The 71,422-nt window shown below is 50.5% G+C and overlaps 2 protein-coding genes across 2 annotated transcripts in view; both read left to right on the top strand.

Annotated features, from left to right (window-relative positions):
• Dnah8 (dynein axonemal heavy chain 8) overlaps nt 1-6,033 on the top strand; it is a 245,323-nt gene extending 239,290 nt beyond the window's left edge. Inside the window, exons 91-92 of the mRNA XM_032888883.1 lie at nt 1,807-1,928; nt 5,641-6,033. Of these exons, the coding sequence (XP_032744774.1) occupies nt 1,807-1,928; nt 5,641-5,928 (410 nt within the window). The 3' untranslated portion in view covers nt 5,929-6,033. The remainder of the gene's footprint in view (nt 1-1,806; nt 1,929-5,640) is intronic.
• A 25,646-nt stretch (nt 6,034-31,679) lies between these two features.
• On the top strand, nt 31,680-68,103 carry Glp1r (glucagon like peptide 1 receptor). The gene is made up of 13 exons (XM_032888683.1): nt 31,680-31,757; nt 37,922-38,018; nt 38,974-39,081; nt 49,225-49,343; nt 49,741-49,847; nt 55,687-55,840; nt 56,709-56,868; nt 62,072-62,132; nt 62,647-62,716; nt 62,822-62,910; nt 63,271-63,409; nt 64,768-64,809; nt 67,468-68,103. The coding sequence occupies exons 1-13, from the start codon at nt 31,680-31,682 to the stop codon at nt 67,630-67,632; spliced, it is 1,389 nt and encodes a 462-aa protein (XP_032744574.1). The 3' UTR covers nt 67,633-68,103.
• Nucleotides 68,104-71,422: the final 3,319 nt, after the last annotated feature.

Here is a 71,422-nt window from a genome sequence, read left to right as displayed (position 1 = left end):
CATTGCTCGAGCTGGTCTTGTCCCCTTTTCCGCAAATCCTCACACATCTTTCAAAGTTTGCAACCAGGGGCTGGAGAGATGGCCCAACTGTTGAGAATGCATACTGCTCTTGCAGAAGATCTGAGTTTGGTCTCCAACACCCGTGTTGGCCAGCTGACAGTTGCTTGTACTCTGGTATGGTCTGACGTCCCCCGTCTTCCCTCCATACCCCTCATCCCGTGTTGTGCATACCCATAATTAAAAACAGTCCATATACATATATGAGCTGCCGTTAACTTCCTCTTTCCAGTTAGGCCTCCTTGAACTTTTCTCACACCTTCGATTGTGACCTGTTAAGGCTCCACCCCGCGACAGAGCAGTGTTTCTCAACCTGTGGGTCTTGACCCCTTTGGAGGGGAGTAGAGTGACCTTTTCACAGAGATCACCCAAGACCAGAAGAAAACATTACAACTCATAGCAGCAGCAAAGTTAAAGTCAGGAAATAGCAATGAAAAGAGTGTTACGGTGGTGAGGGGTGGGGAGTGGGGGGGAAGCCACAGGAGGAGGAACTGTATTGAAGGGTCACAACATCCGGGAAGTTGAGAACCACTGGTCTAGGGACAGACTCCCCATGAGTGGCCTCCTCCACTTTGGCCTCCAACCTGAACTGCGCCACTCTCAAGAGAGTTGATGAATGAATGAATGAAAGAATGAGGTCCTTTCCATGAACTGGAGTCCCTCGGTACAGCCAGGCCGGGGGACCACTGTTTTGCTTCGACTCCCAGGGAGATTAACCCTGTATGTTAAGGACGCCTTGCGACCTCCCCTCTATGGTCCTCAGAGGTCCCCCACAGGGACCTGGAGATGGAAGTGATGTGAATACATGGCATTCACATATAAAATTACCAAAATGCAAGCAGTCCTGAAAGAGCACTGAGGTTGTACATGTTCCCTGTTTCAAACAGAGAGTCTCACGAGTACTCCGCCATTTACGTGAAAACCGAAACACAACGGGGCCGATCAGGGGCGGCTTTCACAGTTTGCCAGTCGGCTTTTAGAATTAGGATATTTTTATCCCCCTAACGTTGAATGCCACCCTCCAGAAAACACTTCTCATATTGGATTGAATGGCATGGTTCCCAAATATTAAGTTTAGAGAAAGGCCACAGATACGGAGCCGAGCATTATCCTAAAATAACCGTGTTATGCACATTAAAAGATTAGCCCCCACCCCCCCGGTTTCCGGTGCGATTGCCTTGTTTGATCAAATTGAAAGTCAGGTCCCTATTATGCTGTTTATGCCTTATTTCCTTAGACTAAATGAAATTGTCCCATCATGGCAAATAGAAGTTTCATAATGGTTTCATTCAAGTTTAATTGGAAGGCTGTTTCTCAGAATATTTTACTATTCCGGTCACACGTTGGATATTGTGTTTTCCAATAGAGACCATGAGCCTAAGGGCTGAGCTGGAACCCTTAAAAAGACTTAGGAGTTTTTTTGGGGTTGGGGATTTAGCTCAGTGGTAGAGCGCTTGCCTAGCAAACGCAAGGCCCTGGGTTCCATCCCCAGCTCCAAAAAAAAAAAAAAGAAAAAGAAAAAAAAGACTTAGGAGTTCCAGGGGACGTCCAAACCAAGGTTCCTCTCCTTTCACTGTCCCCATGGAAACAAATCCCAAGTAAGAAATGCCCCTTGCTCTGGGGTTCTGTCTCAGCTCCTCCCAGGATGGGCAGGCAATTTAGACACTGTCAAGATGCCCTCAGTGTTACTTCCTCTGGAGTGGGCTTCATTGAGTGTCTGTCTGTCTGTCTGTCTCTCTCTCTCTCTAGGTTTCCTCACAGCAATGAGGCAAGAAGTAACCCGAGCTCACAAAGGCTGGGCGCTGGACTCCGTGACCATCCACAATGAAGTCCTACGACAGACCAAGGAAGAGATCATAACACCCCCGGTGGTAGGTGCTGTGGGCAGGACTAAGGGTGAAAATCAGAGTTCAGCTCAAAATTGTCCTTGAGGGCCAGGGATGTAAGTGCAGTAAACAGGCAAACACTTGCCTGGTAGGCAAGGACCTGGGGTCAGTCCCCAGTGACACAAAAACAAAACAAAACAAAAATTAAGAACTGGCCTTGGCTCGGTCTGTGAAGCCTACTTGCTTTTCAGCAAGCTTTTTCTCTCTGTTGTAACTAGACAACCTCAAGGCTAAAGCCTCCCCCATCTGGGCAGTTAATGACAAGGGGTAATGGACCCAGGGACTCTACAGGTGACATGCTTTTTATTAAGTACAAGTTATGTACGTGTTTGCTTAGAAGGATCTCTGTGGGTCTCCAGCTCCTGCCCTGAGCTCACGGGTTCCCCTGTAGCAGCTGAGGGCCGTGGAAATCCACTGAACTGTTAGGAGCTCAGTTCCTACCCCGTACCATCCCTCCGTATATGTCGAGAGTCTGACTCGCTGTGGAGATAGCAGGCCCAAAGCCGTCTGCTTCAACCCAGATGCGGGCAAGTTCTTCAGTGATTTGAGAACTATGTGCCGGTTCAACCTCTCCACGGGAAGTCACAAGGCCGTAAACGCCATCACGGAAGCTTGGTGCCAGATGTGACAGAGCAGCTCAACAAACTTAGTCCTTCTTTCTCCCTTTCTGTGGTCCATTCCCTCAACACCAAGGAGACTTGAACACATGATTTTCTGAGCTCTGGACAGTTTTCTGCCATGTTGTAACTGGGGATCTTCTGTCCAAGGCTATGTCTCTCTTTGCCCACATCCCACACCCCAACACTGTGTGTTTCTTCCAGCCCCTCTTTAAGGTAATTTAAGGTGTCTCTGTTACATCTGAACCTCTGTTAAGGTTCCAGCATCTTCTAGGTGGTTCTTGCAGCTACCACCTAGCTTCCTGGTGGAAGCTTCCTACCCCTCATCCATACTTATTGCCTGGAATACCACAGCCTGGGTTAGTAAACGCTTGGAGTGCGCGTTCCCTCACAGTTAAGGAGTCCTGAAGTCCAAAAGCACTGCATAGAGAGCTGGCTTAGCAAGCGTAGAGTCCCGGGTTCGATCCCCAGAGCCACATAAGCTGGATGTTGTACCACACACCTGTAATCCCAACACCTGGGAGACAGAAGCAGGAGGATCAGTAGTTTAAGGTCAGCCTGGGATACGTGAGACCCTGTCTCAAAACAGAATAAAATAAATCAGCGACTGGCAGTGTTGGTTTCCTCCAGAAGGGAGCTATGAGAGACAACCTTACACTGTGACTCTCTCCTGGCTTCAGATGCCTACTGGCAGCCAGTGGCAAGATTGGTTGGTTTATCCCAGTGCCTACGACAATTGTCAGAACTTTTATACTACTTTGTGTCTCTCAGCATGACCTGCCCCTACACACACACACACACACACACACACACACACACACACACACACAGTAACACATGTAAACACACAGACACACACACACATACACACACACACACACACACACATACCAGTGTGCACACACATACACACACACAGAAACACACACACAAACACACAGACACACACATACACACACACACGTGCAAGCACACACAACGCTTACACACAGTGTGCACGCACATACACACACAGACACACACAAACACACATAGACACACAAACACACACACAAACACACACACACATGCAAACACACACACACATGCAAACACACACACATACGCACACGCTTATACCAGTGTGCATGCACATACACAGAAACACATATGCAAACACACACACACACATGCTTATACCAGTGTGCACGCACATACACACACAGAAACACACATGCAAACACGCAAACACACACACACATACAAACACTCAAACACACACACACACACACACACACACACACACACACAACCAGCCATATTGGATCTAGGGCCGTTCCAGACCCGGTGTGTTCATATCTAAACAAATCATGAACGGTTGCATCTGGGATGCCGGGTTTGTCTCAGAGTCACTACAACAAAACACCATGGCCAAGAAGCAAGTTGGGGAGGAAAGGGTTAATTCAGCTTACACTTCCACATTGCTGTTCATTACTGAAGGAAGTCAGGACAGCAACTCACACAGGGCAGGAACCTGGAGGCAGGAGCTGATGCAGAGGCATTGGTGGGGTGCTGCTTACCGACTTGCTCCTCGTGGCTTGCTCAGCCTTTTTCTATTGTAGAACCCAGGACCACCAGCTCAAGGATGGCATTACCCACTACTGGGTGGGGCCTTCCCCCTTGATCACTAATTGAGAAAATTCTTAGAGCTGGATCTCATGGAGGCGTTTCCTCAACTGAGGCTCCTTCCTCTCTAATGACTCTTGCTTGTGTCGACTTGACACAAGACCAGCCAGTCCAGATGACATTGTCCTACCTGCTGTGTCTTCTCACTGTAACTCTTGAGGCCCTTAAATTGCAAGGACCATAGAAGAGGTCACAGTTGGCTGTAGGATGTTTCCTGGTGTCACCTTGTTCTGTACATAATTGTCAACCACTAAGTTAATGATGGGAGCTCCTGTGTCCTGACGCTCCGGGACTGCCCAGGATCTCAGTGTCACGTTCCCCAGTTTATGGTTCAAAATATATGGTCCTCATGCAGCAGTTAGCACACATGAGAGAGCCCTAGAAACTTTTTCCAGCTAATCTCCTTGCCCTTTATCACGATCTACATTTACCTCCCTAGGCCCCATCTTTATTAGAAATAGACAAACGGTCACCATCTTCTACATAAATATACTTTATGAGCTTGCATGATTCTCTCCAACCCTTTCTCATCTTAATGAATACATGTTCTGTGGCTCCCCTGTGCCAGCAAGATAGAGTTCAGACACTTCAGCTCAGCACACTCATCTTCCATGGTCAAGTGATACCTCATTTTATTACCTTGGAACCCTCTGTCAAAGAAGTAAAGTATTGTCTCTGCCCAGCCTGTCCATCTCTGTGGAGTTGCTTAGGCTTCCTCCTCCTCCTTTCCATATACTGCCCCAGCTCTTCAGGGACCTCTTCAACCCTGTCCCTTCTTCCACAGTCTGCTCCTGTGACTGAAAGTCCTCATGACCTCCCAAGTCACTGCATTTACCCTCAGAACCAGGCAACTCCAGTAACAAATTTCAGACTGTCACCTTTTCTCAGGGGTCTTGCTTCCTCGACTTAAAGGTGAGGCCCATGAGGAAGGCAAGTTTGTTTGGAGAAAAAAATCACCATACTTGATGCAGGGCCAACTCTCTGCTCCTTTCTCATGTCTACCTTGCTGTACCACTCCAGGCCTCTGGGGGCGCGCTACTCCAGTTTCATCCCGTGAAAGAGGTGGAACAGAGCCTAGGATTAGCGTGATTGACTCCACCCAAGGTCCCATTGACAACAGGTCCAAGTAATTTACAACTACCTGCAGAGGTGACTTGGCCTTCCTGTTTCCCAGGTGGACTACTCCACATTCCAAAAACTCATGGCAGGGCACTTCCACGGTGCAGCTAGACTCACTCTGTGTCCCAGGGGAGTCATGGCCTAGTGTTTTGGTGAACTCGATTGGCCCAGTGGTGACTTCTTATCAGCTAGCGCTTTAAGACTGGCATGTGTTTTCTTTCTGAACTGACAGCCCTCATTACATAATGGGTGCCTAGTTTTCAGCACCTTTCCTTCTCTGTCGCTTGGTCCTCCAGGAAGGCGTGTATATTTATGGACTGTATATGGATGGAGCATCCTGGGACAGGCGGAACGGGAAGCTCACAGAATCCACCCCGAAGGTTCTCTTCATGCAGCTTCCGGTTCTGCATATCTATGCCATTAACTCCACGGCGCCCAAGGATCCAAAGCTGTACGTGTGTCCTATCTACAAGAAACCCAGGCGAACCGACCTCACCTTCATCACCGTGGTATACCTGCGAACAGTGCTGTCCCCAGATCATTGGATCCTGAGAGGGGTGGCCCTCTTGTGCGACATCAAGTAAATTCATCTCTCCTTGAGGTGGGCACCACAGAAGGAGCCTTGCCACCGAGAGACTCAGACACGCTTGTGTCTCCTGCCTGATAGGTGCTTCATTATTCTCCCTCAATTAAACAGTTGACACTTCTCCTATCGCTTGCCCGTCTCTTCCTCCCATATCACTATTCACAGGACCGTTCCGAAATTCACGCTTCTGATTCCAAGAACTCACATTGTGCTGTAATTACTTTCTGAAAGATAAGCCCCTGTCTTCGTGTTACAATGCTTGCATTTTAAATATGGGAAACGGGGTTTTGATCGGCTCCATCCTAAAAGGACCCCAGCAGATAACATTTTTCCCCCTCCAATGAAAACCATTCATGGGCTGGCAAGATGTCTCAGTGGGCAAAGCCCTTGTCATCAAGCTTAAGGACATAGTTGGATACCCTGGGATCCACACAGAGAAGGAGAAAACCACAAGTTGTACTCTGATCTGCACATATGCACTGTGGGGCGTGCTCATGCACATCCACACACAGATCCACACACAAATGTAATTAAAATATACAAACAAGTATATTATCAAAAAATTCTTATAAAAGAAAATCTTTCCCAATAAATAATCTTCCCATATCTAGGTCTGTTCAGATATTACCCTTTTGAGTTTGTGAGTGTGGTGTATGTGTATATGTGTATGTATGTATGTGTGTGTATGTGTGAGTGTAGATAAGTGTATGTATGTACCTGTACAATATGTGTATGTATGCATGTATCTGTGTGTGTGATATGTGTATATGTGTGGGTGTGTGATATGTGTAAGGATGTGTATATATGTGTGTGTATGTGATGTGTGTATGTATGCATGTATCTGTGTGTGATGTGTGTATATGTGTTTGTGTGTGTATAAGGATGTATATATGTGTGTGTATGTGAAATGTGTGTGATGTGTGTATGTGTGTGTATAGATAAGTGTGTGTGTACATGTGTGATATGTGTATGTGTGTGATGTGTGATGTATGTAAGGATGTATATAGATATATGTGTATGATGTGTATATATTTGTATATAGATAAGTATGTCTGTACATGTGTGATATGTGTATATATGTGTGTGCTTGTGTGTGTATGTGTGTGTCTCTCATGAGTTCATACCAAGGAGGTGTCAGAGAACCCACTGGGACAGTCAATCCTGTAATCTACTGTAATTTTATTTAATATTATTTCATTTTTTTTTTGTAGTAATGTTGAGGCTCACAGAGCTCTGGCTCCCTGGTTCTCCCACACAAGCCTGATTCTATGGGAAATAATGAAGCGCACATCTAGGTAGAAAATGGAAAGAGCAAAACAAACTCCATCAAACGAAATTAGGTTACGTGCTGAACGTCTTAAAAGGCAGAGTCTTTAGAAAGTGACGCTATTTCTTACTCAGTAGTTAGTCTGAAACTCAGTATGAACCCTGATTTCCTGCAGAAGGAAATTGTCAATTTAACAAAACAGATGGGGTCCTCGACTGAAATGCTCCAGTTGCTCCAGGACAGTGAAGAAGTGTCTCTCTGCCAGTCTTCTCATCTGGAATCTTCTTGCCTGCCCCCCCTCCCCCAGCTACTTCCACAAACTCCAGTCTTTCCGTTCTGGAGGAGGAGCCATTCCAAATCACCTCCATTCCTCTAGCCTTCCCCTGTCAGAGTCGTGATGGGAAACCAAGCGAGGCGACCCGGTGATAACCTCAGAGGAAACTCTGATGTTCCTCCTCTGTGCTACAGGCCCTGCAAGTAGAACATGGTGGTAACCTCTGCTACGTCCCTAAAGCCTATTGCTTCCTTTCTGTTGTGGGCCAAAAGCACCTTAGGGGAAGACAGGTTTCATTTGGATTACATTTCCAGGTCACAGTCCACCACTGAGGGACGTCGTGGTAGAAACTTGGAAGTGCAAACCATGCATGACCATTGCCTGCTGGCTCACTCCGGGGCTTCTTCACAGGCTCGTGCCGTGAAGTCATTTAGCTAGTTTTCTCAGACAGGTCAGGACCACCTGCCTGGGGAATGGCACCACCCGCAGTGGGCAGTCCTCAAGACAGACCTCACAGAAATGTCCATAGACTAATTTGATACAGTTACTCACTCAATGACATTTTTGTTTGTTTGTTTCAATGTCAGGGGACTCTATGTTGTGTCAAATTGCCAGTGAATGCTAACTAGAACACTAGCCAAGCCCATGGTCCACGTGTCTCTCTACTTCCCATGACCAGGACACCCACGAAAGAACAAGTGGCATTCCTTGGGTGAAGTGTCCTGTTGAAATGAAGCTAGAATTGGGAAGTGCCTGCCTGCCAGTCCTGGTGAGCCCAGAAAGACAATGCAGTCTCAAACCATAGCAAACCAAGCCAAACGGTTTCTGAAACATGCATGCCAGATGATAAAACAATTAAAGTCAAATGTATACGCTAACCCCCCACCCCAATATCCAAGAAGACACTTAGAGAATAATAATTAGGTTCAACATTCTAATAACTTGAACAGCTTAGAAAAAAAAAAAAACGGGGGTGGGGGCAGGGGAGCCGTAACTCTAGCAAAGGTCACTGATAAGACCGGTTAATGGCACACGAGACCTGTTTTCTGGGAACTCGGCTGTGGCTGATTATTTTGCTCTGAGTCAACGGTGAGGAGAAAGAGAGATGGGCACGGAGACTCAGCCAAGCCGGGCACCTGGCCCCTGGGCAGCGCCTCCAAATGGTTTTGTTGACAGTTGGCCTAGGTTCTGCTAATAGCTGGTGGGGGGATCCAGTTCCCCTGTCTTTTCTCTAGCTTAGCAAATGGCTTTCCTTAGACATTTTGCACCATTGAACTTCCATAAACACATAACCATTTTCTCAGCAAAATTGTTGCTCTTTCACTAATTACATAATTTGCCACACTTGAGTGAGGGAGACCTGGAGCGCCTAAAAGAACAGAGGAGAGAGGGCGGGGTGGTTAAGCCCACTGAAGCCGGGCAGAGGCCGCGGTTGGTTTGTTTGTTTTAACCCTCCTTGGAATCTGTCCACGTTTTCTCATTTTGGTCAGCAAAGCGAGCCACGAGGTTTATGTCTCCATTGATTTAAAATGTTATTTTACTTTGGATTTTACATAAAAATAAAGGCAAAAGACAAGAGCACCCAGAGATAGAGCCCCCACCACCACCACCAAAAAAAAAAAGAAGAGATTCATCCATCTTTGCGGGTGGTGACCTGTGAGTGAGTCACTCACTCTGCAGTCAGAGACTCCAGATGAATAGGGGCCTCCGTTTAAAGGGGATGCAGTGTGACTCAGGACCACGGCTGAAGGGCACAGAAGCGTTTGGGGATATTCACGGCCAAGGGATGAAGCTCACACTGGAGCTAGGTCCAGCACTTTTCCTGGATATCATCAAGGCTACAGATTTTAAGGTTTTAAGGTTTAGGGTTTTAAGGAAGGGCCCAGTGTGAGGGAGCTACGTTAGTCGTCCCTCGCCGTGGTGAAATACCCAACAAGAAGCAGCTCTTCTGTGAGAGCGGGTCTGTTAGAGCTCATAGTGTGGGGGTGGGGCTAGTTCGCGGTGGTGGGCGTGGCCCATGGCGGTGGGAGTGGCTCATGGCTGCTGCGGTGGCTGGAAGTGAGAGACTACTGGCTCACACGTGGGTAGTTCAGGAAGCAGGGACCAGGCAGGAAAGAGGGCCACACTCTAGACCTCAAGGACCACCTCGAGGGACTCACTTCCTTCAGCAAGGCTGCACCTTCTGAATATCTACAGCCTTCCGAAGTAGCAGCACCACCGAGGACCAAGTGTCCAAACACAGGAGCCCCCTGGTCATGGAACCGGAGAGAAGGGAATGGAGACAGGAAGTATCCAGAGACAGAGACGCCCATCAGTGGGACTACACAGTCCCGCTACCAAAGGCCCCGGGAGCTACCCGGAACCTTCAGTTTTGCTGTCTACTCTCTCAAGTGGTCCCCACCCCACACTACAGAAGCGTCTGCATGGCATAGCCTATCAGCTGTCCCCCAAAGTAGTAAGAAGACGGAGGAATCTGCAGCGAGCAGGCAATTCAGCTTGAATGACAGGCCGTGAGGAAGAAGGCCGGAGCATCTGTGAGGGACTGGTCTGAGGGGCTAGAATCCCAGAGGACAGGCAGACCTCCTCCTCATGCTGGGCTGCTGGTGGGCTGGAGGTGGGTGGGCTGGTTAGATCTGTTTCCGGTTGGAACCGGAAACAATTAGAAACAATGCAAGCTGCTCTTCTCAAAGCTGCAGCGAAGGGAGGGTTTGGAAACCTGGCAAACTGAGTTGAGAAGGATCAACAGGAGGAGTCTGAAGAGGGCTGGAGGTATGTCTTAGTGGCAGAGTGCTTGCCTAGCATGCCCAAAACACCGCACACAGACACACATACACATGCACACACCGAAGGCACACCCGTGCATGCACATGCACACAACCATCCCACAATATATATAAATACCACACACACACACATTTACTTGAAGACACAGCTGTTTACATGGGAATGTGGCTCCGTCCATAAAGCACTTGACTCACAACCACGAAGACCTAAGTTCGGATATCCAGGATGCACGGATGAAACTCGGCACTGTGTGTGTGTGTGTGTGTGTGTGTGTGTGTGTGTGTGTGTGTAATTGTAAAATCGCAGTAATGGTGAAATGGGAGACACAGACAGCTACATCACTCAAGACCTTGTCTCAAAAGTGGAAGGTGAGGACCAGTACCCAAGTTTGGTCTCTGGTCTATTTGTGGTGTGGTACACATGTGCCTATACTCACAGACACAAATGTGCACACACGCACGCATGCACATCAAATATATTTGTAATGGGTTTGGCCTAATGCTATGAGAATTTGCAGGTAAGACACTGAGGGACCCTGCTCGTCAGTTGTTTCTGATTGGTAAATAAAGATGTTGGCAGCCAATGGCTGGGCAGGGCAGACGGAGGCGGGGCTTTTAGCGTTTCAGGGAGGATGAAGGAGATCCTCAATGCCCAGAGTATGTGGAGTAGAGGACACACCAATGTCTGAGAGGAGTGGAGGACAGGGAGGCATAGTCACCATGTAGGAGCCTGAAGAGTGTGGCCCAGAGGGCTGCCCAACTGGATCCAGGGTGGTCAAGGTAAAGTATAGAATTTAATAAATGATAACTCGAGATTAACAGCGGGAGGTTTACCTGCATGGAGGTTAGGAAGTGGAAGTGGCCCAGGTAGTGCTCTCTTTAAGGCACATCAAAATATAAAGGGCATGTGTGCGTGCGCGTGCACTGTGTGCGTGCGCGTGTGTCTTCAGGAATGCTAAGCATTGAGGCAGGTAACACACCTGCGGCTAGGATCTTTTAATTAATTCAACACACATTTAATTCAACACACATTTGTCGAGAGAAGAGAAAAATTGATCTGTCAAATGATAAAAGGGTAAAAACTCAAAAGGGAAAACTTACTGAGTGAAAAAATTAGGAATTGTGGTGATCTGTTTTTTTCTAGTTTATTTATATGATGTTACATTTTGTCTGCATGTGTGTTTATGTGCACCGTGTGTGCAGTGCCCAAGGAGACCAGAAGAGGGAGCCTGGATCCCCAGGAACTGCAGATCCAGACGGTTGTGCTCCACAGTGTCTGGGCTGGGAGTCGAATCTGGGTCTGTAAGAACAACCAGCGCTCCTAACCGCTGAGCCACCTCACCAGCCTACTTTGAATTTGAAAGAGCCGAAATGCGACTCAGGGTTAAAGTAAGTTAACAACTTGAACCTAGGAGGTAATAAAATCTCCAGTGTTGACACTTTTGGTAAGTTTTTTTTTTATCTCCAATAATTAGCCTAATTAGAAAGACTCGGTTGAAAAGATGACCCTTGGTGGTGGCATTAGCCACCGTCAGCAGGTGTGTCCTCAGGAGTTCTTCAGGACAGTTGAGTCATTGATGTAGGAGGTGTTTCTAGATTTGATCAAAAGATTCAACCCATTAAAGACTCCAAAAGTTTCCTTCTCTTTCTCCCTGCCTTAGTTCTGGTTCTGTAGCCACCCTCTGGGTGAGGTATGGATCCGGGGTGGGTTTAGGGCCCCTAGACAAAGCTCTGAGGCACAGGAGACAGACTGGGACCCAGGGAGAAACTGGGCCGTCAGTCAGAGAAGATGGCCCTCCAGCAACAATCCTTGCAGTCAAGGAGACTGACTGGGACCTGAGTTGGACAAGCCAGCTCAGGCAGCCACCCTCCCTCCCTCTCCCCACTTTCCCCACCTGCTTTGATTGTTAAATCAGTCAGGAGGCTGTTTTCAATGCCTTCTCCCCGTTTCCCCGCTTCAGACACCTAAACAGCTTAATCAAAAAGCCTGCGTGACGCCCGGCCCAGGCTCTCTCACCTGTGAGAGACCAGGTGAACAGACTCACCTTCCCCAGGGAGGACAGGTTTGGAAAAGATGACCCCTGTAGGCCAAAAGCAACTAAGACTTGAAATCCTCCGTCCTTAATTGCTGGGTGCCCCCCCCACCCCGCCCCGGGCCATAAATCCCCTACGAATTTTTGAAGGATCGAGCTGTATTTTTTTTGCCTTTGAAGAAATTACTTTTGTACCTTGAGCACATGGGGGAAAGTCAGATCCACTGCATCTGGCATTGACTGCAAAGAACGACCACCCTTTGAACACTCGAGCGTTGATTTACATAGAAACCTCTGAGAAGAATATAAATATTTTTTTGGGGGGGTGGGTGATACTCAAGGCATAAAAATCATCTATCTTAGCCCAAATCAGTACTAATGCCTATAGGAGCCGTGGGTGTAAAGATCACCCTAACCCCTCCCAGGATAAGCCAGGGAATGAGAACCTTATAGGTATTGCTGTCTGTCCCTTCCCCCATCCCCCTAAGGCCTTCTCACCTTCCCTGGGGTTACGGTTGCGATGGGTGCAGGGAATCGACTGTTACAGGTGTTTCATTATAAACAGTTCTAACTGAATAAGTTTCCTTGGGTGGCAAGTACCTGCCTCAGCTCCCACCTGCCACCCTCACTCAAGGTGCAACCGTCCAACTAAGTCACCACCTATCTCCAGACAGAATTCTTTATCTGACCCAGTCCCGGGCACTCGACGCTCAGGCTCCAATTGCCTGGTATCTTCACAGCTTCCTCGAGGTGGTGTTTACGAGTGTGTTGGGGGCTCTCTTCCATTCCCCACACATAGGGGCAATTCTGTCACCTGGAAGGAACCCCAGCCTCTTAAATGTGACTGGGGGATTTCACCCGGGGCATCTGGAGGATAAGGGCATTCAGTTGCTGTTTCTGGCTTCTATGCTTGCCTTCCTGATTATGCAAACTGCCTCCTTTCCATTGTCCCTCTTCCATTGTGAGCCTTAAAGGACATCCGTGTCCTGTCATGATAAAAACCCAAAGAGAGGTTGCCAGACAAATAGAAAATACTCTGTCACCACCCCCCCTCCTGCTTTCTCTCTCCTCTCTCTCTCTTTCTCTCCAGAGCCGGACCGGCTGTTTGGCATTTAGCTAGACTATATCAAAAGCTTCCTCTCTTCGATGTGCCCTCTCTTGGGACAAACAGTCACTTTCGGTTTTTTCCACATTTATGGAATTTTTTTTTCTTTCTAGAAAACTGCCTTGCTCTTTCTGCTTCGTCTGCTTTCTCTGAAAGCTGGCCCCAACTGGCAGCAGGAACCGGCTGGGACATTCCCTGGTGACTCTCAAATCCCACATTTCCCTTGGGTCCCCCTCCTAGGCTGGGAGACTCCTGGGCAGTGGAGTATCTGTCCCAGGGATGAGCGGGTACATTTTCCTCTCCTGCTTCTCATGTCTGTCTATGCTCTGCCCTGGTGCTACGGGTGGCAAGGACTGACCCCCAGAAGTCACATTTCTCTTTGCTCTCATTACTCAGTCCTGGAGCCCTGCCAACAGGGTCCCACAGACGACCTGTGCCAGCACCACTATGTCACCAGGATCCCCCTTCTCTGTTCCACTCAGCCTGGAGGACAAGGGAAGGACACAGGTGGGGAGCAAACGGATGCTGCCCATCCTTGCGTGGGTCACGCTTGAATCACACCTTCGACGCCAGTGTCGTAAGGTGGCACTGCCAGCCTGCATCATGCAACCTCTCCCCCCTTGAAGCCTGTGAGCATCCCCCACCCCCAACTCAAGCTGTCTTCCCGCCAGTCTTGCTGGGGAACCTGATTGACAGGCAAGCATCCATCCTTCCTGACTCCGGAGCGGCTAGAGTGGCTAGCTCCATTCTGATCACCCATCCAGTACGTAGATGTCTCCGGGTCAATTTATGTATTAATTTGTCACTCGCTGCATAATATTTAGTACTGAGATAAAAAACAAATAAGCCAATCCTACGAGGAATTGATTTTCCTTTCCACATCTGTTCGCGAAGGCATAAATCTAAAGTTTTGCTACTTTAAAAGCCTCCAATGCAAATATAATCTAAAACTGCCAGGCTTTGAAGTTAGCCTATTCTGTCAAAAGATGTTTATGGACGTGATCTGGGGAGCCTGGCCACTCATCTTCCCGCCTGCAGGCTCCGAAGACATTGATCACCTCTTGAGGTCCGCTCCAATTCTCCGCCACCAAGCCCGGGGATGCTGTGTGCCTTTTGTACACCCTGACCTCTGTGCCAACCCCTAGGAGGGATGCAGGAGGGACCAAGATCTCAGATGCTTATCAGAGCAGAGAACACCAGCTCTGCCCATGAGATAGCGTGTAAACCAGGAAGTGGCCGATGTCCCAAAGATGAAGAGCTGTAGAAACAAAGAAGGGAAGGAAGTCTGCCTTCTCTTTGGGAAGACTGGGGGGTGGGGGGGGGGGAGTCTGTAGAAAGGAGAATTAATGAAATCAGTATTCTTTGGGGACGGGGTGTAGGCAAAGAAGCAAAATTTAAATCACGTCAGGACTGGTGGTAGGCAGTGAAACAGATGAATAAGTTAATAATAATATTATAAATAATAAGTAATTTGGCTGCCACTCAGCGCCTTTGAGAGACCACAGCTGGACAGAAAGGCCTTGAGTGTGTGTGAGGTCGCTAGACACGTCTTCCACGCGAGCACAAAGACTGGAACTTTTTCTCCAGCGTCCCCATGGAGAGCTGAGGGCGGTGATGGCCCACGCTTGTGATCCCAGCCCTGGGGAGGCAGACACAAGAGGGGCCCCGGGGCTCGCTGCTCAGCCAGCCTCCGTGAAATCAGTGAGCTCCCAGACAAAGAGAGACCACGTTTCCAAAAGCAAGATGGACGTCGGCGCCTGAGGTTAAGCCATCTAAGGTTGGGGCTAGCGAGATGGCTCGGTGGTGGTTTAGAGCACGTGTTGTTCTTATAGGGCATTTGAGTTTGATTCCTAGCACCCGCCACGAGCAACTAGCAACGGTCTGTGACCCTGGCGCCAATGGATGGGGCAGAGCTTTGACCTTTGACCTCATCTGGCACTCACACAAAGACATACATACATACATACATACATACATACATAATGTTTTTTTTTAAAAAAAAGTGTTTAAAAGACATCCAAGGTTGACCTTTGACCTACACGCATGCACTACATACAAGCACATGTGCGCACACGCAGGGTTGGTCCGCCTCTGGGACAAAGAGTAAGGGAGGCATGGAAACGGAGGCTCTGTTCTTCCAACACCAAAAAGTTCTTAATCCTCGAGAATGTGTTAACATGACGTCCTCCTAACATGGTCACTCTCTCAACTCTTCCCCCCCACCCTCTCAGCCCCATCCCTTCCTTCCAACTTGGAGATTTCTTCTTTTACCTCTCAGTTTTTCTTCTTTTCCCATCCAGCCCAGCATCCGTTGCTCCGCTACTCTTGAGACCCGGGCCTCTTGAGGGAGTGGTCAGCCTACCGGGAGGCACGCCGTTAAAACAAACCGAACGAAAAACTCGTACCAGACTCTCCTTTAAGCTTAAATTTTTTTTTCAACCCCAATTCTAATAATGGTTCTTAAGTGCTTTCACCTCCCCCTAACCCGCCATCTACCAGAGGTAGCGGAAAAGAAAGGTTATTGGGATAGAGGGGAAGTGGCCCTGTGTAGAGATTGTTCTTTGAAGCAAATGCAATCTGCATAGTTAGGAAATCAACGGCTCAATCCACCCGCAAACACGGTCACGAACATACCCGCAGTCCACTTCAGTAGTCTCAGGACAGCAAGCACAGATCGGCAGCCGTGGCATGACCACGCAGAGACAGCCAGGCCTTAGCCAGTTCTCCGCTGTGCCTCTCCCAGGTGAAGAGCAGCAAAGACACGAGACCAAGGAGCGTTGCAAAGCCAGCCCTGCAAACAAGCTTCCGCGCCCGTCCGTGGAGCCCTATTTATTCTCTCTCCAAACATCACGTGTCTTCCACGGGGCTCACCTCTCAGCGCGTCAGTCCGTCTTAGCAAAACTCCAGGTGGAGTCTGCATCAGCTGACATCACTCAGCCAATCAGACCGAGTCTGCAGAAGCAGCCGGAAGCAGCCGGAACACCATCAGATCAGAAGTTTTTGGTTCTCTCTCTCTCTCCCCCCCCTCCCTCCTCCTTTCTCTCTCTCTCCCCTCCTCCCTCTCTCTCTCTCTCTCCCTCTCTCTCTCTCTCTCTCTCCCTCTCCCTCCTTCTCCCCTCCCCTACCCCCCCTCCCTCCCTCTCTCTCCCTCCCTCTCTCTCTCCCTCCCCCCCCCTCTCTCCCCCCCTCCCTCCCTCCTCGCCCCCCCCCCCCTCTCTCCTCTCTCTCTCTCTCTCTCTCTCTCTCTCTCTCTCTCTCTCTCTCTCTCTCTCTCTCTGACAAATGGAGCTCAACTGTGCAATGTAAGGTAAACCAATACATGCATGTCGTTAGTGAAGGATTCTTCATCATGGGTCCTTTCACAGGCTTGCTTTAGCAGAACGTCCTTTCACCTGTGCCTGCTTCAGGGAAACGCTCCCTCACGCGTTTGCCCCAGCAAAGCGCCATCCGACAGAACTGATTCTCCAAAGAACCCTTACACTTCCGCTTCGCTCCCTCTCTCAGTGGGGTTACATGTTCACGCCCCCACCTCTGTGCTCTGGCTTCCAACATTTTAAGTAGAGCCTTGCCCCTAAGCAACAGGGCGAGCGGGGAGCCTGAATGAAAGAAACTTTGTTCTTTAGTAATGTCGGCTGAGAGCATCTCCGTCTGGATGAGCTGATTGGGTTTTACTCGCCGCTTCTTCTGTGTAAGGCCCCGGTGGATACTCAGGTGAGCCGGAGTGTTCCTGAGACGGAGAGAATGGTCTTTTCCTACAGGTCAGAGCTATGGGTCATGGTTATGTCATCAGAAGAGGTTCTGGCCAAAGAGGCGGATATCCAACTATCATTAAGACGACCAATAGGGCACACCAGTAATACCAGCGCTGGGGACATACGGGGCAAGAAAGATCAGCAGGTAAAGGCACCTCCCACCAAACTTGGTGACCTGAGTTCAATCCCCAAGGACCCCTGTGGTAGATGGAGAGAACCAACTCATGCCAGGTGTCACATCGGTACAGCACCCTGGGGTCGTGAGGTATGACCACAGAACCACAACAGTGTCACCATACAAGGTGTGAGTACAGTTGGCTAATCTCACCCTACCCCCCCCCAAACACACACACACACGTTGTGGTTTGCCCTGAAGTTATCTGTATTTTGATGCTAATTCCACTGCCCCAAGGACAGCTGTACAGTCACCTACTCAGGAATCAGGTGACTTCACCAGAAACTTCTCCCCCATTGAATTTGTAAAGTACAGGTTTGGGGCAGGTTCAGGATAGAAGGAGGCCTGTCATTGGAGGAGAAGGAAGGATGGGCGGGAGAGAAGTTTGAAGGAAGAGGAGGAGACTGGGATAGAGAAGGAAGAGAGAGGAGAGAGCGGGAGAGGCCGTGGCAGGACGATGGAGGCTGACGTAAAGATCTCGCTCTGTGTATTTACAGGTTGTTATCAATGTTCTCAAGGGATGGATGGCACCGGGCTTTGTATGTTTAAGTGGGCAATTATATCTTACCAATGGGGTCAAAGGTTATTGTGTTGTGTGTTCTTTTATGTGACGGTTTGAGTGTAGGAAAGTGTGTGGCAGCAAGAGACACGGGGCCGCCTCGGAGTTGGGATGTGTTTCCGCCAAGGTATCTAGCAGATATCTTGGGGCGCCGCGGTGCTGGACCTAGCGAGGTAAAAGGCCACTATACTTTTTTTTATTTTTTATATTTTTACAACAACACACACACACTTTGTGTGATGGGCCTTGGCTCTCTCCTTGGCCCACTCAAACCTCTGACCTTACCACAGTCATTCCTAATACTGGTAATACTCACCTTCAGTCCAGTCTTTCAAAGGCACGATCTTTAGAAGCTTGGCTTAAGAAACACCATTGGCCACCATATTGAAAAATCCCTCAGTGGGCAGGGAGAAGTGCTTTTGTTTGAACACAAAATCCACTTGAGCACAACACACACACACACACACACACACACACACACACACACACACACACATTGGTGGTATTACCTTGGGAGGTTTTGAAAGGAGGGTGGAGGCATACATTTGAGGGTTAGTTCTGGTCCCCAGACTTTCTCTCTCCTTCCCCATCTCCTCTCTCCCTCCACTTCCTGGTTTGCCATGAAACGGATACCCCACTTTGGCATACACTTCTGTCACCTCCATGTTTTACCCCAGCACCTGGAGCCAAGCATCGAAGGGCTGAGCCCTCTACAACCATAAGCCAAAATAAAATTTCCATTCGCCCTTCTGCCACACTGATGAGAAAGCTAACGGGTACAAAAAGAGACCTCCAAGCCCTGGACTGAATGGGGCTTGCCCCTGAGATACACATTCTCAGCCTTAGGTTTGTCCCACAAGATCTGGGCCTCAGCCCTGGGATTGACCGCAGCCACACCAGTCTCGAGGTCTCGTCTCCAGCATCCCATTCTCAATATTGACACCGTCGGTTTTTCCCCAGCCGGGAACTGCCCTGTTTAAACTTAATTCTGGGATTCTGCCCTCTGAGGAGCCACCCACCTCCTTCCTCGGGAGCAGCTGGCTGGGGAGGGGTGAGCACCTGAGTCACTAGGTGCTGGAGAGGTTTATCAGCTCTGTTTGCTCTCCCATTTGGCAAATGAGCTGGAAAACGAGACATCATTGAGTGGGTGGGGGTGGGGAGGGTACTTTTAGAAAAGGAAAGAGAATGGATCTAGTGCTGGTCTTGTGGGGGCAAGGAACAGGTAGGGGAGGGGTCTTGGAGATTACAGGTGTCTTAGTTAGGGTTTAAAGGATAACATTTAACTGGGGCTGGCTTACGGGTTCTGAGGTTCAGTCCATTATCAGCCATTTTTTTTTCTTTTTTTCGGAGCTGGGGACCGAACCCAGGGCCTTGTGCTTGCTAGGCAAGCGCTCTACCACTGAGCTAAATCCCCAACCCCCATTTTTAATCATCTAGACAGGAAGCATGCCCGCTTAGCGCTGGAGGAGCTGAGAGTTCTACATCTTCATCCAAAGGTAGCCAGGGGATTACTGTTTTTAAGCAGCTAGGAAGAGGGTCTCAAGGCCCGCCCTCCACAGTAACACCCTTCCTCCAAAAGGCGACACCTACTCCTACAAGGCCACACCTACTTCTACAAGGCCACACCTACTCCTACAAGGCCACACCTCCTAATAGTGCCATTCTCTGGGCCCAGCATATCCAAACCATCACAACAGGTCAACTCGAGCTGGGTCTAGGGTCAGACCTGAGTAAACCCAGGAGACCTAGAGCGCCTATAGTCACAGGCTAACACAAGCTTCTCACTCTTTCGATCGAACAAGCCAGAGTGGCCCAGGACAAATGACCGGAGGCAGAAATGGGAGCCTCTAGGCTATGGCCCCACACAGGGCACAGGGGATGATTTTGGGGTCAGTCTTAGGTAGTGGGGCAGTTCATTCCTGCTGCAAACTAAGCGTGCGGATGCGGAATCTGCACCCAAAACAGAGGTCAAGGTCCAGGGTTCCCGCTGCTGAGAGGGCTGGCCCAGAAACGCCAGGAGTTGCTGTCTTGTGTTTGTTTTCTTTTATCAAGGGGAAAAGAGAGTGGGTCATCGAACGTCTTTCATGCAGAAGCTAGGGAGGAGGGGATTTTATCCAGCCTGTTTGCAGTTAGCAGAGGGGAGGAGACCAGGGGAGGTGAGATGGTTTAGTCAAAGTACTTGCTACCAAAGCAAAATAAAAAAGACCTGCGTATGATCCCAGGGAGGGGGTGGGGTGAGGATGTAGCACATGATTGTAACCCCAGTGCTGGGAAGGCAGAGACAGATGGCTATCTGGGGCTCATTGTCCAGCTAACCTAGCCTCGACAGCTAGCCGGAAGCCGACGAGAGACCCTGCTTCCCCAAACAAGGCGGTGACTGGATAGATAGCTCCGTGGTCAGGAGGGCTTGCTGCTCTTACAGAGGAACCGAGTTCAGTTCCCAGCATCCACATCTGGTGGCTCACAACTGCCTGTGACTCCAGCTCCAGGGGGTCTAATCCTCACACACACACACACACACAGAGGGAGGGGGACGGGGGAGGAGGAGGCGGAGGGAGAGGGAGAGGGAGAGAGAGACCCCACCCCCCAAGCCAAACAACAAACCAAAGTGTGGATGGCTCTAGAAGAATGACATCACTCAAGGACTTCTTCTGACTTCCACAAATACCTACCCCTCCCGCCCACGCACACTCACCCTGGTGTGAACACGCAGACCCAAGAGTGAGGTGACTCAGAAGGCCCCAGCATGAGTGTCTACTGATGCTGGGGTCCTCTCGGCCCCAAAAGTTCCTTCTTCCTGAACCTGGGGGACACAAGTAAACCTCTTTGATGATCTTTCTCAGCCTCCAGATCCCCACCTCAACGCCGGCGTGGAAAGTTCTGAAGACCCGCCAGTTCCTCCTTCCTCTCCACCCTGATGTGAGGAACACTCTGAAGAGGGTACACTTCAGGGTCTCTGCAAAGGGCTTATCAGTAGGTCAGCATGACCATCTGAGGAAAACCCTTATTCTTGACTCAGACTGACATCGGCTTCATTTCTCGTGGTCACGGTGAGTTTCTCAGCCATGAGGAGGGTAAAAAGGGTCTCAGGAGAAGGCCCCTGTGACATTCTTTTTCCTTTGGCTTCTGAGTGTGTAAGATGTGGTATGTTTTCTCTTTTCCCATCACAGCTTTAATTCAGGGACGCCCTCCCTGGCTCCTCTCGTTCCACAGAAAGTCAGATGTGTGAAGAACTCTGGAGGCGAGCTACACAGGAGGAGTGGATGAGAAGCCACACTGACACAGACCCAAATCTCCTTTCTGATTCTGTCATCCTGAGACATAGTTGAGAAGACCTTCGGAGGAAGTGAACTGGGGATAAAGAAACCCTCCACTTAGTGATGGCTACTCTAGGGGGAATCTTCAGAAGAGCCCTTGGTCTGGACTAACAGACCTTGGTCCTATATCTAAAGGTACATTCCAGACTGTCTAGCCTCCAAATCCCAGGGAATCACTGTAAGAGCAGTACCAGGAGGCTCTGCTCCATGTAGGCATTCAGAGATCCAGTCTCCTGCTCTGTAGTTCTGCTACCCTCTTGGTGCCCTTTGATGATCACGGGTACTGCACAGAGCAGAAGAGGAGGGATTGGAAGGTTGAGAGTGGGCAGTCTTGTGGGCGGAGCCTGTAGGCAGCCATATTGCTTTCCTCCCCTTTCCATGGTCCACAGGAAACACCAAGGAGGGGGCCAGTAGTGTCCCAGTGCTTTATGGATCAAATGGTCTCACTATGGAAAAAAAAGATATCTAGAAGTCCTAACTCCTGGAACCCTACAGTGTAGCCTGATTTGGAAATCAAGTCCTTACAGAGATAATCAAGTTTGAGTCAGATCCTTATGGTGGACTGGAATCCAATGGAGCTGCCTCTTCTCCTCTTCCTCCTGCTTCTCCTCCTCTTCTTCCTCCCTGTCCTCCTCCTCCTCCTTTTCCTCCTCCACCTTCATCCTCTCCTTTTCTCTTGGGGCAGGGTCTCACACAACCTAGGCTGCTGAATTCAAATTTGTTATATAGCTGAGGATGACTTTGAACTTATGATCCTCCTGCCCCCACCTCCAAAGTGCTGGGTTACAGGTGCACACCATTATGCCTGAGTAAGCCATCTTCTTTCTTTCCTCCTCCTCCTCCTCTGCTTCCTCCTCCTCTGCTTCCTCCTCCTCTTCTTCCTCCTCCTCTTCTTCCCCCTCATCTTCTTCTTCGTCTTCCTCTTCCTCTTCCTCCTCCTCTTCCTCCTCCTCTTCCTCTTCTTCCTCCTCTTCCTCCTCTTCCTCTTCCTCTTCCTCTTCTTCCTCCTCTTCCTCTTCCTCCTCCTCTCCTCCTCCTCTCCTCTTCCTCTCCTCTTCTTCCTCTTCCTCCTCCTCCTCCTCTCCTCCTCCTCCTCCTCCTCCTCTTCCTCTTCCTCCTCCTCCTCCTCCTCCTCCTCCTCTTCCTCTTCCTCCTCCTCCTCTTCTCTTCCTCCTCCTCCTCTTCCTCTTCCTCCTCCTCTCCTCCTCTTCCTCTTCCTCCTCCTCTTCCTCTTCCTCCTCCTCCTCTTCCTCTTCTTCCTCTTCCTCCTCCTCCTCCCCCTCCTCCTCCTTCTCCTCCTTCTCCTTCTCTTCTCCAGCACTGAAGATGGAACTCAGGCCCTCGCACATGCCAAGTAAATGCTCTACCATTGAGCTGTGCCTACAGCCCAGCCTTCTTACATCAAGAATATCTGGACATAGACACACTCTTAGGAAAGACCACATGGTACATGCAGAAAGCACACAAAGACACAGAAGGCCATCCACAATCAAAGGGGTACCGGAGACTTGGAAAAACTGGTGAGACCTGGAGTGGACTCCTCCTTCCCAGTTCTCAGAAGGACCCACACAAGCAAGACCTTGACCTCAGCCTCCCAGCCTTGTGAGTTCTGAGATGAAATGTCCCTCGTTAAGCCACACACCGTGGGCTGCCTCGTTATGGCTACCCCCAGGAAGCTGAAACACACCATGCCACGTCTAGATCTGGGATCATGCAGTCGTCTCTGCAGGACTTTCTTTTTGTCCAGAGGAAGAAACAGGTCCTACTTAAGGCACTTTCCCATCTCCCTAGGGGATGCTTTATGGCTCATCAACCAGGCCCCATTTGTCCCCTGGGCTTTCTGTCACCTTCTTTACACTCTGGGAGCAGGCAAAGGCCTGAAACATTTCTGGCTAGTGCATCCGCGTGGAACCTCCCGACTCCTGTCTCTTGGTCCAGAGTTCTAAGAACTCCGCCTGCATCTTCCTAAGCGACCTCAGGCGAATCCCCCACACTGGCGGATCTCGAGTCTCCCCCTGTAAAGGGGGTTGCCATCTCACGACTTCTCTCGAGACACAGAAGTCCCTTTGCAAACGATGCTCTGACACTTTGAAAATACAGCCTGCTGCAGCCCCTCAAGAGAGCAATAATCATTGTAGCTCAAGAGGTGGTAAATCTTCCCTGCTGACAGCCGGGAGCTGGACAGGGCCCAGTACCTGGTAAGCTTGGCTGACTCTGTGAGTGGGGAACAGCGAGGGTGGCCGTACCCTGGGATAGCATGGGGGGAAAAGTCCTTAGATAGGGCAAGCCTCCTTGTCTGCTCGAACTGGGGGTCCTGGAAGCAGCCACCTGGGTAGATAGTTATATGCTATGACACACAGGCCTCAGTGGCCCCACTGCTGCTTTGCTGAGCCCCGCTGGGGTGTGTGGGGTGTGTGTACAACTGCAAAGCCAACATTGCTGCTGACTGAAAACTTAATTGATGCCAGGTTATTGGGCAGGGGCTGCTTCTGCTTGTAAAAACCTCCTGTAGCGTGATCAGTGTGGCTTGTGGGGTCTGTGGGTGCAGGCTGGGTGGGTTTGTATCCAACTTCAAATGGGCTATCTCAAGCCACGTTACGCTCTTTTTTTTTTTTTTTTTTTTTTTTTTTAGCAGTTTTACTCATTTGAGAAACTGTAATAAAAGTTAGCTCTGGTTGTAAGCCAGCATCTCTCTAGCCAGGGGATGGGGTGGGGTGGTGGTGCACAGGGCAGGGGTTATTCTTGAAGGAGGTTGACCTTGCCGGCAGGGGCCATCCTGTGTGACAAGATCTTGTATACAGGAGCTGTAGAGGCCAGACTTTTCAGGCAGAAGGTGGATTTGGGACTCTGACGTCTCTGTGTCCTCTAGGGGGCAGGCTTCATGTTCTTAGGGACAAGCAGGGGCTGGACACTGATAAGCCCGAGGCCAGCGTATGCTCTCCTCATACCTACACATCACAGACACTGGACCACAATTAGCGATTCCGGCTGCACAGGAAGTGGCTGGTCTGGATCCGAACCCGTGACTGTCAGCCTCTTAGATCTGCATGTTTGGTGTGCCGATAGCAGGCTCAGGATAACAGCTCTATCCCCATCCTGTCCCTCGGCAGCAGAATGTGATCTTGAGTTTCTTTGTAGGAGCTCTGCTCCAACTCCTGTCCTGCTCTTCCTGAAGTGGGCGGGGCTTTCCTCCCGGGTAGGATCAGAGAGGGTGGCCTGCTCTTAGCCTGCATCCCTGAAGGGGTTGTTGGCACCTTTTCCTCAGGTTCCCTGACTGATGGCTCTCATTCACATGTCTGAGAGTGCAGCTATTCTCATGGAAGGTGAGACACCTTCAAGGGCCTGGGAAGAAGCCCTGGGTGTGTGGGCGGGCACCTCGGCACCTGTGCACGAGGGGGAGCGCTGTGGAAGGAGGGGCCCTCCTGGGGAGGCGCTCGCCAGCCTAGGTGGTGGCACCGGAGCCTGAATCCTCCAGGTTGCTGGCGCATCATGTTGCTTGGCCCAGAAGCTTTGGGGGTCTGTGGGCTGCAGTTTCGTAGTTCTGATCTCGTGAACAGTTTATTCTCTATACCTGGGTGCCCTGGGCTTCTCATCTGTAAAAGGGGCATGCCAGTACTAGTTCATGGTGCTTTGTAAGATCGGGGACTCCTAAGAGCACCCAGTAGGCAGTACCTGCTGTCATTTACGGCATATATCTCCTCTCCTCCTCCTTCCCTCCCCTCTCCCTTCCTCTCCCTTTCCCTTCCCTCCTCCTCTTCCTCCTCCTCCTCTTTCCCCCCTCACCCTCTTCCTGCCCCCCCGCCCTCCCTCCCTCTCTCCTGTGTGTGTGTGTGTGTGTGTGTGTGTGTGTGTAGACCAGAAGACTTGGGTGCTGTTCCCCAGGAGCCATTTATCTTTTCTATGATTTATTTTTAATTACGCATGTGTATGTGTGCTATGTGGGTGCTGTTGTTCATGAAGGCCGCAAGAGAGCATCCGTATACCCTGCAGCCTGAGTCAGAAGTAGTGATCCACCCTCTGATATGGGCACTGGGAAGAGAACTCAGGACATACGCAAAAGCATCAAGGGCTCTAAACCATAGCCGTCTCTGCCGTCTAAACCATAGTCTCTCACTGGCCTGGAGTTCACCGAGTAGGCTGACTGGCCAGTGAGCCCCAGAAGTCCATCTGTCTTTGCCTCCTCAGCCCTGAGACCACAGGGTGCACCACTGCACCTGGTTTTTTCCATGGGTTCAGGGGATTGAACTCAGAGCTTCTTTCTTGCAAGGCAAGTACTTCACCAACCCAGCCACAGCCCCATCCCCTCATAATTCTTGCTAATTAGCAGGCGATAGTTCATCCATTCCGATCCCTATCCTTAGAGAGCCATCCTTTCTCCTGCTCTAGGATGACTTGCTAGCCAGCATCGTAAGGCAAGGAGCATGCGTTCTCAGGGCATGCATACTCTGTCCTGTCTCGGAGCCCATCCCTAATAATGATTTCGGAACCTTCTAACCTATAGACCATGCAGCTATAAAACACTTGGGTCTCCACTGTTTGCAGCAGCCACCTACTGAGAACCTACCATGGGCTAGGACCTGGGCCGGTACAAGACATGACTTTGGAGATGACCGAGGAGTCTTGTATTTGCTTCAGGAACTTTCAGTTTTGTGAGGAAGCCGCAAGATGGGGCAGAACTCCCGGGCTGGATCTGTGAGCATAGACCAGTGGCTCTCAACCTGTGACGGTGACCCCTTTGGAAGTTGAATGACCTTTTCACAGGGGTCGCCGAAAGACCACTGGAAAACACAGATATTTACATTTGCTATTCATAACAGTGGCCAAATTACAGCTATGAAGTAGCAATGAAAATAATTTTATGGTTGGGGTTCACCATAACAGGAGGAACTGGATTAAAGGGTCACGTCATCAGAAAGGGTGAGAACCAGTGGTCTAGATGACACCCTGTTAGCAAGGTGTACAATGTCCACAGGGGACAAACTAGCCAGCACAAGGGGCATGATATAACACCTTTGTCACTATATAATTCCACAGTGCCCTGACAGTGATAGTAATGTAAGGGACCAAGAGCCCTGAAGACCCCTGCCTCCACCAAGACTCAGTCTGGATGGGAGTCAGAGATCTTAGAAAAGATAGGAGTCTAGTGCAGCCTTCCAGAGCTATGGCTGCCATTCAGAGTAAGCATCTATGTTGGCTGAAAGGACACAGAGGAATAGGGGTGAAGAGTGAGGAGCAGGGATGAGAGTGAGGGAACAGAGGTGAAGAGTGAGGGGCAGGGGCGAAGAGTGAGGGGCAGGGGTGAAGAGTGAGAGGCAGGGGTGAAGAGTGAGGGGCAGGGGTGAAGAACGGACTCCTGGGAAGGGAGCTGTCTAAGCTAGGAATAGAGGCACAGTCAGGAGCTCAGTTAGGAGATAAGAATAAAGAAACTTCAGAAGGGATTGTGTTTGCAGGAGAGTGGCCAGAAGAGACAGGAGATGTTGCAGGGGGGAGGGAGGCAGGGCAGGTTCCAGCTGCCTCCCCGGAGCTAATGAGCTTGGAGGGCTTGCTCCAGAGCATGGGGGAAATGGATGGAACATCAACACATGAATGGCCTTAGGGACAAATCAGATGAGGGCTTGAGAGAGTTGAATGGAGAGGGAAGGCCAGAATATGCCTGGTGCTTTTCTCATGGATACGACAAAACCACTGGTAAAAAGCAACTTCAGGATGGAAGGGCTTATAATGGCTTGCAGTGTGAGGCTCCAGTTCATCTAGGTGGACGGAACAGCCTAGCTGTGGAGGCAGGAACATAAGGTCCATGACCAGGAAGTGGGGGAGAGAGAGGGAAGGAGGGGGAGGGAGGGACAGAGAAAGAGAGAGGTGGGGGAACAGGTGGTCTGGTGCCTAGCTCACTCTGCCTTCTGCCTTCTTCAAGTCAGAGGAGACTTTGCTCTTGGTTTGGCCCCACCCACATCAGAGTGAGTCTTGTCATCTTGGTGAGGTGCTTGTCCTGGGAGGGGCCAGAGAGATGGCTCCATGTTTAAGAGTCCTCACTTGCTCTTCCAGAGGGCATGAGTTCATTCCTAGCACCCAAGACAGCCAGCTCACTCCTGTCTCTAACTCTCGCTCCAGCAGGTGCTTGAACCCCCACCCCAAACACACACACAAATAAAAATCTTTATAATATACCTCTCCAGAAACATCCTCACAGACATGATAATGTGAAATGATTTCTATGATTTCTCAAGCCAGTCCCGTTGACAAGATTAACCACAATAAGCAGATTGGTGGGAACTAGGAGCTAGAGAGGAGTCCTCCCAAGTAAGTGCTCCATGTACTCTACTGGGGAACCCCCAAGGCTGCAAAAGTGCAGAGGACCAGGGTGTCCCCCATTATCCTGAGCCAGAAACCGGAAGGAAATATGTTAGGGGCAGAAGTATGCTGTGCTAAAATCTTGCATCTTCCTAGAGAGAAGGTGATGTTTCTAAGTCCCAGGGTGATGCTGCTAAGTCCCAGAGTGATGCTGCCGAGTCCCAAGATGATGCTGCTAAGTCCCAGGTGATACTGCTAAGATCCAGGGTGATGCTGCTAAGTCCCAGAGTGATGCTGCTAAGTCCCAGAGTGATGCTGCCAAGTCCCAAGGTGATGCTACTAAGTCCCAGAGTGATGCTGCTGAGTCCCAGAGTGATGCTGCCGAGACCCAAGGTGATGCTGCTAAGTCCCAGGTGATATTGCTAAGACCCAGGGTGCTGCTGCTAAGTCCCAGGGTGCTGCTGCTAAATCCCAGGATGATGCATGCTGAGATGAGAGGCAGTATCGCAGCACACAGAGAAACTTCTGGATCCTCAGATTTTAAAGGAGAAACCAGGCACCCCGCCCATACATACCCAGACATATTGGCACCCCATGCACAAGAGCACAAATGCTTTATTTTAATTTGAGAAGTGAGCCCCAAGAAGTCCTTGCCCCCAAGCCACACTATTAGAAAATGAACCAATAAAGGAAATAAAGTCAGCACAGGGCACATGATTGAGCAAGCATCCACTGTGGGAATCTGGGGACCCCCAAGGGAGCACAGCATTCTCCTCCAAATCTGTTCCATTCAAAGGGTTGTGGACCACCATAACTCTTGGAAAAGAAAGCCTTTAACTGGGGCACGCTTGTAGTTCCAGAGGGTTAGTTCATTATGGAGAAGCAGCTGAGAGTTCTACATCCAGATCCTTAGAAAGCAGGGAGAGAGAGCCGCCAGGCCTGGCTTGGGCTTTTGAAACCTGAAGGCCGGGCCCCAATGACACACTTCCTCTAACAAGGCCACGCCTCCCAATCCTGAAAAAGTGCCACTCCCTGATATTCAAATAGATGAGCCTATGAGGGCCATTCCTATTCAAACCACCAAGGGTTCTTTCTACTGACTGGGATACAATGTAACCACCACCTGCTGCTCCTGAGGCCATGAGTCACCCCCCCCCATCCCTCCATCCCCCATTCTTTTCCCTCAGTCCATGAGCCAAATAAACCCATCCTTTCTAAAGTTGCTTCTTCTCAGGATCATTGGTCACAATAATGAGGAAAATGACACACAGTTAGGGATGCATGGGTTAGTGGATTACTTCAGATGTGGGTTTTCTCTCTGTACAAATTCTCAAGAGGAATAGAACTTAAAGAATGAATATACATTAAAAGGCAACATGAAGGCTGGACAGATGGCTGAGTGGCTAAGAGCACTGGTTGCTCTTGCTCTTGCAGAGGACCTGCGTTCTGTTCTCAGTACCCAAATGGCAGCTCACAACTGCCTATAACTCAAGTTCCAAGTGATTATGACGCCCTCTTCTGGCCTCCACAGTCACTGCACACACACACAATGCACACACACACACACACACACACACATATGCAGGCACCCACACATATACATAAAAATAAAATTAAAGGGTTGGGGATTTGGCTCAGTGGTAGAGCGCTTGCCTAGGAAGCGCAAGGTCCTGGGTTCGGTCCCCAGCCCCGAAAAAAAGAAAAAAGAAAAAAAATTAAAATTAAAAAATTTAAATTATGTGGTACTGAGAGAGGTTTGTTAGATTAGGCCAAGTGCATGGTCCAGGGAACATGACACTGGTTGACTCACACCAGAGATGCTGAGAATCTGGTAGTTACTCAGTCCTTGAGGCTGGGTGTCTCAAAAGTCATGACCTTAGTCATTTACCCTCAAGGCCTGAAGGATTCTTGGACAGCTTCTGGTCTTTAGTTTATGTCGAGAGCCTAAAGTTTATTCTAATATCATCAAAGGAACATAGCAGTAGCAACAATAGGGTGGATGAACTTGCCAGCAAGAGTGAAGACAAGCAGGCAAAAAGCCAAGCCTTCCTTTTCTGCCTGGCTTCTTATATAGGCTGCCACCAGAACATGCCACCAACATTTAGGGTGGGGTTTTCCACTTTAAATAGTCTGACCAAGAAAGCCCCTCAGGGGAGTGTTGATTCTCTTTATTCTCAAAGCCACCGTGGTTAGGTATATGGAGAACATCCTGATGATCCGTGTGGGATACCCTTCAGCACCCCAGAATTCTGTGGTGAAGGATGCCACTACAGTTCTTCATTTTTACGTCAGAGTCAGGAGCCCAAGTAAAAATTTCTTCAAAAATGTTCCCAGCCTCGAAGAACAGTGCCTTTAATTCCAGTACTCAGGAGGCAGAGGCAGGTGTATCACTGTGTTCGAAGCCATCCTGGTCTACAGAGTGAGTTCTGGAACAGCCAGGGCTACACAGGGAGAGCTTGTCTAACCAAACAAAAGAGAGCGCTCGGTCTGTGGTGTAGTGTTATTAGCAATAGAAACCAGAATAACGAAAAGTACATTACTCAACGGTGCCCGTGACAGCCCAAAATAAAAAGTACCTTCCCCGGCCTCTCTTGGAACTAGTGGCGACTGTGTGACTAGATTCTGATGAACAGGTGGGGGAATTGATGATTGCTATCTTCAGGACATGTCCCTGTCGGTAATCAGCTGGTCCTTTCCTGCGGCTGGACTTTTGATGTCCTGATTGGTTCTGAAGCAAGCCACTTCGGGTCGTTTAGGTAGATGCTGGTATCGGAGAAGCTAAAAGATCTAGGGACCTTGATGATCAGAGAATGGCTGCTCACTCCAACCTAAGCTGAACCTCCAGCTTCGCTTTATATAAAAGCCCTAGTTATAGCAGGGATTTTTGGATAGAATTTTCTGTTACTGACAGCTAAACCGTCCAAGCCTATGTGGCACACACAGGGAACCTGTTTGACCTGGCCAGGACAAGGGAGTCAAGACAGAGCCAGCCAGGAGCATCTCCCTCTGAGAGAAGCCTGCCTGCCCTGCACCTGTCTCCTCTGATGCCCTCCATGGGATTAAGTCCTGGATATATAGTTCCACTTCCCTCAGGACTTTGTGAAGCTCTGTAATCTCCAAGAGGTGCAGCAATTTCCCTTTCCTTCTAGACTAATCCATACCAGCCCCAGGCCGGTCCAGGACAGAGTAGAACCACACCCAACTTTTCTTACGCTAGTTCGGGGGGAGGGGTGGCAGGGGCGTCCTCTTGCCTTCCTCAAGAGGTTAACGCTATCTCTCTGCTTGTCTGTCCTGCTTACTAACTCACGGAAGCAGTCTGGAGCTCTCTTGACCTGTACTGCGTGCAAGGGCAAAGGTGAAAAAAAAAAAATACCCCGCTATTAATGTAGTGTAAGGAGACAGACTGAAGTGCATAGGGAATGCTGGTCAGGGCGACCGTGGTCATACCTACACTGTAGCAGGCCCAGGAGCTGCAAGGGGTGGATAGGGAGCATTTGGAAAGTTCTAGAAAAGCAGATCTCCAGCCTCGATCCTCTACACCCTGCAATTTCTGAAGTTTCCAGATACAAAGGACCCTGAGGACTCTTCTGCGATCTCCTGTCCTGTTTCCTACCGCCTTGACTACCATGCAGGCCCAGGAGGCTGGGCTTGGGATACGGAGAGGATTGGGAAGTAGGTGGCCCCCAGCTAGGCGGATCTTTCTTCCCTAGTAACTAGCAGCTTGTGGGATACTTTCCAGAAGTCTGACCAACACTGTGACCTTGTACCAATCCTACACCTTCCCTGGCCTCAGTTTCCTTTTGGAAAGCACTGACACGGTGGGGGCGTGGCTTTCCTTAGTTGAGGGGGAGCCTGGTGGAGATTGGGGTGCGGGGGTGGGAGGCGGGCCCCAATGGTCGCAGCGAGCTGGCCAGGCGCACGCACCACGGGCGCTCAGAGCTGGAGGCTCCACTCCTGCGGCTCCTAAACCTGAGTAGCTCCGGGGAGCGCAGCACCGAGCATCTCCTGGCCCGGGACGCTGGCCCCGGACCTCCTGAAACCCAGGCGGAAGAGGCCAGGGACCCCGCCCGATCCCTCCCGCGGGCGGGCGGGGCGGCCCCCACGCCAGCTCCTCCCCCCGCAGCCCGGCAGGGATCAGTCGCGCCGCGCGGTTCCGCAGGTGGCAGCTATGACCCAGTCCTGAGCGCCCCGCCATGGCCGTCACCCCCAGCCTTCTGCGCCTGGCGCTCCTGCTGCTCGGGGCGGTGGGCAGGGCCGGCCCCCGCCCCCAGGTGAGTCCCGGGGACCGGGCGACAAATGGGAGGGGGACGCTGCGGTGTTCTGCAGGCGCGGGAGCTAGCGGAGGGGCTCCTGGACTTGATCGGAAACTCCAAGACCCCAGACGGGGGAAAGCACAAGGCTCAGGGCAAAAAGAGACTGAGGAGTTGAGGAGTTCAGGTGAGGACTGCACATCGGGTGACTACCTCATTCTGAAGAGCCACCCCACTTCTCGGCTACAGCCGCTCTGCCAGGGCACCAGCTGCCCCGCGGTTGCCTTGCGCTGACTTCTGAGATCCATCCTTGTCCTCTATCACTTTCCCAACTCCTTCCCCAAACCCACTGGCTCCCTGCCTTCCCTCCATACCAAGGACCCCTGCGGGGCTGCCCCCTACACTCCCGTCCTGTGCTCCCTTGTGTATGGGGTGCCCAGGAAGCTCTAGAGGACCGAAGGGGCCTGGTTGTAGAAACCCAGCTTCTTCCTCTCATCACTGGACCCTCGTCACAGTCTTTGACTCATAGCCCCAGGGACCCTGCGTCTTGTTGTCCTTCCTGATGACCTCCCAGGTGGCACTGGCTTGCCACCCCCACCCCAGCCTCTGCAGCAAACGTGCAGCAGGTCCCTTGTTCCTTCTAGATCAGCCAGGCCCTCTCACACACTCAGCCAATACCCATCCCAGACCCCCTTAGATTAATAACCCACCAGAAAGCATACCAGGATACACAGGGACATCCTACCTCCTTGGCGTCTCCAAAGACTAGGTCACAGCTGGGCTCTTGTGGGCTCTTCTCTGACTCTTTCTGTCATGTTTGTGAATCCTGCCCCAGGCTCCTGTCCTGGCCATGATGCTCAACTGCTTGTGCAGAGGGGAGGGTGGTGGTTCAACTGTGCCCAGATACCCTTGGGTAGAAAAGACCCAAGCACAGGCAGCGTTCCTATATAGGGGAATACTTTACGCATCGTCTCCTGTGTCTACGGCCTGATGTAAAGGACTAAAAGCCTTTGGGGAGTGGGCCCGCATAGGCTTGAGTTTGGTCTGAAATAGGAGGGGTCAGACCTCACCCCTAAGAGTTGTGGGCGGAGGTGCCTCCCTAGGAAGATGCCAGCACTGTTGCAGCTCCCAGACCATTTCCCGGGTTAATCCTCTCCCTGTTCTCCAGGGCCAACGGGCCCCAAGAGACACCTTCCCAGTCCCTGGCACTACCTCACTGTTCCCCTGCAGGCCATGGCTTTCCTGGTGACATTGGGATCTTTCCAGAGCCACAGCTGCAGATTCTCTGCTTGGTTCCCTCCTGGGAGCCAGGAAGGTGGGGATTTGAGCCTCCTGGTCCCAGGCTGCCGTGGGCCACATTTGCAGATTAGGCTGAGAGCGAGGGGACAGAGCCAAGCTTGAGGCCTTCCTGTCTTCTCCCCCCCCCCCGCCCCCGGAAAACCCCCTTCCCTAATGTCAAGGACCTCAAACCTTACTCCAGCCCTGGTTTGTAAGAGCAGAAATACAGGCACTGAAGAGACACGCTGGAGCTTTTGATGGGGTGCCCTTGTTATGGGGGTACTAACATCTCCGGCAGCCGCAGAGGTGGTGTGTGTGTGTGTGTGTGTGTGTGTGTGTGTGTGTGTGTGTGTGAAGGTTAAATGGCAATAATGACAATACAACCCCCACAGACACCCGAAAGACTCAAGAATAGATTTTGTGTTTTACTTTCTGTCTGTGATCAGAATGTGTCTCTCCATGTCACTGCTGGTGGTGTGGGGTGAGGGCTTTAGAAACAGGGTTCCCTAGGTGATGTGGTCCAGCAGCCTAGGAACTGGGAAGCAAGGAGAACAGGACCCCAGCTCCTGGCTCACGCCTTCCTCCTGAGGGCCATAAAGGCTGATCGAGGAGGTCTGGTGAGGGTAGAAGTTGCTTCCCTGTAAAATAAAAAGTGTTTGAGCTAACTTGCACCAAACGTGACCTAGGCTGCTCCAGCGTGCTTTCTGGGAAGGACCACTCCTCCCTCCCATTCCTTTTTACCCTCAGACCCTCCAGGAGGGAACTGGGCTACTGGGACGCTAGGCAGGCATTTGACACTTGATGTTCCAATCAAGAGGAACTGGGTCCTGAGGTCAGGTCTGATCTTAGCTGGAACTCTTCAGAAGGACCCTCGATGACCCTAAGCCTCAGTTTCCCCATCGGTAGGATCCTAAGGTCTGATGTGGAGGGATGGAGGGACACCAAGAGGACCCATTTCTCAAACGGCAGCTTGAGGCCTCTGGGAGAAGTGTCCTTTGGAACCTGGCATGTCCCCAGGCTGCAGAATACAGCCTGGTGCAGGGTGGTTGAAAGACCCTGGCCTCTGTACTCCAGCAAAGGGCTATGGAGGCTGAGGCTTGAGCTGGGTAGACTTTGTCCCTAGCTGGGCTTCCTTCCAGACACTGACCCAGCATAGAGCTGTCCAGGAGCAGCCGAGAAACCACATCCTGTCTTCCAGTGTCTGGTGCACCTGTCCCTCAGCAAATTCCTCTGTGTGTGTGTGTGTGTGTGTGTGCGTGTGCGTGTGCGTGTGTGTGTGTGTTTACACAGAGATGTATATGACACAGAGATAGATTTGGAAATAGGTGTGCAAGGTATGTGAGGCCCTCTTTCTTTTTGTGTTTGTTTGGGACCCTTTGTTGTCACAGTCTGGGTGGCTGTCACCATGTATGCAGCAACATATTAGTGTGTAATCACTAACAGTTATGTGATTACACATATGTCCAACAGTTTATGTGCTTGTGTGTGTGTGTGTGTGTGTGTGTGTGTGTGCACGCGCATGCACACATACCTTGCTGTCCTGCCTGTGCTTTTGGGAAAATATGGGATTGTATGTAACAGCCTGGTAGGTGAGTGGGGATTTCCTGGTACGTGTCTATGTAGGGGAGAGATACTGTGCTTGTGACAGTGTTTATATGTGTGATTGTGTTGGCCAGGTCTCTCTCTGTCTGTGTGTGTGTGTGTGTGTGTGTGTGTGTGTGTGTGTGTGTGGTGTGTGTGTGAAGGTTTCAGCATGTGCCCGTGTGCCTGGTTGTCTTTGTGTGGATGTGGGCACAGGAGACTCAATGTCAGGGTCTCAGTGCTAGGAACATCCCTGAGGGTATGAGGGGTACAGCCTGTGACAGTGTGCTGTGAGAGGTTACCTGAGTCTGCCCGAGTGGCCTGTACCTTGCCTTGCCCCGTCTGTCTGGGTCAGCTATCTTAGGAATGACCTTAAGAAAACAAAACGTGATCACAAAAATCTACGGCTAAGCACTGAGAAACATGATCCAGGCTCTGAGAGGGGACCAGGAGGAAAAAGAGTCTGCGGGGCTGTGCCTAGCAGGGAGGCACTAGAAATTATCTTCAGAGCCCTGTTTGCTCCTGCCGAGGGGTCCCCCCTCCCTCCTTCCTCCTCCAGGAGTCAGGTGAGACTGAGCTCTCTTTTCTCCTACCCCTCAACCCAACCTAAAAGATTTCCAGGAAAGGAAAAACTCTGGCGTGTGTTCATGCTAAGCTGAGTCAGCAGAGGATGCCCTGTGTCATGGTTCAGGGTGCGGACAGAACAGACAGAGCACACGGTCCGTCCACGGGCTGTGAACTCCTTGATCTTACTCTCTTAGCGATGACCCCCTTCTCCTTACAGTCCCCTCTGCTATTGCCGTGGTCATTTTCTTTTTGTCCCCAAGCACTCTGGAACCTCAGAGGTCCTCCTGTCCCCAATTTCCTAGCCCCGGGATTAAAAGTAGGTGCCACCCTGCCCGACTTTTGACCTGGGTTTTGGGTGTGGAATTTCAGCCTTCAAGGGTTTGCAAGCCACACTTTATGCACTGAGCCACTTCCCCGGCTGCTCACCGCTACACCGTTCTCCTTACTGTGCCTTCCTGTCGAAACGACCACCTTCCTCACTAAAGCCAGCCTCCATTTCCTCTTCCCATACCTCCCTTTCTTCTCAGTCCCTAGATGACCCCTCAGGTCAACACTGAGACGTGGCCCGACCACTCCCTGAGCGTGTACACGCGCTGCCTTCTTACAACATCTGTCCCTCAAAGCACTCAGCCCCAACTTCATGCAGACTTCCTGAAGACTTCCAGGACAGTCTCTACACATCTCTAGATTTCTCACGTCTCCTCTACTCTCTGCTGTGGGAACTTGTCACTCTGGGGCTTTGGGGGGAAGACAAGGTCTTGTCCTAAGAGGGCCTCAGGCCAGAGCTAAGTGTCATAACTCCACTCGGCTCTTAGTCAGAGTGTCTCTGATGCTCTCACGGTCATCCAGGTCCTGCCTTCAGCCCCATCCCCTCCTCTGCATTGGGTTCTTGGGCCTTCTTCTCACTCCCCGGCTCGACACCTTGCTTTTCGGCCATTTTCCCTACTAAGAACAGACATGGTGGGGTTTCCTCCCCTTGACCCCTGCCAGCCCTCACCTGCTCCTCTGCCTTCAGGGCACTGAGGAGAAAGGAGGGAAATAATGGAGAAGGGAGTGAGGGAGGTGGTACCAACCCACCGTGGCTTAGTCCGATGAGCCTGTATCCCTCAGCAGCGGCTTCGAGCACAGTCCACCTTTGCTGTCGCCACGTCTGGTTTCCCTTTCTTTATTCTCCAAGCAAATACTGCTGACCTTTGCTCTCTGAAGAACATTCACTTCAGAGATGTCGGTGGCTTTCAGAACAAGCTTGACCCACTCCCTACCCTCAATCACCCCCCCACCCCGCTTCTGGAACCTTCCACGTCACCAGGAACAAGCACACGCCACTGTGTGTTGTTCTGTGGTGATGTCCTGTGAAGTAGGACTCTGCTCAAACCAGGGCAGGCTCATATGATTTCTGTTCAAACCAGGGCAGGCTCGCCCAGAAGTCAGATCTATTGTGTGTGAATGGGATGGGTGGGGGAGGAGGTGGGTGATGGGACTAAGACTTGGGGGCCCTGGCATCTGAAAAATCAGCCGTTCGGTTCCATTTCAGCACCTCTGTGTAACTTGTGGCTTCAGAAGGTGAACCTCTAGGCTGAAGAGAGGGCTCACTGGGGTGCTTGCTGCCAAATCCGAGAAGACGAGTTCCATCTTCAGGACCCCGTAGAGTAGGAAGGAGAGAGAGCCAGCTCCCACAGGCCACTCCCTCTGACCCCCAAGTACACGTTGCACACGGTAACAGCCCGCGCTCTCTTGTGTGCGCACGTGCACATACACGCATTCACGTGCACGTTTCGTCCCGCGTAGATCCCAACTTTAACGCGAGGGGGCCCCCTGATCATTTTGACAGCTATCACTTCCAAATGGGTCATATGTATAACCTTTAAGATTGAGGCGAATTGAAAAGCACCACAGCTCCAGGCTAGCTAGAGGAGCGCTCGGAAGTAAGCAGAGGGGACGTGCTCAGTGGAGTGGGTCTGTTACAGCCACGTACTCAGAAGCTAGTACCTGTTAAACATTCAGGCTCCCATCCCCCTCTCACGGGTAGGTGGCCACCTCCCAGTGCAGGCAAAACTTGAGCGTTCTGGAACTTTACTTACTGTCTTCCTCCCCGTCCGTTCTCCTTCTCTTCCTGGGGTGTAGAAGCCAGGCTGCATCTCAGGTCTGTGTTGCCTTAGACGACACACTGTGTGGGGGAGGGGGGTGGTCAGCGGCCTTCCGAGGGCAGCAATTGAGTCTATGGGGAGGAGTGGGCCACAGTTCTGGTTCTCTCTATAAGCCGTCGGTGAGACCACATCCTGCATCCTCTGGTGCTGCAGGTTAACCGCTAAGCTAAGTGACTGTGTGCTAGCCTTAGCTCTCGGCCTCCCGAGATGCTGCGTGTGCCTTCGATGGAGTCATCTCTCCTAGAATGGTTGGAAGCAAGACATCTCCAGGCTGGCTGCATGGCCAGACATCCGGAGGGAAGGGGAGGAGCTGCATGCTGTCCCTCAGGAAGTCTCTCCTTGTTGAGGGTAGATGAAGGGCAGCTGGGACTGTGGCTGAGTCACACGCTCTCCCTCTACGTTCTCCTTCACCCCACCTCCTTAAGCATTCATCGGTTAGACGCTTCTGGGTACTTACCCCACGGCAGCCTTGTGCAATCCTCTGGGCAGGATAAACACCCCAACAGGCCTAGATCCCCACTGGAGGTTAAAAAAACCAAGAGGGTGGGAGTCAAGTGGGACCGGAAGGGGCTTCTGAAGCCATGGGGCTTCTATTTCCGCTTTCCCTCATAGGGTGCCACGGTGTCCCTCTCAGAGACAGTGCAGAAATGGAGAGAGTATCGGCACCAGTGCCAACGTTTCCTCACGGAAGCGCCACTCCTGGCCACAGGTGAGTCTGGATGAAGCCTCACGCCTGTGCTCCCGCACCCCAAAGAGGCTTTGAAGATCCCAGTCCATAGCTGGTGTCGTCTGCCTGTCTGTCTCTCTGGAATGGAATCTCCCTGGACCTCTGTCCTGGTGACTACGCTACACTTCACTGACGTCCTCCTGCCCCCTCCCCCTCCCACTTCCCATCTGTTTTCTCACAGGCAGCTTTGTGGGTGCTTTTATTACTGTCTTTACCCCCTCCCTCCCAGAGCAGGACCCCCATTTTCCATTCTGCGTTTTCCCAACCCCTCCTTAGCTGTGTACAGACTGACGCGTTTATAATCGATCCTTATTGTTTGAGACAAGCTCAGGCTAGTTTCCAACTCACTCTGTAGCCGTGAATGATTTTGAACTTCCGATCCCCCTACCCCTACCTCCCAGGCGTTGGTATTACGTGCCCGTGCTTACCACGGCGCCTGGCTTATACAGGGCTGAAGGCTGAACCTGGGGCTTCATGCACGTTGAACAAGCATTCTACCGGCCAAGCCGACAGGAGTAAATCTTTGGGGGAGTGTATAAGGTGGTTTAAAGAATGCAACATTGGAGCCAGTTGGGCTTGGGTTCAAATCCTACCCCTGATCACAACAGTGACCTGGGGAAGGTCTCCTCAGCCTCAGGAGCCAGCATTTCCCTCCCATGTGTGAAGAACGGCTCATAAAAATGTCTCATAGGAGCCATCTGTTGAGTCCTTGCTACAAAGTTCCGTGGACTGGGGGATGGCTCCATTCCACAGAGGAGAGCATACAGTTGTTAAGGAAATCACTTAAGGTCCTGCCCTTGATGAGTAACGAGATCCCTCCTTGGCCCCTGCCCCGTGGGGAGAGTGCTCAGCCTCCAGTGAGGTGGGGGGAATATAGCTTCCAGTGCTGGTCGGGAGGCTGGGTTGGGACTCAGAGATGGCTCTACTGCTTCTGCAGGTCTCTTCTGCAACCGAACCTTTGATGACTACGCCTGCTGGCCAGATGGGCCCCCAGGTTCCTTTGTGAATGTCAGCTGCCCCTGGTACCTGCCGTGGGCCAGTAGTGGTGAGTGTACCCCCCGCCTGATCCCAGCATGCTAGGGCAGGATGGGGCATGGTCTCCCTTCCTTTGGGACCCAGTTCCTGTACCCGAGAATGTCCTCAGGCCTCCCGGAGGGTAGACCACCTGCTTATGGTGGTGGTCGGATGGTCAGTGACGACAGGAGTCGGAACTGTCAGAGGTGTTCTGAGTCCAATGTTTGTGTGGCGGGGGTGGATATGACTTAAGACAGCAATGGGACCCTTCTGACCTGGTGGTCAGCAAAGGATGCAGGAGGAAGAACAGATTGTGGGGGGCAGGAAGGTACCTATGGGGTGTTGTTTCTCTGGAGTGTGTGCATGTCTGGCGTATGTGTGTATGTGCATGTGTGAGTGTGTCTGTGTCTGGTGTATGTGCATGTGTGTGCATGTGATGTGTGTGTGTATTGGAATGGTGTATGTACATATGTATGTGAGTCTGATATATGCATTTGTGTGTGAGTCTGGTGTACGTGTGTGTGTTTTTATGTGTCTGGTATATGTGCACGTGTATGCCTGTGGTATGTGTGTGTGTCTGGTAATGTGTGTATGTATGTCTGGTGTATGCATGTGTGTGTGAGTCTGGTGTACGTGTGTGTTTTTATGTGTCTGGTATATGTGCACGTGTATGCCTGTGGTATGTGTGTGTGTCTGGTAATGTGTGTATGTGTGTCTGGTGTATGCATGTGTGTGTGAGTCTGGTATATGTGTGTGTGTTTTTATGTGTCTGGTATATGTGCATGTATGTGCATGTGGTATGTGTATGTGTCTGGTAATGTATCTGTGTGCATGGTGTGTGTGTGTGTGTATGCGTATCTGGTATATGTGCATGTGTATGTGTGTGTGCCTGGTGTATGTGTGTGTGTACATGTATGCACATGTGTCTGATATATGTACATATGTGTGCATGTGATATGTGTATGTGTGCATGTGGTATGTGTATGTGCACGTATGTGTGTATGTGTGTCTGGTGTATGTGCATGTGGAGTGTATGTGTGCATGGTATGTGTGTGTATATCTGGTGTATGTGCGTGCATGCATATGTGCGTGTGCATGTGCGTGTGTGTGTGTGTGTGTGTGTGTGTGAGTGTGTGTGTGTGTGTACATTACCTAGAGGTGCTGCCTTGGCACTTCCTGGCACTTTTAAAGGTTCACAGGGAGCAGTGCCCAAGGGCATGGTGGGCTGGCCCCTCAGACCTTGTCCAGCCTACTTCTGCCTGAGGGGAGACTCTACACAGGGAAAGATCTGACTGGGTGGGTGGGAGAGTCCCTCCCTCCAGAGCCCTGCAGAGGGCCAGGGTTCCCATGAGTGCAGTGGTAATTTCCGTGTCTACTGCTCCATCCCAGTCCCCATGCAAGGCTCCATGGGGGACAAAGGTGTCAAGCGTTCTTGCTGGGATGAGGGGAGAAAAGACACGTGTGTGTGTACATGCATGCACATACGTGTGTGTTCATATGTGTGCAGGTACATATCTGTTACAGGTGTGGGGGTCCACAAGTATGGTCCACCATGTAGAGACTATGAGGACAATTTTGGGCTGTCCCCACAGACTGTCCAGCCTTGACTAGACGGCCTTATTAGGGAACCCCAGGGATCCACCAGTCTCCCGTGTCCCCAGCACATGCTGTGGTACCCTCTTTCTTACATGGATGCTGTGGGGCTAAACTGAGGTCCTCAAGCTTCCATGGTGAGCACTTCACAGACCCAGCCGTTTGCCCAGCCAAGAGAAGATGCTAATGAGGTAACGACACTAACTAGCCGCGTTGGGGATGGGCTTGTCTATATGAGGCAACGGGAGCCCCAAGAGATTTAAGCCTCTTGTTCCAAATGAGCTGGTGACCCAGGGAATCCTGGGTACTCTTCTTAGCCATTTTCCTCAACAGAGACCAGCCCGTGAGCAAGCATAGGCATGCAGTCAGGCTTGAGGAAAGCCAGGGGGTCTTCTTGGAGGAGGTGTCCTGGTGGTTCAGACATGATCTTCAGCACGAAGTACGGTCTTAAGGGACCCAGGCGGGGGTCTCATAGTGAGGCTCCACCCACCTCTCCTGTGCTACTCTGGACAAAGCAGAGTCTAATCGAGGCAGGCTCCCAGTGGCTCAGCGGAGGCCCTTCACTCAGAATTCCTTAGCGCCCTTTGGCTGTGGACCGGTTGGGTCCCGCCCACAGCTCTCTGAGACAATTCCTCCCATTTTCTCTCTTGACGAGGAAGCTAGATACACAACCATAGCTTTCCCAAGATGCACAGCTTGGTTTGGCAGACCTGGGCATCTGTCCGGGAGGTTGGGTGAGGATCAGCATTTCGTTGTTCGATTGCGGAGCCACCTTCCCCGGGGGAGCTAGGTAGCGCCTCGGCCTTGGGTCTGGAGACAGGTGAGTGGCCTGAGCGGCCTCCATCTGCTGGGCACGTTAGTAAGGGCAGTGGGATCCTGCCCTTTTCCTCTGAGCCAGGCCGCCCCGTGGCTCTGCCTGTCAGGAGCGGTTGCTAGACCTCTCTGTGTTTGGGTTCGTAGGCTCACGCAGAAGCTGGAGCAGAGCCAAGCAACGTGGACGGGAAAGGATTAGAGATCCTGGGAGGGAAAAATAAGTCTCCATTCATTTTTTTCCCCACTTGCCCTACATACATACTTCTCACCTTCCTACGTGGCATACACGGTCCCTGCCTCTAAGATTTGGGACCTCAGCTTGGGCATCCTGGCTGAGCCTCTAGACCCCAGGGAGCCAGGCCCGGGACAGAGCCTATCACTCAGCACTAAGCGCCCCCAGCTCTGCCTGTGCTTGCGACTCCATCCATCACCTTTAATTTTATTTGAGCAGGAAATAGGTCCTGGTGGTGCCCGTTTATGAGCGAACACGGTTTTATTGCTTTCTCCATGAAGATAACGGCCTCGCACAGGCCCCCGCCGGCCACCCTCCCTCTCTTCTCACCAGGCTAATTTACTCCTTCCCACCCGTTTTTTGACACCCAGATCACCACCAGTTCCGCCTCCCCCTCTCTGGAGTCGGAGACCCCCAGAGACACCCAGTGGATTCACACGGTGCTATCTGTCACTGTACCTGAGGGGCTCCCTAGTCCCACCGGGGCTGTGGGGGATGAGCTAGGGGCCTTGCGTCTCCGGAGCACTCTTAGCCTGCCTCAGGGAGCAGCTAGTGGAGATGCCTCACAGCCTGAGCCCCGGACAAGGAGCCGACAGGGAGGCCATGTCTCTGGTGGGTTCTCTAGAAAACATGCCCAGTGGGGAACGTGAAAGGAATTTAATGGAGCTCAGCACCCCCAAAGGCCTGAGGAGAAAGAGTAGGCTTGGAGCCAGAGGTCCTCAAGTTGGCTGGAGTTAGGATAAAGAGGCTGTGACTGGAACCCCAGACTCTGGCAGAGACCCCAGACTCCGGCAGGGTAGGGGAGAGAGAACAATGTGCAAGTTCTTTCTCTGTCATTTTAGTATCTTCTGCCGGTGTTGCCTGTTGACCAAACCCAGTAGTGACAGGCTAGAATTGTGTGATGCAGGACTAAAACCTTCTGGGGTTGAAAGCTAGGCAGAGGAGTGGGGGGTGGGGGGACTCAGAAAGAACTACATTCAAACCAATGACTGCAACTGACCATAGCTGAGCTACGTCCCTGTCAGGAGCTAGGGACATGCTTGTGTGACTTATGTCAGGTTGCTCTATGGAGCTGGAAAGGTCAACTTTATGGCCCAAGCAGAGACAGGTGGGGGGAAGTCAGAGACATCTTTCTTCCTGGGACGTGCCATCAGGACAGGTGACATTGGGGCCGGACAGGGAGGACAATCATAGGCAGGGTGGGGAGGGGGGATGCTCAGGGAGCACTCTGAACATGGAGTTAAGACCTCAGGCCTCAGAGGCACCCAAGGTCCCAAGAAAACCATTCCAGGTCTTGCAGTCGGACCCTTGTGGTGGACTCGGGACCCCGGGACAGTGTAGAAAGAGCAGAAGCAGGGGGATGGGGAGAGGACGACGTTGGGAGGGAGAGTGGTCCACACAAGACAGGAAGATGAGGTTTCTGCCTCCTTCTAGCCATCTCAGGCCCTTGGCAGCTTCATTTCCCCTCCAGCAGAGACCCAATCCTTCCACGTCAGCCCAGTCTCATTAGAGGCCCTCTCCAGGTTCCTACCTGTTTGTTAGTTTAACTCTAATTATATGAGGGTCATAAAATGCTAAGTGGCCCATCACTCAGGATTCTCAGAAACTCTGATAGGTTGTCTCCCCTGGGCCTGGGAGCTTTTAGAGCAGGCCAGGGTTACCAAGGGGAGACTGAGGCCCAAGTTAGGCCTCACAGGATCTCTGGCCTCTGGGGGAGATGGCAAAGCCTCCTCAGTTGTGACTGTCAAAGATCTACCACGCCCCAGGCAGCTCCTGCTCACTCTCCTGGGAATCGTTCCCATTTTATAGATGAGGAAAGCTGAGAGCCAGAGAGGTGGCGTCACACCGCCAGTGCCACAGCTGATTAAGAGTGGAACCAAAAAAAAAAAAAAAGAGTGGAACTTGAGTCTGGACCTTCAGAACCTGGCCTTTTCCTAAGTCTTGATTCTCCAGGCCTCTCTGTGTTCCTCAACCCAGAGCTGGCCCCCATACAGGAGGGGTGCCAGCCTCACTGAGCCTCATCATTTTCATCTGTGAAATGGGCCCCCCTCCCACACCTCCAAGGCCCTTGCCGGCCACCCCTGTTGCTAGGGTGCAGGAGCTAATAGATTTGTGAGCGGCTCTCCACAGCGTTGAGTGCCCGCCATCCACGTGGAAAGGGCGCTGTTTGATTACAGACGCCGAGACAGCTTCCGGGAGGCGAAGTGTTTAATTGGGGGTTTTATTTCCAGCACCAGGGTCTGACTTAATGAAATATCACTGGGCCTCCTGGCATGCGGCCGCCTGGTTGTCTCCTTGTATTGACTAGACCGAGCCAAGCCCTTGGCTGTGATTGGCCAGCTCCTCATGGGCCAGATAAAGCTGAGCTGATAAGCAGGGCTTTGCCCAGACCACCTACCTCCAGCCAAGAAGGGCATTCGGGGACCAAGGACTCAGCCAGTATCCAGCTGTGGCTTTTAATATTTGATGTGAATGAGGGCTCACTGACAGATGAACTTGCCGTCTGGGCTTCTCTGGGACACAGAGAAGCCAGAGAGGCGCGCACTACCTCCCTACAGCCAAGCTGGCCCTCAGCAGAGATGCCAGAACTATGTAGGCTGTCTGGGGGCCACAATGGCATGTGTGGAAATCCACACCCTGGCACCTGGCCACCATTGACTCTTGGGCACAATGCCAGCTGCTAAGTTTTGGCTTTTGGCGGCAGAGAGCTGCGAGTTAGAATCCTGCCTGTGTGTCTTCCTATCTCCACGATCCTGAATGGACGGACCTCTTGGTGTCTCAGAGGCTCAGTGTTTTCATCTGTGAAGTGGGGTTAACTATGACACCCTGGTGAGGTGGCTATGATGTTCCAAGGTGCGGGCATACAGTACGTATTTAAAACTTGATTCCGTGAGTAACTTGCCTTCAGAGGCAGCCAGCACAAAACATGTAGGGAGGAAGCCTACAATCGTACAGTGCCTACTGTGTGCATGGTGCATGGAGGGTTCTGTGCCTACTGTGTGCACAGTGCCTATAGGTACAGTGTGTTATCTATGCACAGTGCATGGAGGTAGGGTACAGTGCCTACTGTGTGTAATGTGCATGTAGGATATAGTTCCTACTGTGTGCACAGTGCGTAGAAGGCACAGTGCCTACTGTGTGCATAGTGCATGGAGGGTTCAGTGCCTACTATGTGCATAGTGCATATAGCGTAAGTGTCCACTGTATATGTAAGGTACAGTGTCTCCTCTATGCACAGTACATGTAGGTAGGGTACAGCGCCTCCTGTGTGCACAGTGCGTGGAAGGCAGTGTATGGTGCATGTAGGGTATAGCTCCTACTGTGTGCATGGTACATATAGGGTAGAGTGCCCACTGTGTGCACCGTGTATGTAAAGTGTAGGGTCTCCTCTATGCACAGTGCATGTAGGTAGGGTAGAGTGCCTACTGCGTGCACAGTATATGCTGTCAGATCCTCAGGGGGTCTCAGAGTCTGAAAACGTAGCTTCCAGGCCGAGGAGATGGCTTAGTTGCTGTTTGATCAGAAACACCGGAACTTAGATTCCCAGCATGTAGAGTAGGGTGGGTCTGCACAGGGGAGGGGCTGGCTAGTCAGTTAGGCTCGCCCAATCAGGGAGCTCCAGCTTCAGTGCAAGATCCCATCCAAAAAGTAAGATGGTGGTGGGGGAGACACCTGGCATCCACCATCAACTTCTGTGCACATATGCACATATATACATGTCACCACACACACATGCATGTGCACAACGCACACACAGACATATACACAGGCACACACAGACACACACAGACATATGCCCCGCACTTACCACACATATACTTATATAGACACACACATACACACACATACAGACACACGCCATACTCACGGATACATACATACAGACAGATACACACACCATACACATACCCCACACATATATACATACACAGACACACACAGACACATACATACACACATACAGACACACACCACACACATATACACACAAAGACACACACCATACACATATACACACATACAGACAGACAGACACAGACACATACCATACATATATACATACACAGACACACACACACACACACACAAAGCTGATTTATTCTGATAAATTCCTCCTCCTCAAGAGGATCCCTGCTTCAGGGGGTATTCACAAAGGGAAGAGAGAAAGAAGAGAGGTGTGAAGACTGGGCACACTGGGCGCTGGGTGGTAGGATTGGTGCTGAGAATAAGGCCTGATTGACAGGGACATGATTGCACTGGAAGAGGGCTGTCACAGGACCCATGCTAAGTCTCCTTGGCACATAACAATAGTCTCAGAAGCTAGGAAATTGGGTTTCTCCACTGAAAGTCTACCTCTGGAGGCAGGTGTCCCATGGGTGTGCCTCCCACAGGACACAGCTGCTACTCTGCCATATGTATATATGCATATGTGCATATATATATATATGTGTATGTGTATATGTGTATATATGTATATAAGTATATGTATATATGTATATAAGTATATAAGTGTATATGTGTATATGTATGTAAGCGTATGTGTATGTGTATATGAGTGTATATGTATATGAGTATATGTATGTATGTGTGTATGTAAGTGTATATGTATATATGTATACATGTATATAAGAATATAAGTGTATGTGTGTATGTGTATATGTATATGTGTATATGTATATAAGAGTATGTGTATATGTGTATATGTATACATGTATATAAGTATATAAGTGTATGTGTGTATGTGTATATGTATATGTGTATATGTATATAAGTGTATGTGTATATGTATATATGTAAGTGTATATGTACATATGTGTATATGTATATAAGTATATAAATGTATATGTGTATATGTATATAAGTATATAAGTGTATGTGTGTATATGTATATGTGTATATGTATATAAGTTTATAAGTGTATATGCATATGTGTACATGTGTATAAGTGTATATGTGTATATGTATATATGTATATATTAATCTTTTCTTAGTGACAATCTCTCCAACTTAACACTTACTAGCCATGGCCATCAAGGGCTCCTGGTGGCTTCTGTACTCTCCCCATTCCTTTCCACAGGGCCTGCTACCCACAGCCCACAGCTGGTCCTTCAAGTCTTTTGGCCTTTAAAATATTTCCATTACATGGATTTGACCATTTAGGGGAGGCACGTGTGACAGCATCCATGTAGAGGTCAGAGGTCAGCTCGTAGGAGTCGCTTCCTTCCTCCTCTCATGTGAGTCCCAGAGATTGAGCTTGGGGCAGCGGGCTCGGTGGCAGCCCTCTCTACCTGCTGATCCATCTTGCCAATTCAAGTTGTTCAGTCTTATAGGGTTTAAATCTACAGTCAACCCCTGACTGTGGCTGCCCTCCTCACTCCCCTGTGCTAATCTCCCTCCTTTGACTCCACCCCTGTTCCTTGGCCTGGGTGGAAGATTTAAGTCCTCCTGTAGGGAGGCAATGGGTGAGCCTTTCCTAGGTACAGTGAGCACTCTGCTCTTTTACATGGAGTCTGGGGCTAAAAGTCACTCCTCTCCGTCAGGTCCACTAGACAGGTCCACTGCAGGGTGTAGTGGGTTTGCCTAATGTCATTGTACTCTATGGTTAATTCGGGTCCCCCAAAACTGTTTGCCCCAAAGACTAGAGAGTCTCTACATTAGACATTGAGGGACACTGCCCCACCCCCAGTTAATTCTGACTGGTAAATAAATATGTCAGCAGCCAGTAGCTGGGGAGAAGACACGAAGGTGGGGTTTAAGTTCCCAGGGTTGAGGCCACCATGAGAAGGGGAGAGGAAGAGCCACCATGAAATCGAGAGGACGTGCAGGAGAGGAGAAAAGAGAGCCACCGTAGGCTAGGGGCCAAGAGAACATGGCCCAGGGGGCTGCCTAATTAGAGCTAAGAGCTGCCCACATGAAGCATAGCAAATATCTTGGGTTATGGGTAAGAGGTGAATTCTAACGGCATGGAGGGAAGGCGGCTGCCCAGATAGTGTACTGACTAAGGCGTATTACAATATAAAGACAGTCTACGTGTCTTTCATCTGGGTGCATAAACCATTACGGCAGGAAGGAATCCCATGCCAGGACTTTTAAAATATTTTTTGACCATAGTAGGGCATGATGGGGACTCCCCAGCACCCCAGTATTCAAGCGACTGTGAGGACCATGGGTGGCAGCCCACCCCAGCTCTGTGGAAACGGTGTCAGGTGCCTATAGATTTCCCTTTCTGCTGCTCTTCTTCCAGAGCTGTTGGAAGGTAGGGCCCAGAGTGTTGCCTTCTTTCAGAGAAGCAGGTCTCCAAGAGCTGTTTCCTCCTTGAACATAGGACCAGGGGTTACTTGAAGGAGCAAGCTTTGTTTCCCCGTCTGAAGGGAAGATCTCCAAGAACGATAGCTATAACAGCACCTTGTGTTCCTTTTCGAGGTCTTTAAAAAGGAAGTCTGATTCTCCTCTGGCTGGAACTCCCTGGGCAGCCCCATGTCTCCTCAGACTGGGGCTCCCTGTGGTCGGCCATGTCTCCTCAGACTGGGGCTCCCTGGGCAGCCCCATGTCTCCTCAAAATGGGGCCCCTGGGGACAGACAATGTCTTCTCAGACTGGGACTCCCTGGGTCAGCCATATCTCCTCAGACTGGGATTCCCTGTGGAGGCCATATCACCTAAGACTGGAGCTTGCTAGGTAGACTGTGTCTCCTCAGACTGGGGCTCCCTAAGTAGATGTTGCTTTGTTCCCAGTCTCAGGAGTTTAGTATGAGCTTTGTTCTTAGACTTTCCTGTCCCCAAAGAACACAGGAGGGCGCAGGACCCTGAATCAGGAAGATCAGAAACCATGGAGGGCGGTTGTGATCGGCAGGGCCCTTCTGCTCAGCACCAGACCTTGTCAAGAGTGTGATTTGGGGCTGGAGGATAGGACATAGTTCCATACTATTATCTTGTCTAAAAGACACAGATTTACTCAACTGTATCTTTGGGCGGTTAGGAGAAACAGCTGAGGGTGGCTGGGTCATCCTCACCTTGGTGATCCCTTCTCCTATACCTGGGCCATGATGGGTGCTGCCTGCATGCATGTTTGCGTGTGTCTCTGTGTGTATGCATGTGCATGCATGTGCATCCACGTGTGCATGCATGTGTGGCATGTTTGTGTGTGCATGTGTGCATGCATGTGTGTTGCATGTGTGTGGCATGTTTCTGTGTACATGTGTGCATGTATGTGTGTTGCGTGTGTGCATGCATATGTGTTGCATGTTTGTGTGTGGATGTGTGCATGCATGTGCATGTGTGCATGCATGCATGTGCATGTGCGTGTGGTACATGTGTGCATGCATGTGTGTGGTGCGTGTGTGTGTTTGTGTGTGCATGCGTGTGCACATGTGTGTGGTGCGTGTGTGTGTTTGTGTGTGCATGCGATTCCCATTACTAACTCAGAAGAGTCAGCTCTATTGAAGCAGGGTGCCCCCAAGAAGGGAAAGGACCAGGACAGCCTTGGGTGGGCTGCTCATCTCTAGGCCGAGCCTCAGACGTCCTGTCTCCCTGCTCAGTGCTCCAAGGGCATGTGTACCGGTTCTGCACGGCCGAGGGCATCTGGCTGCATAAGGACAACTCCAGCCTGCCCTGGAGGGACCTGTCGGAGTGCGAAGAGTCCAAGCAAGGAGAGAGAGTGAGCTGAAGGGTTCTGGGCCTGGGAAGGGGCAGCCGGGGCTCTGCTTCCCGGAAGCAGAGGCTCTAGGCATCAGGTGGGGCGGCTGCTGTCACATCCTCAGTCCCCCTGCTTCTGGGGACTTTGTACCTCTGCTGTCTGGCCAGAGGTGGTGTGTATTTCCCTTGGAGCCAGGTCGCAAACATCCCTGGACCACTTCCATGGGTCATTCTCTTTCTTGATTCTGGAATCCCGAGTGGGGCCCTAAGTCACCTCATGTCCTTGGACCCCAGAATGAAGCACTTGGGAGAATGCCCATGCACACACAGGGCCCATGGGCCACACACCCCCTCATATCCCACATGCACACATAGGGCCCATAGGCCACACACATCCTCATGTCCCTCTGTGCACACAGAACTCCCCTGAGGAACAGCTCCTGTCGCTGTACATTATCTACACGGTGGGGTACGCGCTTTCTTTCTCCGCCTTGGTCATCGCTTCAGCCATCCTTGTCGGCTTCAGGTAAGGAGGAGCTCGAGACTGGGGGAGGGAGGGCTGTCTCCTGCTCAGTTCCTTAGTAGAGGAATTTCAAACCACAGCAACCATAGGGTCCTGTTCTCTAGAACTTTCTGGAAAACATGAGTTGAAAACATGCACACGCAGACACATACACACACATACAATATATATGTATGTACCATATACATACATACCACACACACATATACCACATACCACACACACAGACACACACAGACACACACACACCATATATATATATATATATATCATACCATATATATACATATCACACATACATATACCACATACCACACACACAGACACACACACATACTCACATACACACACCATATATATATATACATATCACATCATATACATATACACAACATATAGCACACACACATACACACACATAAACTATATATATGTGTATATATATATATATATCACACAATACACATACAAACCACACATATCACACACACATACACAAATAACACACACACACCCCACACATACATACCACACACACACAACACACAACACACACATACTACACACATACACACACACACTAATATATGGTAAGATGGTGGGGAATTCCAAGAGGTCCCATCCACTATTACTGACAATAATCAGTAATTCAGCATGAATTTTGGGAAGCCTCAGTGATCAGAGATTCCGCTGTCTTGAAGCTTGTCAACTCCAGCGAAAAGTTCTTTCTTCGCTCTGACCTAGTCGAGGAGGAGCTGGGAAGCAGCTTCCTGAGCTCTCTGGGATAAGTGAGGGGAACTGAGTTTAGGGTCAGGAGAATTACGAGGCCAGAAACCTCAGGCTATCAGGCATCAAGAACAGGAGAGGCAGAGCTGGGGAGATGGCTCAGTGGCTAAGAGCGTGTGCCGCTCTTACAGAGGATTCCCATGTACCCATGCTGGACAGCTCAGCTCTCAGCCACCTAGCGTTCCAGCTTTAAGGGATGCCCTCCTCTGGTCTCAGTGAGACCCACACTCACGGGTTCGAACCCCAACACGCATACACGTTAAGAATAAATATTCCATAAAAACAGAGGTTATCGTTTTTCTCCTGTCTCTGAAGCATCTGGTATAATACAGGACATACAGTTGGTGCTCAATAAAGGCATTCACTGGATGAGTGTCATGTTAGCTACTCTTATGTACCCAAGAGATAAATGCAAGAATGGTTTCAGAGTGGAAGCATTTGTCTGAGCTCATGATTTTGGAAGGTTCCATCTTTGACCACTGGGTCCTCAAGGGATTGGCTAGAAACTCGTGGTCATGACAGTATGTGTCAGGGAGAGCTGTTCATCTCCTGACGGACAGGAGGCAGAGAAGGGGGAGGGACTAATGATTATGTATATCCTTCATAGCCCCCCCCACAGTGACTGACTTCCTTCAATTTGGCTCCGCCCCCCAAAGTGTTCACCACCCCCAAAGCAGTGCCACAATCCAAATCTACACCCTGCAAAGATAACTCACATTCAAGTCACATTGGATACCCTTTTATTATGGACGATTTCAGAGACTCAGAGGTATCAGGGCAATACCTATAGAAATAAACGCTTACAACTAAGGCGTTTTGAGCCGGGGGCATGGCTTAGCAGTTAAAGCACTTGCCCCATGGATGTAAGGACCGGTTTCAGCCACATGTGGGCATGGTGGCTCACCTGTAATTCCAGCTTCAGAAGGCCAGGACAGGATCTCCAGAGCAAGCTTGCTAAGCAAACTAACCGTATCACCAAGTATCACAAGCCGGGAGTGGTAGTAAACAGCTATCACCTAGCACGTAGGTCAAGGCAGGAGGATCGCCACAAACTCAAGGCCAGTCTGGGTTCTTTAGTGAGTACCAGGCTAGCATGAGCTGTACATCAAAGCCAAGCACAGCCATCACGTCCCCATGTCCACCCCCAGAGAGCTGATCCTTGCTGGTTAAGGGCATAACTCCCACTCTTTCTCATTCCCTTGAACTCCTTTGCTCAGCCACCATCACAACACCCAGTGTGGTCTGCTGACACTTTTAAGCACCCATATCCTGCTGTGGTTTCGAGGGGGTGGGAGTCCATCTTTACGTTCTCCTGAGACCCATTCAGACGCAGGTAGTCCCTATCTCATTCATTTGAGCCATGCCCACCCCACCCCCCCACCTTCCTCTGTCACAGCGCGGTTTGTGGATATTTGATGTGTTTTGTGGGTTTTTCTTTCTGAATCACAACCCTTACAAGCATGGGGCTCTCCTGTGATTTTTGTCTGTATATTTCCTTCTGCATACCCCTAGAGGTAAAACTGCCACCAATCACCCATTGCCTGGCCTTTAGTGTTTGGTTTACTAGTGTTAGGGTGTTGCCAGGAGGTCACTGCCAGGTGGCACTCCAGGGGCCACCAGGGAGGAAGGCCACACCCACATTTAGCATTTTTCAGAATTAAACGATGTTAATCTATAATGTATGGAAAGGCCCCTCTTAGGACTGTAGTTTGCTTATCCTTGACCCCTAGAGAAGGTAAGTGGGGTTTTTGTTTGTTCAGGGATTTTTTTCTCCCCTTTTTGCATTTTAGTCTATGAATCGCTTGTTCATTGCCTTTTTAAAAAAATTAGTTTATTTGTTTTTTTGTGGCTTATTGTCGGCATTTATCTGGGTATTGACCCACTTAATAGTAGCCATACTTAATCTAAGTATTAAGCATTAATAGAGACACACTTAATCTATGCTCATTTATCGTTCCATGGTGCCATTTACACTCGGGCATTCTGCATTTAAATGAAACAAAAATCGGTCAACCAAATTGTAAAACGTATCGATAAGAACTATGGATTAACAAAAGTTAATATTATCAATCAATAGACACTAACTTATTTTTTCATTGAAGGTGCCACAAGGGTCCCCGGCTTTGTAAGTCAGTTTCTGTCATTCACATCCTCTTGTATTGGTCTATTTGTCTACCCTAGTCCCAAACTACAGTGCCTTGTCTCATAAAGATTTAGTAGAAAGTTAAAGTCTCAGGCCAGCAAGTTAGCTCAGCTAGTGAAGGTTCCTGCTACCAAGCCTGACGACCCGAGTTCGATCCCTGGAATCCACCATGAAGGAAAGAATTGGCATCTCCAAATTCATTCCCAGATTTCTGGCAGGCACACAAGTGGTCAGGCATGTGTGATCCAAAACACACACACACATACACACACACACACACACACAAACACACACACACACACACACACACTAAACCAATTAATGGAATAAAATGTTTTTTTTAAAAGGACAAATAAAAATTAATCCTAACTCTCTGGCTGCAGAGATAACCCCAGTGGGTTAAACATTTGATGCTCACTGTGAGAACCTGGTTCAAATCCCTGGAACCCATGAGAAGCCAGATGCGGCCCAAGGGGAGGGAGATCTGGCTGGGGGCCTGTGTTTGTGGCCTGGCTCTCCTGCAGTGACACAGAGAAGACAGAGACAGGAATAACTTAGGAAGCTCAGGGGCTAGCCAGCCTGGTGTGGGGAGTAATGGACAAGAGATTCTGTCTCAAACAAGATGGGAGGGGAGGATTAACACCCGGAGATGACCTCTGACCTCTGCACGTGCACTCACACTCACACACATGAACATGCACACATAGGTGCAGGTATTGTACGTACACACAGAGGCATCCAAGCTCTCTTACAGCAGAGACTCCTATGTGGTGATTCCTTTTGCGTGTCGATTGTTTTGAGCCAGCGCCTCGTGGAATCCGGGCTAGCTTTGAACTTGCTGTATGTAGCTGAGGCTGGCTTTGAACTCCCAATTTCCCTGCCTCCATCTTCCAAGTGCTGGGATTGTAGGTGTGCACAGCCATGCCCAACTGCGGGTGGTTGTTTTGCTGAAACCTGGTCTTGCTTTGTAGCCTAGACTTGCCTCAAACTCCTGATCCCCCTGCCTCAGCCTCCCGTGTTCTGGGATTATAGGAAACGGCCACTTGACGGCCCATGCTATCCCTGACCCTTAGCTATTGTTTGTAAATCTTTTCAGTACCCTGAACAAAGTCGACATTTCGTTACAAATGTCTGAATTCATTATTCAACATGGGCCGTGTTCAACAGTGGCGGTGGCATTTTTGTTCATGAGTATGGTGTGACGATGTATGTCCCATGAATTTAAGACTTCTCTAATAATTTTAGGCCAATTTTATTATGTTGTCCATAATAACCCTACCAATCCCCTTGTTGGAGATAGTTTCTGGGAATTAAATAGAACCTTCTGGATGAATCTTCCATTTCTTTTTACTGGGTATTGCTACATGTATTAGGGAACCCATCGCTGGACCCTTGAGTCGTTATAGTTCATCCGTACATTGTTCTGGTGTTTCTCTGAAGATTTCATCTATAAGCTGTAACCAGTTCTGGTTCACCTCCTCCATGGCCCTGTTGTAGTGCAGAGATCTGTAGTCATTAGCGGTGACACATCCTCGCTCAGCTGCTGAATTTAAAGGAAATAGTCGCCGAGTTCCTCCATTACGAATGATGTTGGCTCTGCTGGGGAGAGAGCCTTTATCAAATGAAGTGCCCTTAGGTTTCCAGTTTGCCACAAAGTGGTGTGTGTGTGTGTGTGTATGTGTGTGTGTGTGTGTGTGTGTGTGTGTCTTAGTCAGTGTTTCTACTCCTGCACCAACACTATGACCAAGAAGCAAGTTGGGGAGGAAAGGGTTAATTCAGCCTACACTTCCTCACTGCTATTCATCACCAAAGGAAGTCAGGACTGGGATTCAAGCAGGTCAGGAAGCAGGAGCTGACACAAAGACCATGGAGGGAGGTTACTTACTGGCTTGCTCCCCCTGGCTTGCTCAGCTTGCTTTCTTATAGAACCCAGGACCACCAGCCTAGGGATGGCACCACCCACAATGGGCTGGGTCCTCCCTCCTTGATCACTAACTGAGAAAATGCCTTACAGCTGGGTCTCATGGAGGCATTTCCTCAAGGGAGGCTCCTTTCTCTGTGATGACTCCAGCTTGTGTCAAGTTGACACACAAAACCAGCCAGTACAATGTGTGTGTGTGCATGTGTGTGCGTGTGTGTGTGTGTGTGTGTACATGCATACATGTATGTGCTCTTCACATAGATTGCACACCAAACATGTGGAAGCAGAAGAGAAACATCAGGTGTCCTGCTCCGTAACTCTCAGATCGACATAATTTTTTCTGTATTTGCTTGAGAACAGGATCTCTCGCTGAACATAGAGCCAGACTGGCAGCCAGCAAACCCCAGCGGTCTCTGTTCTCCATCCCCCATCCCCACCCCAGCACTGAGGTTACATGTGTGGTGTTTGCTTTTTCACAGGAGGGCTGGGGAGCTAAACTGAGGTCCTCGTGCATGCGCAGCCAACACTCTTACCCACTGAGCCGCCTCCTCAGCTCTGCTACACGCTTTTACCTGATAGTATACATTGTACCCATTTCCTTTTGAATTCCTGCGGTGTGCCTAGAGGCACTCTGCCCCAGAGAACAATCCAGAAACATCCTGTCCTAAAGAATCAAAACTCCTGTCGGGAAGATGGATTCTGATACATATGTTGCTTTGGTTACCCATAACTATGAAAGACCGTACCACAGCAAGGGGCAGAAGTGAACAGTGACTGCCCTGCTGAGGGCCGCGTAGAGGGACAGGGCATCAGAGATCTTCAAGGTTGTGAGGAAGAAAGACATTCTCAGAGGAGAAAGATGTGAACATAGTCCCAGAGTTGAATACATGTCTGAGGTGTATATCTGTGAGCTGGCCAGAGAACTGGTACTGGCGGGAGAGTCAGTGTTGGCCGTCATGCCAGGAGTAGGCTCTGCTTCCTTTCTCCCTTAGACACTTGCACTGCACCAGGAACTACATCCACCTGAACCTGTTTGCGTCCTTCATCCTCCGAGCACTGTCCGTCTTCATCAAAGATGCCGCCCTCAAGTGGATGTATAGCACGGCTGCGCAGCAGCACCAGTGGGATGGGCTCCTCTCGTATCAGGTGGGTGGTGCAGCCCTGGGGAGCCTGGGAGGGGAGGACATTGGTGAAGGTGTCCGCTGCATAAGCCATGGGTGGATAAAAGCAAGAATAGCTCAAACATGACCTTAGGGAGTTACTGTCTGATGGGCGAAGCTGTCCATAATGGGGAACCCTAGCGTTATGGAAATCTACCATGGGAAACTCCTAGTCTGATGGCAGAGGCAGTACACTGTGGAGAACTCCTAATGTGATGAGAGAGGTAGTTTAACTTGGGGAGTCCTAGTTAGGTGGGAAAAGGCAGTTCACCACGGGAAACCCCTAGTCTGATGTGAGAGGCCATCTACCCTGACAGGCCTAGTTTGATGAGACAAAACACCTTAAGAAGCCCCTAGTCTGATGGAGGAGACATTCAACCACGGAGAGTCCCTAGTGTGATGGGAGAGGTAGTTCAGTACATGGAGCTCCTAGTCTGATGGAAGAGAAAGTCTACCATGAGGAGCCCCTAGTCTGATGGAGGAGGCAAGTCCACCTTGGGCAGGTAAGAGACTCTGCTGTAGGGAGTTCAGTCTGATACAGGGACTTCTCTGGTTGCAGACCAGAGTTTGAGTCCCAGATCTACCTTGTACTGGTTGTATGCAAGTTCAGACACATCACATGACTTCTCCAGGGCTCGGTTCTCCTCCCAGCCTGGGGTCAGCAACAGGTGCTTTCTTCTCAGGAAAGGGAGGGTTTAACGACCTAGAGCAGAGAGAGTTCCCAGCAGTGACCCATGCCGTATGAAAGCTCCATCATCCCATGGTAGGACAGTGGCCAAGCCAGGCCATCGAGGAGTGACGGGTGGGGCAGGAGGCAGGGCTACTGTTCCCATGGGACCTTTCTTTGCCCCTAGGACTCTCTGGGTTGCCGACTGGTGTTCCTGCTCATGCAGTACTGCGTGGCGGCCAACTACTACTGGTTGCTGGTGGAAGGCGTGTATCTGTACACGCTGCTGGCCTTCTCGGTGTTCTCGGAGCAGCGCATCTTCAAGCTGTACCTGAGCATAGGTTGGGGTAAGGCCCACAGTTGTTTACCTCACCACCTCCATGGAGACCTGTGTCAAGGGCTGGAAGAGCCCACCCTAATATATATATATATATATATATATATATATATATATATATATATGTGTGTGTGTGTGTGTGTGTGTGTGTGTGTATGTATATAAATGTATATATGTGTATGTATATGTGTGTATATATGTTTATATATGCATATATGTGTATATACATATATATGTATATATGTGTATATGTGTATATGTGTATATATATGTATATATGTGTATATGTGGGTATATGTGTGTATATATGTATACATGTGTGTATATATGTGTATATATGTGTATATATGTGTGTATATATGTATACATGTGTGTATATGTGTGTATATATGTGTGTATATATGTATACATGTGTGTATATATGTATATATATGCATATATAGTGTGTGTGTATATATATGCATACAAATATATACACATACATGCATACATACCATATATGTTTGTGTGTGTATATACATAGACATAGACATCGTATACATAGACATTATATACATAAACATCATAGACATGTATCTTTTCTTAGTAGATGCTTTCATTCTCATATGGCCAAATATCACCCCTACCCCCAACCCCCTTAGCCCTGCCCCCCACTAGAAGTCAGGAACTGTCTTCAGATACCTCTTCTCCTGAGGTCCTATGGGAGCCTGCTTCATTCACGGTGCAGGGCAACCTGAGGTCCAGTGGGAGATGCTACACCCTGGGCCTCACAGTGGGCAAGGGGTAGGCAAGTGAGCGGGATACGGGCTAACATAGGGTACCATTTTGATGAGGAAACAAAGGACCCGGGAGAGCCAAGCTGGGAGGGGTAGCCAGCTGAGGAAAGGAGTGGAGTGTGGATGTGCCCGGAGCCCAGCTGGATACGTTCAAGCCAAAAAAAGTCTACTGAGAACCATTGGGTCTTTTTTCTTCTGGAATATCTCTGGTTGTATTTCTACCTCTTGTATCATGGGAGCCTCGTGGAGGATGGGAAGGGTTGCAGTTCAGTTGGAGTGGGGCCGGGTGGGTTGTAGCCCTGCTGTAACAGGGAGATAGATGGGGGCAGCCCCTCCTAAAGGGACCAGTGGGATGGACAGCACCGGGGACAGAGAGGAGACAGGCCTGCGCTCAGCCCTCATTAATCTACCCTTGAAGTTCCAGAGTTTTCTCCCCAGATCCCTCCTAGCCTTGGCTTCCAGAGACTTCTCAGCTTAGCCACAGCAGATTGCACTCTCCCGTCCTGATCCTGCTCAAAGTAGGAGATGAGGGAAGGGTGACAGGTCCTTCCAAAATGCCGCTTGGTGCTGGAAGCATCCTCCTCATGAGAAGTTACCTGCTCACCTTCTGAGAAGCCACCTCAGGTTTTCAGCCCCTTGGGGCCCAGCTCTCTGGCCATCTTGGCTCCTCTGCACCCTTCCTGTGCCCTGCTTATTTCTTCTGGTGTTCCTCACCACCTCAGGTTGAGGAGCTCTAAGGGGGTAGGGGGCAGTGGGGACAGTTAGCATGACCAAAGTCTTAAGGATCCTAAGACCTGGAGAGCAATGGGGCCTTAAAGAGTAGGTATTGGGTAACAAGAGGCTCCTAGCTTCCTGGCTCTGGGCCTCATCTACACATCAAATGCAAGTCTTAGCTTTTGCTTCCCACTCAGGCCCCTGCTGACTCTGCTGAGGAGGCTTAGATCTCCGTACAGATAAAAGTGGCCCTGGCTTCGGGGTACAGAGATCCCTGATGGTCCCTGTCCTTCCTCTTCCTAGATCTTTCCTTCCTTCCTAAGCCTCTCTATCCTGCTAGGCAAGCCCATCAGGTGGAGCATCTGGAGAGCCCTGGTGCTCCCTAGGGGTAGGGGCAGGGGCAGACCATTAAGGAACTCGGGGAAGGGTTTCCTCCGTGTGGGGGACAAATAGTGTCTGTCCATTCTGGGAAATAACATCAGCGCTGTTTGTATCTGTCGCCATAGCAACCCGAGGGCAGGACCAGCTGAAGGGAGGTGTACAGGGAAGCAGGGAGTTGGTAGGGGTCAGTAGAAACAGAGGATGCTCCAGAGTTCTCAAAGTCGGAGATGGGGGAAGGCTGACAGGTCTTCCTTGCCTATCCTACCTCACGGCTCAGAACCCTCGAGGGCCTCTTTCCCACCCACCTTTTCTTGAGGAAGTGGGGTAGGGAGAAGAAGGGTCAGAGAGAAGAGTCACAGATATCTGCATACTCTATGGCCACGTCAAGAGGCCTAGCCCAAGTCAGGATGCTGTAAGCAGCTTTCAGCTTCCTGTGTGGCTGAACTGATGAAATTGGGGGCGGGGGGGTGGCTAAAAGATGTATCAGCTTATGCTGTCACCCATGAGCAGTTCCCAGGAGACAAATGATAGCAGAGAGACATGACGTCCCAGGACCCGTTCCGTACATCTGGTTGACCTTGCTCTCCTAGCTTGCCTTGGCGAAATATCACCTTGGCAGGTAGCAGGGCTATGCTCTTGTTTCTCCACCAGATGTTAACAAGTGGATGAAGCTCGCCAAGGGTAGCTGGTGACAAGAGCAAGCTCTCTCTTACTGGGGTGAGGTCTCAGAGAAAAAGAACAGCGGCTGATGCGGGACACACAGCCGGAAGTTCCTGTGCACGGGTAGCCTAAGAAATGGCATGTTCTTATCTAGAGAGCTTCCCTCCTCTTGTTGCTCTATTTATTCCATTCCTACTGGGCATATTCTATGGGGCAGGGTCTCCTCGATGCCCCACGCCCCTCCTAGGTCACCCATTATTTATTCAGTCCCACAAAGGCCTGGTTGGAAAACACGGGTGTTGGAATGGCTGGTCTGCGTAAAAATAAACAGGGTGGGGAGAGACAGCTCCCTTGATCAAAGGGCTTAGTGCACAGTCGTGAGGACTGAAGTTCAAGTCCCCAGAACTCCCACAAGGAAGCTGTGAGAGATGCTCGGGAGACAGAAGGATGCTTAGGACTTCCTGGCCAATCAGTTTAACCTGATTAGTAAACCCCAGGTTCCAGTGCGAGACCCCAACTCAAAAAACAAGAGGCAGATCCTTAGGACTCACCTGAGGTTGTCCTCTGGCCCTCACATGCATGGTCATGCACACTTTTGCACACGCACCCTCAAACATAGACAGGGACGGACACACACACACACACACACACACACACACACACACACACCTTAATATGCACACCATGTCCTACTTCATATACCCATGTGACCCACTTGAGAAAGGCATAGGCAGGAGGCAGGCAATGAGAATACTGATGCAGAAAGCCATTGAAGGCGGCTGGAGTGGCTATAGGGTTACAGCCCCAGATATGCCCCTACCTGTGTCCTTTCCTCCTGTCCCATGGCCTCATCTGCCATGAGAGGGTGAACAGCCCACCTGCCGGTTAACCAGCACAGACTGAGCTCTCTGGGATGAATGGGGCTCCCGCTCTACTCTGTAGACCCTAGAAACCAGCTGGGTTGCGTTTCTGTTCCTACATAACAATGACCTCTGAACTTTGCCACTTAGAGCATCAAAGTGCTACCTCACCATTCCTGGGCTCAAAACTCTTGAGTTTGATGTGGCTGCACATCCCTGACTCTGAATGCCCAGCTGGATCTGTCTGCTAGAATTGCTGTCATCCAGGGCTCGACTGGGGAATCTACCTCCAAGCTCGCTCATGGAGCTGTGGGAAGGAGCGCTCCATTCCTCGCTATAGGGACCTCTCTGTAGGCTGTCAGAGATAACAAATCCACCTTCTTCCATTCCCCCAACTAAGTGAAGAAAAAGAGAGACCGACCAAGAGAGACTACAGAACTCTATGATCGTAGCTCTTAAGTAGTAGATGGAGGGGGCTGAAGAGATGGCTCAGTGGTTAGAGCACTGACTGCTCTTCCAGAGGTCCTGAGTTCAAATCCCAGCAACCACACGGTGGCTCACAACCCTAACCTGATCAGATGCCCTCTTCTGGTGTGTCTTTTTTTTTTTTTTTTTTCCGGAGCTGGGGACCCAACAGGGCCTTGCGCTTGCCATAGGCAAACGCTCTACCACTGAGCTAAATCCCCAACCCCTCTACTTTTTTTTTTTTTTCTGGTGTGTCTTAAGATAGCAACGGTGTACTCATATAACTAAAATAAATAAATCTTAAATTAAAAAAAAACAAAGAAAAACGTAAAGAATATTAAAGACAAAAGAAATGGATGGAGAAAGATCAGGAGTTCAAAGTCACCTTTGATTTTGTAGCAACTCTTAGGACAGTTTGGGCTGCTTGAGACCCTGTCCCAATGACAACAACAGAAATACAAATGCCAAGAGGTTGTAATCCCCGGGAACCAAGCTATGTTAATCACCTTTGCAGTGCTATAACAAAACACCCAGGGCATGGTTATCGTAAAGATAAAAGGTTTATGTGTAAGATTACCATCCTGCTGGCTTAAGTCAAAGATGAGGCAGACCCATTGCTTTGGCCCTCTTGTGGGGTGCCGCCTTGCAGTGGTGGGTACATATAGATGAGAAAATAGCTGGTTCTGTGCAAGGAAACAAAACCGAGAGATTGGATGGGCTGGGGTCCCAGAATCTCCCTTGGGAAGGACTACCCCAGACCCTATCTTCTGAAGACTCCACCATCTTCAAGCATCACATGAATGCTTATCTAAACCCCAGTGCTCACCGGGACGTCTAACCACTGCATCTGTTGATTGTGTAGGCTTCCCTGTAACCGGGGTGGGGTGTGTCTCTTTCCCAGGCTCTGGACAGTGACATGGGGGAGGGAGCCATCAGCTGAAGGAGCTTGTGGGCCCTGAAGGAGTGGACTGAGGTGGACATAGGGGCTGAAGACAGGGAGGACCGAGCATCAGAAAGTTTCTTGGTCCTCTCCCCATCCTGTTGTATGGATCCTCTGCTACTGGAATGTCTATCCTGGGGTCTCACAGCCAAGACTCTGGAGGCAAATCCTGGTAGAGGGCTTGATACACAGAGGGTCTGGACCATGAAGAAGTCTGTAAGGAAGGATGTAGAACATGAGTGTGAAACCCTGAACCTCCATTCTCCCCCAACCCTCAGGCTAGCCTGTTTTAGGGCCAGGAAGGGAGAGAGACTTGGGGCATGAGGGGTCTGGGGTGTGGAGAGGACCTGGGCACTGTGGCAGGATCTCTGACCTGCCAGCTCCGATCTCCTCTCTGTCTTTGCCTCCTTCCTCTAGGAGTTCCGCTGCTGTTCGTTATCCCCTGGGGCATTGTCAAGTATCTCTATGAGGACGAGGGGTGAGTGAGTGTCCTGCTGCAGGAGAGTGATGTGCTGGGGTCTCGTGCTTCTCAGCTATGGGAGTCTTGAACCCTGGAGCAAACGTTTATTGCCTGTCAGGGAGGATGTGTGGGGTCAGCAGGAGTTTAACACATGAATTCAGTCGCTAATGTCCACTCCCTGAACCTGCCCTGGTACGGTAGGATGACCAATATTTCTGACCTTTGTAGTCCATGGTGCCTCCCTGATGGGTTTTATGAACATCAGAATGAATAGCCCATTGTTCTGTGCGTGAAGCCAGGTGGGCATGTGACTGTTTGCAGAGGTCTGTGAAGATGGGGGGAGGCATGGGTATCTCCGTGTGTATTGACCGTGATGTATCGAGGATTTGGGGCTTGGGGTGGAGCATGGGATGCCCTCATAGGGCTCTGCATGGATCTGCCACTGGGTGTAGCACTTTGCTTGTCCTGTCCTGGCCTCCGAGGGCTCTATGGGTCCAGCTGGGTGCCTCGTGTGTCCCCTTTTCCTCCCCAGTTGCTGGACCAGGAACTCCAACATGAACTACTGGCTCATCATACGCTTGCCCATTCTCTTTGCAATCGGGGTAAGTGACAAGAGTTTGGGGGTTTGGAGTGGAAGCTGGTGGACCCCAACTGTGACCAGGAAGGAGAACGAGAGGTCCCGACCCTCCTGCTCGTACATTCTGCAGGTCAACTTCCTTATCTTCATCCGGGTCATCTGCATCGTGATAGCCAAGCTGAAGGCTAATCTCATGTGTAAGACCGATATCAAATGCAGGTACGCTCACCAAGCTGGCCTCAGGGGCGCCCTCAGCCTTCCCTTCCAGGAGAGAGAGAGACTCTGGGGTTCTCTGTTTGGAACCCTGTGTGATGCTCTTTTGCATCCAGGCCTGGTTTATAACCCCTGACCTTTCCCCTCACTCTATTCTTAGCAGCCCCTGGACTTTGGAAGTTTTGACCTCTGCCCTCCCCATCCCCCACCCCTCCCCAGCAGCCAGCCCCGGGGTATTTTAATGAAGAGCATCCGTGACTCAGCAGAAATGGGGAGGTGGTGATGATGGTGGTGGTGTGGATGCAGAAAAGAAGGAACAGTCTGCACAAGCCCAGAATGACCCTAGCGGTCTCGCCCTCTCTCCAGACTCGCTAAGTCCACTCTGACGCTCATCCCGCTTCTGGGCACGCATGAAGTCATCTTTGCCTTTGTGATGGACGAGCACGCCCGAGGAACCCTACGCTTCGTCAAGCTGTTCACAGAGCTCTCCTTCACTTCCTTCCAGGTGACCCAACGCCGGGGCCGCTTGCCTGGGATGTCCCAAAGTGAGGGAGGGTCGGGCGCCAGCCTGCATGGCACAGATGAGAGAAATGGGTAGGCCGAGACCTGGGAGAACCATCCTGACCCTGAGTCCCACGCAGTGGGAGCAGAGCCAGAGCAAGTGTATTGCTCCCAGGTATTTGGACGTATAAACCAGTCTTCTCTGGAAATCCATAGGACAAGAAGACCTCCCAGATGTGGACCTGGGCATCTGGGCATATAGAGAAAGGCATGGCCATCCACTAGCATTCTGCCAGGCAATTTATTATACACACAATACATTCAGTTGAGAGATCATTCCCATTTGACATAACTGGAAACTGAGGCCCAGAGACGTTAAAACAAGATTTACGGGGTGTTCTGGGGCCTTTCCTGGGGTGACATGAACAGACAGACATATTCATCCCAGACAGAGTACTGACAGCCAACCAGAGAAATGAGTCTACTGAGGTCCATTTGAACCAATGAGCTTGTTGGGGTTGAATACAGGAGCATGAGTGGCTTAAAGACAGCTGAATCATTGCAAAGCCCGCCCCACCATGGCTGATAACTCACAGAAGCTGCAGCCCTGGAGCTCCCTGCACAATTGGCCGGCAGCTCCATGGAGCAGAGTCTCTTCTCTGCAATTGTTGACTGCTCAGAGAACCTGATGGAGGGGCCTTGTATCTTTCTGAACTTCCTGAGTCTTGTAAGTTTCAGGACCTTCCTGGGTCTTATGAGCCTCCCCCTTCCTTCCAGGAGGAATATGTTAAGTTAGAAAAGCTAGCTGTACCACACAGGGGTCACACAGGTTCAAAGCAGGGAGTCAGTCCTCCTCACTAGCATTAGATGATGCAAACGTTGTTGGAGAGACTACTCAGTAGTTAAGAGGACTTAACTCTTGGAGAGGACTCAGGTTTGGTTCCCAGCATCCGTGTGTTCTTGTACACTTGCCTGTTACTCCAGCTCCAGATCAGACCTCCTCTCAAGGGTTCCTACACACATGTGGTGCATATAAACTCTACCTTTCTGTCTGTCTGTCTCTCTCTGTCTCTCTGTCTCTGTCTCTGTCTCTCTCTCTCTCACACACACACATATATATACACACATTCATGCACATACACATATACACTCATGCACTTGCACACACACACATACACACACACAGACTCACACTCATACTCACACAATTCATTTTGGAAAATTGAAAAAACAAAATAACACCACCTTTGTCTACTCCCAAGCCTGTCCCGGCTGCCCGATCTGTGGAGAGGGGTGTCAAGAGCTGGTTGTCCAGTAGTCTCCTTTGGGCTCCCTTCCTGCTAACATGCCTCTTGTTTCCAGGGCTTTATGGTGGCTGTCTTGTACTGCTTTGTCAACAATGAGGTAAGGTCTGAGGAGGGACAATAGGGACCCTGTGGGGGCTGCTGCATTGGCTGGTAGGGGGCTATGCAGTCTTTCTAGTTGAAACTTCTGACCCTTTCACTATGGCTGAAATTTGAGGTGACATCTTGCCTTTATATTCTATTCTGTGCTCTCCCTGTCAACACACACACACACACACACACACACACACACACACACACACACCCCACAGATTGAAAAAAGAGCTTAGGCACCACTTAGCCTTGCATCAAAGGGTTAAAGTTGACTATTTCAAGCAGGGGTGTCCAACCTTCTGACCTCGCCACATATCACTGTCATCCACAAATGATTTGGGCCACCTCCGTCGCTATCCCAACACGCACTGGGCCGTCAGGCTACAGGTTGGGCGCACCTGATTTATTGCAGAGTGATCCAACACACATGTGCCTAAGCCAGTCTCGTGGCCTCTGCCCACAAGAGCTGTTCTCCAGACCTGGGGTTGCCATGGCAATGCCAGGTACTTGTGACCTGAGAAGATGGCTTGAACATTTGTCTCATGCGGTTGTCAAGGCCTGTACCAGCTGCTGGTCGGGGGGTAGTGGGAACAAGGGGAGGGGAGGGCTGGCGATGGATTGACCGTGGCTCGTGTCAGAGGGACAAAGTGAAGTAGTCAAGCAGCCCCGAGGGCTCATTCTGTTCCGCGCCGCCAAGCTGCGTGACGTCAGGCTAGCCGCCTTGTGGGCTTTCTCTTTTCTACCCAGGGGTCAGTAGAGGTGAGAAAGATTTACCAAACCTGGGGTGCCCTCCGGTACTTAGTCAGGGAGGGCACTTGGAACACAATGCTAGGCTTCAGTGCAGAAAGGGTTAACATTGGATGGTGCAGATGCCAGGCCATTCATTCATTCATTCATCCGATCATTCATTCATTCATCCGATCATTCATTCATTCATTATCATTCATTCATTCATTCATTATCATTCATTCATTCATTCATCCAATCATTCATTCATTGGGTTATTAGCACAGAGAACAACTCTGATGACTGGGACCATCATGGAATAAAAACAAACAAAACGAAACAACAGCAAAACACTAAGGGAGGCAGGCTGAAGGGATACCATGCGTTCTAAATCCTGCTGGTTTGGCTGCGCCTTGGTGGACCAATTTTCTTTCCCTTCCTCCAAGTGGGAGACTGTGAGAGATTTGCTTTCCTGCAGCTGGGCGGAAGGGAGCCATCGTTGTCTCTATCCCAGCTGACAGCACTCCTCGAGCCCAGCGAGGCAAGACAGCTGTAGGTAGTGTCTGCTCCACCTCCTTCCCTTGCCCTCTGGGCCTGGGCTCCATGACGCCATGTGGGACACCAAGACGCCCTGGCAGGCAGGCGCTGGTTGATCTTAGCTCCACTCAGCACAGAAGTTCTTGTAAGGGACGGCTTGTGGCCACACGGGGTGTCTGGCTGGGCTTAAGGCTTGATGTATGACTCGGAAAGAGTAAGGAAGGAGTGTTTGCCTAGGGGCAGGTAGAGACGTTGGCAGGGAGCCTGTTACACACAGCCAGCCACTGGCAGCCGGCCTTCCTGATGGCTTGGGACTAAAAGGAACACGGTCCCAGACAGTCCAAGATGGACTGATGAAAGCCCAGAGGCCGGATGAAAGATCAGACAACAAGAATAGCTCCCAGAAGAGACATCCAGCCTTCGGGACACGCTGTGCTGGTTAGAACAGCCCGAGAGCCACAGAACCGTGATAGAGCCACAGCGTTAGCACGAAAGCTCAGGGACCAGCGATGGTGGGGGTCCGAGCGACTTTCTGCCCCCGGCTGATCCTCTAGCATAGACCCCCGCTGAGAAGTCTCCTCCCCTGGGGAACGCCTGAGCTCTGCACAATGGGGAATCTTGAGTTGGCTGAACTCACATAAACAGATTACCCAGCCAGGCTCCCGTCAGTCAGTCTCTCTGCATGGGATGGGTCCAAAGGTACAGAAATCCGGGCCTTGTATTATTCCCCTTGCTTTCTTCACATTCAGGGGAAGGAGGCAGGAGGGTGGAGAGTTCAAAACCAGCCTGGACTCCATAGTGAGACTTTGCTGTCAGAGTCCAAAGGACAATAAACCCAGACCCAAACAGAACCGAGCAAAAGCTCCTCTGGGAGTTTAGACAACCGAGGGCCTCACCAGGGTTAGGGGTGGGGTGTGCCTTCCCCTTTCAGTTGTCCAAGCCACCAGGCGAAGAGCCTTTTATAAAGTGAGACTCCATCTTCCCCAGCGCTCACTCTCTCTCTCTCTCTCTCTCTCTCTCTCTCTCTCTCTCCCTCCCTCCCTGCCCCTCCCCCCTCCTCCCTCCCTCCTCCTCCCTCCCTCCCTCCTCTTTTCTCTTCCATTGAATAATACTGTGATGGATTGTAAAAGGTACTTAGCTGAATCACTGAATTTAGAAATGGAAAGGGCCAATTAAGTCATCAAGCCCATCTCTCTCCAGAGGAGAGGCAGAACATAGGAGACAACAATAAACAATTTTATTGGGATATTAATTTAGGCGCCTGAAGACCTTGACTCGTGTCTTGTCATATAATCCAGTGGATTTTTTTCCCCCTTCCCTGCTAATGTAATAACAGGGCCATTTTGTGGGCAGTTGGTTCGCCTGATGGCTTTTTGCCTCCCTCTCTCCTTTCCCACGGAAGGTCCAGATGGAGTTTCGGAAGAGCTGGGAGCGCTGGAGGCTGGAGCGCTTGAACATCCAGAGGGACAGCAGCATGAAACCCCTCAAGTGTCCCACCAGCAGCGTCAGCAGTGGGGCCTGGTGGCAGCAGCGTGTGTCGGCCACCTGCCAAAATTCCTGCAGCTGAACCCCAGTGCTGCCCTTCCTGTGGTCCTTGCTGCTAGCTGGGTGGCCATCCCAGGTGGGAGAGACCCTGGGGACAGGGAATATGAGGGATACAGGCACATGTGTGCGCGTGCCCGCACACCACACACACACACACACACACACACACACACACACACACACACACACACACACACGCTTTCCTCCTCCAAACCTATCAGACAGGCAAGCGGGCAGTGCCTCCTGGGACCACAGACACATGTTCTCCAAGGAGAACAGCCTGCTAATTTAATCTCAGCGACAGGAAGAGAGGAAGAAACAATTGCTGTTAAGATGAGGAGGACTTCTTCCTGTTAAAGCTGCAAGGCCCTTGGGGTTCCCTCGGACAGAACTGCAAATCAACCCCGGAACTCGCGCTCAAGGGCAATTGCTGACGGGTGGAACTTGGGCTTGCGAGAGGAGGCAGGTCCGTGAGAGACCTGCCCTTGGAACCTCAGCCAGCTCATCGAGGTGAGCCGGCTGTGCTGTGTACACGGCTGGGGTTGTCACCTGCATCACCCTTCCTCTCGGACGAGAGGCTTTCTCTGTGCGTCTGGAGTGCCGCCATTCCTCCATCTGCCCGTTCATCCGCCATCCTGTCTTTGCCTTGGGGAGGGGGGAGGTTTGTTGAAGTCATGCCGTGCAGCTCTTTCTGGAAGCATCTGTGGATGCTGAGGATAAGCATGGGGGAGATACAACAGAGGTAGTCTTTGTCCGTGCCCACTTCTTGCCTGGTCCTTTAAGCCACTTTGCTCTTGGTTTCTGCCCTGCATGGGTACTACTAGGGCAGGTCCCAAGTTAAGAAGCCCAGAAGTGAGGTGTGAACCCTCAGTTCTGTTGTAAAGATGCTCAAATACCCTCTAAGGTTCATCTAAAGGAGTAACCCCCCTAGGGGTGCTGTTGACCTGAAATCAAGAGGACCAAGGGATCCATTGCCAACACCCCCCCATCCCCTCTCCACCTCATCTGTGACCAGAGTCTATGCTTTGGATGAGGACGGGGTACATCCTCTGACCTCAGAGGCTATGACCCAGAAGAGATTCTTCCCTGAATCCTCCCACTTTGAGCACATATAGACTTTATCCTTCTTCACTCTGTGTCTATTCAAACGTACAATTCTGGTTTCTCTCACCCCACGGAAGAACTAGATCACGGCAGCTGTTATGTTTGAGGGAATGGGGGGGAAGGTGATTGATTTGACCCCCTCTCCCCCACTGGTGTTGATAAGTAGCGTCTGTCCCATCTCCAGACTCCACCCACACATAATGAGCAGCACATAGACCAGGATGGGGGTGGTATATCATGCTTGCCCTCCTCCAACCACTATGAGAAGGCTGGCAGAAGACAGCACTACACAGACCCAAATCCAAGGACTGCCTCCCCGGGGAAGTAGGCAATGACTTCCTAGAGGCCAAGAAAGACTCCAAGAACTGGAGAAGAATCCTAATAGTCTGGATCTCTTTTGAGGTTGGGGTTCGGATGACTTTCAATGGATTCTCTCATGAGGCTGATCTCTCCCTCATCCTGTGGAGAGTGGGGGGACCCTCCCTAGTGCTCACACTAGACACTGTGCCCCTTGGAGAGGCATGAGGCATGTATGGGAGATAATAATGGGCTATAAAACATACCAAGCAGAAAATATCTTATCCTTCAAGCTTCAACAGAGTGTTGTGTCTATGTTAATAGGGGAGTGGAACCTCAGGCTAGAGAAAGGAGCGATGCAGCCCCACCAAGTCAAGGAGTTCAGTGGGGGAAGTGAACCCAGGGTCCTCTGCATTCTAAGGAAAGGGCAGGCTTTCCAGCGGGTACCTCTTTTTTGCTCCCACTCTGGGAACTGTGGGGAGACAAGCTGGGAACTGTGGGGAGACAAGCGTGGGATACACTGGGAACTTTCTAGAACCATTCATTACAACTGAAAGGGAAAGACAGATATAATCTGCCTGAAATAAATTTTCCAAGGGAAAGATGCTGAGAGAGTCTAGGCAACCCAGTGAGAGCCTTAATGCAGAGTTCTCCCCCATCCCCCACCCCGGAACTCTGGGTTCTCGGGTTCACTGCACCCCACATTCCAAGATTATTAATGCATGTTTCCCTCTCAGATTCCTGATCTGCGGACGTCCTTGCCTTTCTCCGAGTCCCTGTACTATTAATTTTTTTTTCTTTGAATGGCACCACACTCCCTCTGAGCTCTTTCCAAACTTGCTTAAGCTAAATATAGCTCCCCCAGGTCTGGGAACAATCCGTTGCTATGTGTTCTGAAATTCCACTAACTGTTTACATGCCTCCAGCCATAAGTCTAAGCCAGGCATTTGCTGAGAACTCTCTGACCACCCCTGACCCCTACTATTGCTAGCCTACAGGGCATAAGTGGTAGCTTTGTTGGAGACGCACAGCCCCAAGCTCACATGATGGTTGTCAATGTTTGATGACTTCAGCACTCTGGCCAGCTCCCGGGGCCAGGGTAAGGGCTGAAACTTCCTCCAAGACTCCTCTATTCTAGTTCAGTCTTTGAACACCTAAATCACCAAAACTTTGCAAATCACTACACTCCTAGACCGCCTCCCCGTTCGAATGACTTTGTGGAGGGCAGACAGGATTACAGTCACCTCAGAGCTCCTCACACGGAAGACAACATTAATGGGATTCTGGGACGCTCTGTGAGCTGGAAAGATCCCGACAGTTCCTCCCGACTTTGGCCTGCCTACAAAAGCCAGGAGAGAGTCTTGCAAGGATGGCTGGGGGCTACTGCACGAGGCTGCCAGTGCAGCTGGGCCTCTGGGCAAGCCAGGTGAAAGCATACGTGGTCATTCAAGACGTGGAGAGTTCGAGTTCTCGTGTGACCTGGGACTTATATTGCAGAAGAAATGGAACAGCAAAGATGGACCCATCTCGTGGCGAAGAGGTGGTGTGAGGAAGCCGGGCGTGTTTTAAAGTCCGCTCTAGTACTTTCCTTGTTCTTGAAATTAAGAGTGGAGAGGCTGGAGAGATGGCTCAGTGGTCAAGTACGTGAACACTTGAAGACCAACATTCAGTTCCCAGCACCCACATCAGAAGGCTCACAGACCCCTGTAACTTCAGCTCGAGGGTATCTGACACTCTCTGTTGGCTTCCACTGGGACCTGCACATGTGTGCCATACACAAAACACACTCTCTCTCTCTCTCTCTCTCTCTCTCTCTCTCTCTCTCTCTCACACACACACACACACACACACACACACACACGCAGTATCTGACATCCTCCTTTGGCCTCGATTGGAACCTGTACACATGTGGCATACAAACACCTCACACAAACATATATATATATATGTATATGTATAATGTATATATATGTTAATATATATTAAAAATTAAAATAAAGTAAAATCTGCCAAAAAAAAAAAAAAACAAATTCAGGGAGACAAAATACACAGAGCAGAGGACAGGGTTGATATTTGAGAGTGTGGCCATGAGATCGTTTAATGCCTTAAACGATTAAAGTTCTTCAGACTCATCTCTATTTGAAATATACTAGTAGGCACCCAAAAGTGACTGAAAGAAATGAAATGGTGACCGGACACCTCACCTCTCCCTCTCCAGTGCTCCCCAAAGTCCGGGGAGATCTAACAGAGCACCAGATGGTCCAGCGCTCTGAAGGACCAGCAGACTCCGTCTTCACTCGTGCCTGAGCTGGCTGTGTGTGCCTGTACTTGTCCCGTGCATTCCAAGCCAGGATGAGGAGAAGATGCTGGCACTAGATTCAGCTCTCCTCCGCCATGAAGGTCACAGGACT

The sequence above is a fragment of the Rattus rattus genome, chromosome 18, assembly GCF_011064425.1.
Source record: "Rattus rattus isolate New Zealand chromosome 18, Rrattus_CSIRO_v1, whole genome shotgun sequence".
In the NCBI taxonomy this organism is placed as follows: Eukaryota; Metazoa; Chordata; class Mammalia; order Rodentia; family Muridae; genus Rattus; species Rattus rattus.
Note: the sequence above shows the minus strand (reverse complement) of the source record. Positions and strands in the feature narration are given on the sequence as shown.

What these genes read in the sequence shown, in the direction of transcription:
- Glp1r (XM_032888683.1), top strand. Translation starts at nt 31,680, where the DNA reads ATGGCCGTCACCCCCAGCCTTCTGCGCCTGGCGCTCCTGCTGCTCGGG. An exon ending in AGCGCCACTCCTGGCCACAG is followed by an intron (nt 38,019 to 38,973) that starts GTGAGTCTGGAT and finishes CTGCTTCTGCAG; the next exon opens with GTCTCTTCTGCAACCGAACC. An exon ending in TCTCCTTCACTTCCTTCCAG is followed by an intron (nt 63,410 to 64,767) that starts GTGACCCAACGC and finishes TCTTGTTTCCAG; the next exon opens with GGCTTTATGGTGGCTGTCTT.